Below are 72,089 nucleotides of genomic sequence, written 5' to 3' on the forward strand. Positions count from 1 at the left end.
GTTTAATCAAGAAAGCTTGCCCTCACGGAAGGACTCTAACGGGTTAGATGGTGTTGTTATGAATTCTTGCCATGATTTGTTAGCTTAGTTAGTAGTTTCGGCCAAAATTGCTATCTTGGTGAATTTATGCGCAAGATTTGTAAAATGAACTCGGTTGTGATTTAATCTAGTTTATGCTTGTCTCGGTGGTTGCATTGTGTTTATCGGTGTTGCTTTCCTTGATTAAGTGATGTTAGAAAACTCCTAACGGATGACTAACTTATTTTTAGGAGATTTTTGTAGACATTAATCAATTGCACGTTAAAGAACAATTTTAGGTGGTTAAAGTGTGTTTATCGTTTTAACTTTCCGAATGATTGTCATGTTAGGATTCCCGAAAGGGATACTAATTGTCTCAAAATGGAAAATTGACCGAATGCTTCTAGTGCCAAAATCGACTTAGTTGACATGCTTTGGTTGTGTATTAAGCAAGGCTATTTATATATAATCTAATATGTTTTTATAAGTATTTATTTATGCTTACTTTAGTTTAATTAAAACCAAAAACAACTTATGTTTGCCGGTAATTTAGTGGCAAAGGTCTAGTATTATTTCTCCGCCCATTTCCGTGGATCGATACTTGGTTCTTACCGATACTTTACTACATATATGACGGGGTACACTTGCCCTTCGTGTGTGTTTTGATGTAAAAGTAATAATCACTTTTATAAATTTAAAACCAAATCGTGTGTAATTTCATTGTAAAAATATGTATAGTCGCGCACACGTCAGCTACCTGAAAGGAACTCCATCATTGGGGTTGTGGTATCCAAAAGAAGGCGATTTCACGCTTGAAGGGTATTTTGATTCTGACTTTGGATGCTGCAAAGTTAACGCTAAATCAACAACTGCGGGATGTCAGTTTTTCGGACCATGTTTGGTCACCTGGCAATGTAAGAACCAGACCTCTGTCACTTTAATCACATGTGAAGCCGAGTATGTATCTGCTAGCAGCTGCTTGTCACGGCCCCCGCTCCCGGTTTGACCCGGTCCAGGAGCCGCGGGACAGAAACCCGTGGTATTTATGTTTACATCGGAAGTCTAGCAGGATCGTTTAAACTTGAAAATGCCTGATTATTATTTTATTTCATAATTTGAGATAAACCCCGTAATTTACAATAAAGGAATTTCATAAGAATTCCCTGATTTTACAAAACATGTTTATTTATTTATTTGAGCCACTACTTCAAGCTTGTGAGTGCTCCGTAGCACTTTTCCTTGATTCACAGTAGGTCACCTGAAACATGTTTTAAAAATATTTTGTCAGCGGGGAAATACTATTGAGTCACTCCATTTGATGAAATGACAGATAGCTATAAATTACAGCATAAGAGCGATTACAATGGCTTCTATCTTATTGTTATCTGGCGCCGTGTCACCTCCTGGTGACGATGGTCATACCACTATTGGGTCCTTTCACCCAAGTAGTGATGATTATCACTGTTAGGATTTATTAGCCTAACCGTGAGAAATTAGTAATGTGCACAATACCCCACTAGCCAATGATTCAAGATAACCATGACTTAATCCCTGTAATTATAACTTTTGAAAATAATTTGGAGTATTGTAAAACATTGTTGATAAAAAGAGAATGACTCACCTTGCAAGTTTAAACGGCAGAGTTTAGCCTACTGATAAGCCTGATAACCTAGTTTAAACAACAATGCACACGAACTAGGTTAGTAACTAATTGATGTGCAAATTATGGTCTATAAAAAAAACTAACCTAATCTAGACACCCTAGTTTTAAATTTATAAACTAAGACTCTCTAATGCTAGACCACTGACAGGCAAGTGTACCTATCGTACGTAGTAAAGCCTAATGAAGTCCGAGTATCGAACCCACGAGACACTAGCGACGCTAAACTAGACTCTGACTCAACTAATTACTTAACTGGGTTATTTGATTTGATTGGATTTTGGGGTTTTAACTAATTAAACTAAAGGAATTAACCAAGACGAACTAGACTACCTAGACGCACGCTGAAGGCTACTAAGGTGAAATCAATGATGAGAAAGTACTACCCAGGTTTGGAATCCTATTCATGACTATCGGTTTTCTCTCGGCAATGGTAACTATGATGGAACCAGCTTCTAGTAATACGACACTCTAAGACTAAAGATAGGTTGAATCTCCTCCCGGTCTCATCAACTTCTCCTAAGGTCTAAAGGTCAAATAGAGCTCACTGGTATGAGTTGGATCACCTCCCGGTCTCTCCAACAAAATACTAAAGTACCCAAAGACTAGATCTCCTCTCGGTCTCACTGATCACAATACACCCTAGAGTGCACGGGGTAACCTAAAAACACTTGACAAGACTTAGGAAAACAAATAATACTAGGCCACTTAGACAGATCTCCTCCCGGTCTCACTACACCTAAATACCTAGCATTAAAGACAATCCTAACTATCTATCTCCTTCCGGTCTCAAGAATAGGTAGAACACTAAACTCCTCTAAATTATCAAACAACGTTCCTATGGAATACGTGCACCATAAACCATAAACTAGTTACAAACACAAAGTAGGTAACCTAACATGCATCTATACATGAAAGACATTCACAAAGACACATGAGGAACGATTGAATGATAATAAATTAGAATAAAGCACGCACACACATCTAGCCAATTATTATTAGGTCTTTTACTTTAATATTTATCCATCACAAAATTACCAAAACCGACAAATTACCAATTGACACGAATAATCATCACAAACCCAGGTAGATAAACTAATTAGCCAAGAATCATAGTCAAGAACAATAATAAACAAGTCTGAAATAACAAATAATTCATGTTCATAAGTCTAAAAACACAAAGTAATTAAAACTGAACACTAACTATTTATGAACTCGACCCAATTCTTGATCGTGACTTGAACCCTCAAACCAATCACCTTCTTGATCTTCCCCTTCGTAGTCTCTTTGTTCAAAGCCCGTCCCTACTTGCGAACCTCCCCTTCTGCCGTCAAATGTTTATTATATATGTTGTGATAAAAAATCCACCGCCTAATTGCGTCTGATGTGTTCCTAGCCCAAAAATCACAATTCACATTGCTGCCACATTTGGCTGGCCCAATTAATTCAAAGATGCTTTTTTTTTTCTGTACGTGTCCATTAGGCTTGGCCAATAAAAATTTGTTTTTCTAATATGGAGCCTTCTTTCAATAACAATAATAATAATAATTATTGTCACCCACTTTTAATATATAGAGATAAGTGGGCTTGGCTCACTCAAGAAAAATAGCGGCAACTTTAATTTAGTCACTGGCGCCCCACTATGTCCAACTGGCTGGTTATTTACATATTACTCGTTTTTGCTCCATTTACACCAGGACCTGTCCCAACACAAAATAATGTAATATAATATTAAAAACTATAAAAAATAAATAAAAAATATATAAAAAGTATACAATTTACACGGGACAAATATGTATATTTTACCACACATCAAATATCCCCACACTTAACCCTTTTTCATCCCTGAAAAAGAATCTATGCATACGGAATCAGAGATGGATAAATACCCGGGTCAAAAACTTATTTATACTTGTTAAGACCAAAACTTGTGTTAGCCGCGATTGCAAATATGTTTGTCCCTTTAAACCCAAACTCAGTTCTAAGCCCCTTATCATGCAAATTTAGTTCAAGTGCAGTCAATCTACCTAGGGTCTCACGCTAGAAGTTATGGTCCACCTAATCCCGCCTCAAGCTTATAGGACAAAAGGAATGATCACTGGACCAATTCCCAACCGTCTTATATCAAAACCAAGAGAATTTAAAATCAAATATTTTTTCTTTTTTTTTCATTTTTTTTCTTTCTTTTCATTTTTTTTCTTTTAATGAGCGTAGACGTTGCTTTCCCTAACCCAGAGGCATTCCGGCTGTAGAGTCGCTATCCCCAACTCGGATTACTTAGGCTTCGGTACTTTTTCTTTCTTTGCAAGTTCGATTTCACACATCCCAGAGGCATTCCGGCTGTAGAGTCGCTATCCCCAACCAAGATTACATAGGCCTGTGCTACTTTCATTCAGTTTCTAGCTCATTTTTTTCTATTTTTTTTCATGATTACAAATTCTAACGGTTTTAACTTATAATGGCATTCTTTATACTCTTATTGGCGGTTTCAATTTCCCATTTTCCCTAGATGAAAACCCACTAGTAGACCGACAATTAAGGTAATATTAACTCAAAGGGACCTAAAACCAAACCGGGCCTATTCACATATCCCAAACTAGACACAAGCTCGACTTAATTAATCTCATATTATCATTATTTGAACCCGAACAAAAACCCATCTTTTCTATCATTTTCCGTATTAATTTTGCAAACTTCTTAAACAAGAGACATTTTCTATTTTCTATTTTTTTAATAATTTTTTTTATTTTTAAATTTTAAATTTTTTTTATTTTTTAAATTTTTATGACTCAAGACTCACTAACTAAGACCTAAACGACAGTTTCACATCCCCACACTTAAACTCTACATTGCCCTCAATGTAGGATGGAAACCGACTCAAAAGACTAAAAATAAATAAGAAATAAAAAGACTAAGGGCATAATTGGAAAGGACTTAGCTGGTTTTATAACGCGTATGCTTCACAACTCTCGTCCAATCCAGCTCGATCGTATAGCATTTCCTTCGCGATCGGCTTCGACTCTGACTGGTATACTTGGAAAATGCTTGATATTCGAAAAGCGGCTCCAAAATCACCTGAATGGCGATTGAGTACGGGTGGTACAATTCAAACCTGCATAGACAAAAACAAACAAAAACCAAAGCAATACCGACTCTAAACAAAAACTGACTCAAAAACTACAACTCCATACAAACTCTACAAAACCTCCCCACACTTGAACTCAATCAGGAGGCTTCTCCTTTATCCAACCTCGGTCTAACCCGTTTAATTCTAATTGTTCATCGTTATTTATTAAATAGTTAACGATGAAACTAGAAAATATTTTAGGACATTCAAACGGGTCAGACCACCAAAATTTAAATTTACCTGGACCAAACCTGATACGATGCATGTAATGAGGAAGATGGTTGTCGCTGTACTTCAGTTTCTCCTTATGCTTCTGTTTGCACCATCTTTGCACCCTCACGATATGTTGATCCAAGTGTTTTCTTCGTGCCTTCTCCCGTGTTCTTGTTGGTGTGGGTGGCAATCCAACATCTAAAACCTTTACGGGCCAGTTATCCAACTCTTCAACCACTTTCTCTTCTTTTACGTTTGGTATTTGTTTGATCTCCATGGTTGGCTTCTCTTCAAGTAATGTCTCTAGATATGCTAGATCACCAACCGGGTCAAATTCTTCATCGTCAAGATTTGGCAATCCTACCAATTCATCACCAAACTCCTCCTCCCAAGATGGTACATGCTCCTTCTCATCCTCCATCTTGTCCAGTGGCTCATCCATGTCTTCCCCCTCACCGTAATTCCAGAAGTCGTCATCAGTGGGTTCAGGACCATAATACCATGGCGTGGAATACCAATTAGGCGTCACGTCCTGTTGAACCGGAGGTGGGACTGAATCATCCATTGTCGTCTCCAGTGCTATATCAGACAACTCTAGATTATTGGGAAGTTCCTCTCCAACCTCTTTTAGCTCTACTACTTCTTCTTCTCCCACATAGCTCTCAAAGCCAATATCATCATCATAGTATTCATCCCATGTAAAGCGTATTGTACTTTGATTTTTCTTTTTATTCACGTAAATCGGACAACCTTCAAACCAGTGTGGTCCACCACAGTGTTGACACCTTAGATCCACATGTTGGTTCATGCTTTCCTTAATCATTTGACTCAGTGTCTCGATCATTCGCTCAAGAATGGTGAACATTTCAGGAAACCTCGGATCTCCTTTGTCCTGTGCTGTTGTCGTTATCTGAGCGAATATTTGACATGATTCCACGAATGCCCAAACATAGGGAGGGTACTCGTTATGATAACCTGCCATGAAGAGAGTAGCAAAAACAACACAAAGTAGAGAGGAAAGAAAAAACAAACTAACTAATAAAAAATATTTACAAAAACAATGACTCGACACACTACTACTAGACACAAACTCTAGGACTCAAACCCTAAGACTCAAATTACAAATAAGACCAATTAAACAAATAAGATCAGTCAAAGCTAATAACGCAATCGCCTAAGTGTCCCCGGCAACGGTGCCAAAAACTTGATGTGCAAATTATGGTCTATAAAAAAACTAACCTAATCTAGACACCCTAGTTTTAAATTTATAAACTAAGACTCTCTAATGCTAGCGCACTGACAGGCAAGTGTACCTATCGTACGTAGTAAAGCCTAATGAAGTCCGAGTATCGAACCCACGAGACACTAGCGACGCTAAACTAGACTCTGACTCAACTAATTACTTAACTGGGTTATTTGATTTGATTGGATTTTGGGGTTTTAACTAATTAAACTAAAGGAATTAACCAAGACGAACTAGACTACCTAGACGCACGCTGAAGGCTACTAAGGTGAAATCAATGATGAGAAAGTACTACCCAGGTTTGGAATCCTATTCATGACTATCGGTTTTCTCTCGGCAACGGTAACTATGATGGAACCAGCTTCTAGTAATACGACACTCTAAGACTAAAGATAGGTTGAATCTCCTCCCGGTCTCATCAACTTCTCCTAAGGTCTAAAGGTCAAATAGAGCTCACTGGTATGAGTTGGATCACCTCCCTGTCTCTCCAACAAAATACTAAAGTACCCAAAGACTAGATCTCCTCTCGGTCTCACTGATCACAATACACCCTAGAGTGCACGGGGTAACCTAAAAACACTTGACAAGACCTAGGAAAACAAATAATATTAGGCCACTTAGACAGATCTCCTCCCGGTCTCACTACACCTAAATACCTAGCATTAAAGACAATCCTAACTATCTATCTCCTTCCGGTCTCAAGAATAGGTAGAACACTAAACTCCTCTAAATTATCAAACAACGTTCCTATGGAATACGTGCACCATAAACCATAAACTAGTTACAAACACAAAGTAGGTAACCTAACATGCATCTATACATGAAAGACATTCACAAAGACACATGAGGAACGATTGAATGATAATAAATTAGAATAAAGCACGCACACACATCTAGCCAATTATTATTAGGTCTTTTACTTTAATATTTATCCATCACAAAATTACCAAAACCGACAAATTACCAATTGACACGAATAATCATCACAAACCCAGGTAGATAAACTAATTAGCCAAGAATCATAGTCAAGAACAATAATAAACAAGTCCGAAATAACAAATAATTCATGTTCATAAGTCTAAAACACAAAGTAATTAAAACTGAACACTAACTATTTATGAACTCGACCCAATTCTTGATCGTGACTTGAACCCTCAAACCAATCACCTTCTTGATCTTCCCCTTCGTAGTCTCTTTGTTCAAAGCCTGCTGCCGTCCGTACTTGCGAACCTCCCCTTCTGCCGTCAAATGTTTATTATATATGTTGTGATAAAAAAATCCACCGCCTAATTGCGTCTGATGTGTTCCTAGCCCAAAAATCACAATTCACATTGCTGCCACATTTGGCTGGCTCAATTAATTCAAAGATGCTTTTTTTTTTCTGTACGTGTCCATTACGCTTGGCCAATAAAAATTTGTTTTTCTAATTTGGAGCCTTCTTTCAATAACAATAATAATAATAATAATAATAATAATTGTCAGCCACTTTTAATATATAGAGATAAGTGGGCTTGGCTCACTCAAGAAAAATAGCGGCAACTTTAATTTAGTCACTGGCGCCCCACTATGCCCAACTGGCTGGTTATTTACATATTACTCGTTTTTGCTCCATTTACACCAGGACCTGTCCCAACACAAAATAATGTAATATAATACTAAAAACTATAAAAAATAAATAAAAAATATATAAAAAGTATACAATTTACACGGGACAAATACGTATATTTTACCACACATCACTAATACAACATTTACGATAACTCACGAGATACAAACCCTCACAACGAATGACAAAGTGCAATACTAAACATCCATCAAATTCACGACGAATGACAAAGTATAACCCTAATGTGGGCAGCACTTAAACATCCATTGGATAGTTTCAATCGATCGGATATTGAATCGTAGCAGCGATCGAGTTAATACCCGGTATCGTGGCAGCACCTCACTATTGTAAATTTTGAATTTGGGCAGTATAACTTCGTTTTTGAGAGTTTTCGTCGACACCAGTGAACTGCCCATGACCCATCCTATTTATAGCTGAAAAATGGGTTTTACGCGGCCCGCGAGGGCCACCTAGGCATAGATTAGGGCATCCCTGTCACCCCTAGGTCTGCCACGTGGCCCTAAACGCTTATCCGGTCAAACATAAGTTGACGCGGCCCGCGTAAGGCCATGCTTAATCCTTACGCGGCCCGCCTGAAGGTCATTTTTCTTGTTTTCTTGGTTTTTCATGTACGTTAGGGTTTCAGGGATCCGGGTTTTCACTTACGGGTCGTTTAGGGACATTGGCATTCCTTACATCCTCCCCACCTTATTTAAAATCTCGTCCTCGAGGTTTACTAAAATAAGTGTGGATATTTTCGCTTCATCTCTGATTCCAGCTCCCAGGTGTATTCGGGTCCTCTTTTCGAATCCCATTTGACTTTGATCAGCACGAGTCGTTTGTGTTTGAGAAACTTGATCTTTCTGTCTTCTATCCTCAATGGTTTCTCCACGAATTTCAGTTTTTCATTTACCTCTACATCTTGAAGAGGTACTACAAGGGATTCGTCAGATAGACATTTCTTGAGGTTGGATACATGAAACACATCATGTACTCCAGCTAACTCTTCTGCTAGTTGTAAACGATAAGCAACTGGTCCTATTCGTTGAATTACTGGGAATGGTCCTATGTACCTTGGACTCAGCTTTCCTTTCTTACCGAATCGAACAACTTCTTTCCAAGGAGAAACTTTCAAGAGTACCTTGTCTCCGATTTGGAATTCGAGTGGCTTGCGTCGATTATCTGCATAACTCTTCTGGCGATCTCGAGCTGTCTTTAGTCTTTCCTTGATTTGAGTTATCTTGTCGTTGGTTTCTTGTAATATTTCAGGACTTGATAATTGACTTTCTCCTATTTCTGCCCAGCAAACTGGAGTTCTACACTTGCGCCCATACAGTGCTTCGAACGGGGCAGCTTCGATGCTTGAATGATAACTATTGTTATAGGAGAATTCAATTAAGGGTAGATGATCATCCCAGTTTCCACCAAAATCTATTATACATGCCCTGAGCATGTCTTCCAGGGTTTGAATCGTTCTTTCACTTTGTCCGTCTGTTTGGGGATGATAAGCTGTACTTAAATTTAATCGCGTCCCCATGGCTTCTTGGAAACTTGTCCAAAAATTTGAAGTGAAACGACTATCAATATCCGATACAATAGAGGGTGGAACTCCATGTAAGGATACTACTTCATCTACGTATAACTTGGCTAACCTTTCCATGCTAAAGGTTTCCTTCATGGGTAGAAAATGAGCTGATTTGGTTAATCGATCCACGACTACCCAAATTGCATCATTACCTTTTCTGGTTTTGGGTAACTTGGTAACAAAATCCATGGTTATTAGTTCCCATTTCCAAACAAGCATTTATAATTGTTGAAGTAACCCTGAAGGTTTCTGGTGTTCTGCCTTGACCTGTGAACAAGTAAGACACTTAGATACATATCTAGCTATGTCCTTTTTCATTCCTATCCACCAGAACTTATTTCTTAAATCTTGGTACATCTTATTATTTCCAGGGTGCATGGTATACCTAGATTTATGGGCTTCCTCTAAAATCTTCTTTTTTAATTCTCCCTGTTTAGGTACCCAAATCCTTTGCGGGTGGAATCTCCAAATTCCATCAGCTCCTTGTTCCAATTCTTTTATTCGTCCTTTCATTCCTGCGGAACCATCTTTAATTGTTGTTGCTTGAACATTTTTCAATTGTTCCATTAAATCTAATTGTAGATTTAATCTAAGAGCACGAACTCGCTTTTGCTTTTCATGATACTTACGACCTAAGGCCTCTGCGACTACATTTGGTTTTCATTCGTGACATTGAGTATCACAGTCGTAATCACTTAAAATTTCCATTCATCTTCTTTGCCTCATGTTTAGTTCTTTTTGCCAAAATATGTACCTTAATCTTTTATGATCTGTATAGACAGTAAATTTACTTCCATGCAGATAATGTCTCCAAATCTTAAGGACAAAAATTACCGCTCCTAATTCTAAGTCGTGGGTCGTATAGTTTTCTTCGTGCTTTTTTCAATTGTCTTGAGGCATATGCAATTACCTTTTTACGTTGCATTAACACACATCCTAATCCTAGCTTAGAAGCATCGCAGTAGACTTCAAAATCTTCTGTTCCTTCTGGCAATGCTAAGGTTGGGGCGTTTGTTAACTTTTGCTTTAAAATCCTAAAGGCCTCCTCCTGCCTGGGTCCCCATTCAAATTTTACGGCTTTACAGGTTAGCTTAGTTAATGGTACGGCTATCTTAGAAAAATCTTTAATGAAACACCTATAGTATCCAGCTAATCCTAGAAAACTTCTAACTTCCGCAACCGATTGCGGGGCCTCCATTTGATTATCGCTTCTATCTTCGAGGGATCTACGTGAATACCTTCGTGATTCACCATATGACCCAAAAATTGCACCTCCTATAGCCAAAATTCACACTTCGAGAATTTGGCGTAAAGATTTTCTTTCCTTAACAAAGTTAAGAGTGTATGCAGGTGCTCACATGTTCGTCCTGACTTTTGGAATAAATAAGTATATCGTCGATGAAAACAATTACAAATTTATCCAAATACGGTTTACAGATCCTATTCATCATGTCCATGAATGTTGCAGGAACATTTTTTGTCCAAAGGGCATGACTGTAAACTCGTAATATCCATACCTAGTTCTGAAAGCAGTCTTAGGTATGTCTTCTTCTTGTACCTTCAATTGATGATATCTGGAGCGCAAATCTATCTTAGAAAAATATCTAGCTCCTTGCAATTGATCAAAAAGATCATCAATCCTAGGTAATGGGTATCGATTCTTAATAGTAACCTTATTCAATTCCCTATAATCGATACACATTCTCATTGATCCATCCTTCTTCTTTACAAACAACACTGGAGCTCCCCACGGAGAGGAACTAGGTTGTATAAATCCTTTGCTTAGTAATTCATCTAATTGTTTCTTTAATTCTAGCATTTCAGTAGGTGCTAACCGATAAGGTGCCTTGGCTGTCGGTATAGTTCCTGGAATTAGATGAATTCTGAATTCTACTTCTCTATCGGGTGGTAAGCCTGGTAGGTCTTCCGGAAAGACATCCGGGTATTCTGATACTACGGAAATGTCCTTAAGTTTCTTACTTTTGGTATTAACAACTACTGAAACCATATATGCTATTCCTTGTTTTCTTGAATAACTGGCCAACTTCATTACTGAAATGAATTTCAGTGGCTTTTGTGGCTTATCTCCTGTAATCACCACTAATTCTCTTGTGGGTGTATGGATTTCTATGGAATTTTTATCACAGAGAATTCGAGCATGGTTGGCTACTAACCAATCCATTCCTAACACTACATCGAATCCGGCTAAATTCATAGGTAATAGGTTTGCAGAAAATTTATGGCCTAAGAGTTCTATCTTTCCTTCTCGCAAAACCTTATCTATGTTAACAGAATTCCCATCTGCCGTTTCGACTGTAAAAATCTGCCTAAGGTTGGTTAAAGGTAAATTAAGAGCTTGGCAAAACGAAGTATTTATAAAACTTTGGTTTGCACCAGAGTCAAATAATACTTTCGCATAAACGTTGTGAACTAAGAACGTACCAGCTATGACGTCAGGAATTAGTTCAGCTTCCCGCGTAGTCAATTGAAAGGCTCTTGCATTCTTTTTAGTAGTTCCTTCTACAGGTTTAGGCTTGTTCTCTGCTGGTTTAACTAATTTCGGGCATTCTGGCCTGAAATGTCCAGCCTCTCCGTAGTTGTAGCAGACTGTTGCTTTCTTCTTCCTGCAGTCTTCTTCTGGATGTCCTGGAATTTTGCAGAAGTTGCAGTATCCTTTGCATTTTCCAAAATGCTTTCTTTTGCAGGTACCGCAGAATGGAACAGTGGAAGATCGTCCGGTTCCTCTTTTCTTAAAATTACTGCTATTACCTACACGAAATCCTTGGGTAATCTTTTGGGCCATTCCTTCCTTCTATTTTCTTCTCGCGTGCGCACTAGTCCGTCGGTCAAGGTGTTGGCTAATTCCACCGCATCGTCAATCGTGCGGGGTCTAGCATCCTTGATGATATCACGAATCTCGCTAATCAAACCCCAAATGTAGCGAGAAATAAGTACCGGCTCTGGCGATGCCAGGGTTGGCACGATTCTGGCATACTCAAAGAATTTTGAAGTATACCCTCGACAGTCAACGTCCACCATTCGGTGGTTCAGGAACTTGTTTGCCATTTGTTCTTTTTCATATTCGGGACAGAATTTTCTTTCTATCAATCGCCTAAATTCTTCCCAACTCATGGCGTAGGCCATGTCACTTCCCTTGGCTTGCAATACCGTATTCCACCATTCTAATGCTTCTTCCTTGAAAAGGTGAGAAGCATACATAACTTTATCCTCCTCGGCACATTTACTTATTTTGATTACTGCCTCGGTTTTCTCCAGCCAACGCAGTGCCGCAGTCGCCCCTTCATTGCCTGCGAATTCAACAGGTTTACAGGCAAGAAATTCCTTGTAAGTGCAACCAGGTGTTGCAGCTTCCATTCTTTTGTATACCGGGGCTTGAATTCCATTAGTATTGTTGCCGCCTCCATTAATACTATTACTGGAAGTATTGTTGCGCGTGCGTTTATTAGGGTGAGCTTGCGAAGGCTCAGCAGGGCTTTTTACCGCAGCGACGATTGCTGGAATAGCATTAACTATTCCCTGAGCGACGATGTTTTCTATATCTTGCCGGTTTAGAAAGTGATCCTCGTTATTGTGTTCCGATTGATTAACTTCATTAACTGGTTCATTAACCGCGTGTTCCATCTGGATGTTTATCAATCACAACTATTATTTAGTACAAACATTTTGGTACAACTGTATAACAAGACTTTATTGAAAATACTACGTTCTTATATATATATATATATCCAACTGAAATTCAAAATATATTATTATTTTAATTTAGCTAGGACGATTATACTCAACGTTTATTCTATCTCCTCTTATTTATTTATCTAACTTCTATGGTTGGTCTAGGTTTGGCAGTTTATCTTAATTAAGAATCAAGATTTACTGCGGTAGTGGCTAACATATAGAGATCTGTCCATTTTTCATCCAACTCATCTTCCCACGGTGGGTTTTTGTCTATTTCTTGAGTTTCCTTATTAACTATTACTTCTTTGGAATTGGACGTCCCTATTTTCTCGTGGCTTTTTCTAATAATCCAGTTTCTTTTCTTGGTAGTAAGTGGGTTCTCATATTGTGCCTTACGAATAAATATTCCTTCCATAGTATTTACTGAATATCTTGAGGAATTTGATTGAGATGAGGTTCCCTTATCCTTTTGGGCATTATCTAGTTGACGATAGATGTCCGAAAGCTTTTGCTTACCCATACTGTAAATTAACAAGTAGTCAAATAACACAAAAACACACATAATCACACTAACACGTATAGCCAAAATTGTCGACCTTGCGACTATTCGATTTTTATATATTATATTATGCGTCCGTACACACCCGTTATCTTACAAAGTTTTATTGTTAAGTTATTTTATAGGATTTATATTTTTACTACTACTATTATTATTATACAACTACAACCACACCACCCCATGCTACCCCTGTTAGCTGGCATTTCAGTAACGACGTTCCCTCTCGTCGTACTTCCAGGAGATCTGTTCTCCCACTACCCGAATCCTATTTCCGGCATCCACCAGCTCCTCGCCATAATGACGGAGTTCAGCCAAATTTTCATTGCTCATGGGTGGGTTTGGTACAGGCTCCGGGTCGAACTGAGGGAGAAAGGTATTAGGGTTATTCATTAAGTTCTGGAATTGCCAGTCGGTAGTCAACCATTCTTCCAGTGCTCCTGGTAGAGGTCGAGGGTGAACAATGGGGTCTGGAATGGCAGGTTCTAGGTTAACAGGAAGTAGGGCTTCAGCTGGGTAATTAAAGTGAGTTTCATCGGCAGTTCCGATGATGTCGCCAAGTGCCAATTTACGGTTCAACTCTTCCTCCCAGGACAACATTCCCTGGGTTTGCCTGGAACTCTCCCCAGTCTCTATTCATTTTCCCTTATCCTGTGGGTCTTCCTTTTTGATAGTTTTCTGTGTTGCTGGTTTCTTCCTGCGTACACGCCTCCAACCTACAAACCTTCTCCTCTTTTTCACTACTTTTGGTTTCTCCTGAGGTTGGGCTTTGAACACCATAGGCTCCTCGATATCCGCCTGGTATCCAGTAGTAGTACCAGTGGTATCCATATCTGTGCTATGCATAGAAAAATTTTGAAGGGCTTCTGATAGTTCATTCATGTTGTTAGCACACACGAAGACGCACATAACCCTAAGTTAAAATTTTGTAAACTAGTAATTTCACAAAATCACAGAATGGCAATCAGATAAATTAAGTATTTCTAAATACTTAATTGGCTTAAACCAGTGGCTCTGATACCACCTTTTTCTGTCACGGCCCCTGCTCCCGGTTTGACCCGGTCCAGGAGCCGCGGGACAGAAACCCGTGGTATTTATGTTTACAGCGGAAGTCTATCAGGATCGTTTAAACTTGAAAATGCCCGATTATTATTTTATTTCATAATTTGAGATAAACCCCGTAATTTACAATAGAGGAATTTCACAAGAATTCCCTGATTATACAAAAGATGTTTATTTATTTATTTGAGCCACTACTTCAAGCTTGTGAGTGCTCCGTAGCACTTTTCCTTGATTCACAGTAGGTCACCTGAAACATGTTTTAAAAATATTTTGTCAGCGGGGAAATACTGGTGAGTCACTCCATTTGATGAAATGACACATAGCTATAAATTACAGCATAAGAGCGATTACAATGGCTTCTATCTTATTTTTATCTGGCGCCGTGTCACCTCCTGATGACGATGGTCATACCACTATTGGGTCCTTTCACCCAAGTAGTGATGATTATCACTGTTAAGATTTATTAGCCTAACCGTGAGAAATTAGTAATGTGCACAATACCCCACTAGCCAGTGATTCAAGATAACCATGACTTAATCCCTGTAATTATAACTTTTGAAAATAATTTGGAGTATTGTAAAACATTGTTGATAAAAAGAGAATGACTCACCTTGCAAGTTTAAACGGGCAGAGTTTAGCCTACTGATAAGCCTGATAACCTAGTTTAAACAACAATGCACACGAACTAGGTTAGTAACTAACACAACATTTACGATAACTCACGAGATACAAACCCTCACAACGAATGACAAAGTGCAATACTAAACATCCATCGAATTCACGACGAATGACAAAGTATAACCCTAATGTGGGCAGCACTTAAACATCCATTGGATACTTTCAATCGATCGGATATTGAATCGTAGCAGCGATCGAGTTAATACCCGGTATCGTGGCAGCACCTCACTATTGTAAATTTCGAATTTGGGCAGTATAACTTTGTTTTTGAGAGTTTTCGTCGACACCAGTGAACTGCCCATGACCCATCCTATTTATAGCTGAAAAATGGGTTTTACGCGGCCCGCGTAAACCCTTACTTAAACTTTATGCGGCCCGCGAGGGCCACCTAGGCGTAGATTAGGGCATCCCTGTCACCCCTAGGTCTGCCACGTGGCCCTAAACGCTTATCCGGTCAAACATAAGTTGACGCGGCCCGCGTAAGTCCATGCTTAATCCTTACGCGGCCCGCCTGAAGGTCATTTTTCTTGTTTTCTTGGTTTTTCATGTACGTTAGGGTTTCAGGGATCCGGGTTTTCACTTACGGGTCGTTTAGGGACATTTTTGGCATTCCTTACACTCCTGCTCTCAGATCTTGTGGATCCAGCAACAGATGCGCGACTACGGTTTGCAATTTCTTAACACCCCTATCTTTGTTGATAATGAGGCAGCTATAAACATAACAAAAAATCCTGTTCATCACGCTAAAACAAAACACATTGAAATTCGTCATCACTTCATTCGAGATTGTTTCAAGAAGAAGTTGATACGAATTGAGAAAATCCACAGTGACGAACAAAAAGCTGATTTACATACCAAAGCGTTTGATAAAACTCGTTTTCAATATTTATTAAAATTGAACGGTATGAAGCTTTTATCGGTGTTGGAAGAAATTCTTGGCGTTGATGAAGGTACCACTGTAGATTATGATGAAAAGCAATCTGCAATGGTTTGTCGATTTTTTACTTGTTTTGGTATTTAGGGGGAGTAGATTATATCAAAAAATACAAAAACAATAAAAAATTCAAAAACCTAAAAACATGAAAAATTTCAAAAATCCAAAAACAATAGAAAACTGAAAAAGAGCTTGTGTATAAAGGGAAAATGATAGTACATCAGCTAGATAGTTACAGTACGCTAAAGATTTGTAATGATTTAAAGTGTTAAACAGTCTCGCTAATGATATGTCGATAGGTTTTTATACATTTAGTAAGTTTGTTTGGGATATAAACCTAAATCATCACTTGCTTATTTCGTGGGGAACATCTCTCAGATATATAGGTAACCCCTAAAATCCTGTTTGAAAGACTCTATTTCTGACATACTAGGTCTTTGTACGTGATGATATCTGGGGTATTATACCAGGACTTCTAATTTTGCGGAAGCAATAGCCTAGTCCTCGTATAATGCTCTGCACTTGCTTTATTCTTAAAGCTCACCCTCAACATAAAAAATGATGAAACATTGAAAAATGCTAATCATGTGCTGTTGAAAGGAAGATCCCCAAAGGGGACCCACCTAAAGTTGAGCCATCATCTCTCTGTACGAACGGAAGTTCTAGCCTGAGCTCTCATGGTCTCGCATTTACCCCTTTACAGATATCATTAGTGTGCACTCACCTGTAAGACTGAATATAGTAGTCTGGATACGGGAGTATATTCTGAGATGGTACACGCATATAAGCTAAGTCTTTAATACACTAATTCGTATCCTGAACAGATTGAAATTTGTATGAAAATTTAAAATGGATCAGTATATCGACAATCGATGTGGATTGTTTAATACTTAGTATGTTATCAAGCTTAACGGTGCTAGTAACATGTCGATAGCTGATATGATTCCCTGACACGCTCACCAAAAATATGTTTGTAAATAGTTTACATTTACTGCATTTCATTTCTGTTTAGCTTTCTAGTTTAGAAACTTTATTCAAAATCCAAAAAGATTTTACATTTCTGCTTTATTTTTCCAACAAACCAAAGTGGAAAGCTAATCTTCAGATTCACAGTTTGAAGCAGATGCAGGAAGTTTCTAAGCTGGAAGATGAGTTGGGAGCTTATCATAATAAAACTCCTGAAATTGAAAAGTCAAAACAAGTTCATTAACTTGAAACTTGTAATTTTTAGAATAACGTTTTGAAAAAGTTAGATAAAAATCAGTTTTGCTTTGTCTTAGGTCAACCAAGGTCATTAATTTGGACTTGGTAGACAAATTAAGTACCCAGGGTCATTAACTTGAATTTGGATTCTTAAGTGGATTATTAAAAACTGATAAAAACAACAAAGAAGTTAAAAAGTGAATAGTTTATAATGTCAGATTTCTGAGAAATAGGAAACAGGTCTGAACCTGTGAAAGCAGCAAAGCAAGATTCCCATGGCTAAGTCTGAACAAAGTTTGAGCCAGAATACGAGTCTAGAACGAGAGTTATTCAAGACTGCGATCCCAGCTTGCTGAGAGGGGGAGTCTGAAGACGTAATCTGGATCAACATTCAAGGGGGAGTTTGAGATTGTTAAAGTCAAGTTCGAGTGCTAGCTGCTGATGTTGTTAAAGTTAAAGAATCAAGAGATCTGATCAAGAGAATTAGAAGAAAAAGAGATTGAAGGATGCTTACAGTGTCAAACAATTTGGAAAGAGCAAGAAGACTGATCAAGACAGAAGACTCGATCCCGAAGACTTCGTCAACATCCAAGGGGGAGTCCGTTGGTGCATAAATGTCTGTTAACTTCGTCTTTATCGAGTCTTGTAGCTAGATAGGATAGAATGAAGCTCAGTAGTATTGAAATTAGGGTTTTAGAGGTGTGAGACCATTTCGCACGAAATGGGCATTGTCCATTTCGTAAGAAATGGAACTTGGTCATTTCGTACGAAGTGCTTCCTCTATAAATACCTGAGCCTTCAATTCATTTGTAACGATTCCGGATTTCAGAGCCGAGGTGCTGCCAAATTGTCAAGTGATCTGTATTGCTTTGAAATCAATAAACAAGTGGTTATAAACGTGAATCAAGCTGTAATCAAGTTCGTATCATTGATTCCGCCTTTAATATGGATTAAAACTCTTCTGATCGACTCGTATTAGTCGTACAACGATCCTACACCCACTTATGTGGGGTTCCTGCCGAGGAGGTCACAGAGTCGAATCTTGCGGGGGTCAAACTGGCAATAATATGCCAACCGTGGTGAACAAAGGCCAAACCTAACCAGGTGATCTAGCCGTTCAAAAAAAAAAAAAAAACAGATCTCAAAAGTCAAACCACTGTCAAACGTAGCCACACCAAAACCTAGATCTATAGCCGGCAAGAATGAACCCAACGCATCGCCGGTCAACCTTTCTTCTTGACATCTCACCCACACCAAAACGATTCTGACAGGTTAGTGTAAGTTCAGGTCTCGCTTTCTTTCTTTCTCCTGTTTGATTCCAATCTTCTTCTCCCCATCTTTTTGAATGTAAGCAGTTCAATGTGACTAATATAATAAATAACTACATCTATATTTTGTGGTTTTTTCACCATGGAAGAGGTGGTGATGGTACTTGCAGACAGAGGGAGACAGAGAGTAGGTATAGAGAGAGGGTGTGTTTGAGAGAGAGAGAGAAAGAGAGGGGATGTGTGTGTGAGAGAGGGTGTTTATTGTTTAAATATATTTTAAATAAATAAGTAAAATTACCATCATACCCTCATGTGCAAGGCATATGCCATATTTAACTGAAAATTTTAACCTGGTTTGTGCTAAAGGACTTACGGTGTAATAAGTTTTCCAAATAAATGACTGTGACTGTAATTATTAAAGTTAAAAGGTATCTATTGCAATCCGATACAAATATAAAGTACGAAAAAGGTAATTTACCCAAACTAATTTGTTACATCTTCACTAGACTTTAATATAGTATCCTTTTTTGTAATACTGGTGTATCCTTATTTTCTTTTATTAGCTCACTAGGTTCATGCATGCCTTTATTTCCTGTAAAACATGAAAAAAAGATGGTATTTTTTATAATTAAATTAAATATTTTTTTATTTATTTTGGGGATGTGAGATTTGCACTGAAGATAATTTTGTGGGTAAGATTCTAACCAATTCACCCCATGATCTCCTAGATACATGGTCAAAACTCCCACTCTCCTTTATAATTGTGATGTTGATAGAGCAATATATTATAGGGAGAGAGTGTTACGATGGAAAGAGAGTTCGTGTAATGATCAGGAACCATGGATGGCAGCTTAGACGGTGTTACCGCAGCAATTGGACGGCATACTATAGTCAATGGCGGCGGCAGGCAAATGAAGACGCCAAGACGGCAGGTAAGGCTTCCTTAGAGGTGTTTTTGGGTAGTGGTGACCTGCGATCAACCTGTACAGAAGCAATGGAGCAACAGCGAGATGCTAAGGCAGTTCAACAGCGACGGTTCTGGCAACTTTATACCCAATGAGCTACCAAGAGCAAGCTAAACGTTTTGACGTCGTTCAAGGTGCGATCTATATGCCTTTAAATTTTTTACATGTTTTTGGTCTGATCATTACAAATAAATAAAAGATTTCTAAACGGGTGTTAGATGGTTGATGAGTGTTAAACGAGTTCACCGGGAGGTGTTTTGAGATGGCTTTTGACATGGATTCCAAAAGGGAGGCTTTTAATACTTAATTAACATAATTTTGATGGTATCTTATGTCTAACTTGAAGTTCAAATTTAATGAGTAACTCTATTAGGTAATTAATTTAAATATCATGAATTTCCTTTTCAGATTCGACTCCTATGCTTAGAAATGGAGAAACAAGGGATTTGATTGAAACCTTTTCGAGGCATAAAGGTGATGTTTGGAGTTGTTGTCATGAATTTCCTCTTATAATTGTGTATGTATCAATATAAGTTTAATAATATGATATTCATCTTTTCAATACAGTAACAATTTACTTATCAATCTCATAGTAAATAAAAATCAGTTGATTGTATCACAAGACTTCTCATTCTGCAATGTTGATTTTATCTATTTCAAGTTGGTTGTTTGTGGCTTTTAGTTTTATTTTACGAGCGTGTGTGCAAATAGAAAGTTTTATGTGGTCATGTTAAATGTAATGTTGGTATCTATCACTATCTATAAAAGGAGATTAGCCGCTGACTTCGATTTGCTTACGTGTCAACCTCTGGGATATGCCACGTTGTCCATGCTGATGTCATAATTTGGGTAATATAATAATATATATTCGGATATTATATAATATATAATAATCTGATTTTTATTAACAAATGGTTAGAACCATTTAACTTTAGTGATAGAGGGAATTTCAAACTTGCATGGGGAGTTGTTTTGTGCATTTAATGCATATGAGATATCATCATTATCTCTACAAATCCATTGCTTCACCTCTACATTATATCCTCCATCTCTCTTTTTCTTCTTCACATTCTTAACTCTTTCATACATGCGAAATTCTAGGGTTTCTGTACAAAGCTTTCACACGAACCATGTCGAAGGCAAAGCAATCCGGAGGTGAATCACCATCTTTGTCACTCAGTTTCATAGACGATTTGAATCCGGCCAAAGATATGTGGAATATCAAGTGTCGAATCATCCAAAAATGGTCTCAGTCCTTTTGGATGGACCTGATCTTGCTCGATGAGAAGGTATTAGTATTTGTAAAACGTTGATTCTGTTATTTGACTGTTCTAGGATTTATACTTTCCAATATTCATTTGTCCTTTTTTACTCTTTTTATAATTTTGGGTTTGTGTTTTGTTTCTGTTATTTTAGATTTCTTATACAGTTATATATTTTGTGTTTTGTGTAATTTAGGGTTAGGTATAATGAAACAAAGACGAATATTGTTTGGTTGGTTTTTGATCCTTGATATTTTACAATAGCTGAGTATTTTTCATATTTTTGTGAGTTACTGTTTGTTTGTTTGTTTGTTTGTTTTAGGGTTAGGCATAATGAAACAGACACGAATATTGTTTGGTTTTAGATCCTTCATATGTTACCATAGCTGAGTATTTTTTATATTTTTGTGAGGTACTGTTTGTTTGTTTGTTTCTAAAGTATCTGATTTCACAACTTCATGAGGATGAAATTGTTATTCTCTCCAGATTTGGTGTTGGAGAAAACATGGATCCCTACAAAGTTGTTAACCATGATTACAATATTAACTTTTACCGTTGTACGGTTGTTACATGTGCGAATGGTTGGCAAGGTGTTGATTACGGATTTAACTTCATGGCACATTCAGACATTGTTAAAGGAGAAGGAAATAATCTGCTCACTGTTGGTATGACTGTTTCTGATAGTCTGATATATATTTTGGCTCCCTTTCAAATCTGCTAACTGTTGCTATCTTTTATTTTAGATGTTGCTGGAACTGTTGTCTGGTGTGGAGATATGGACATCTTTGGAAAACCTCCTAAAGAAAGAAAAAGGATGAATTTAGATCTTCAAGATGTGCTGTAAATCTTACTTTGCCATTTATATAAATTTGTTTGTGTGTTATGATCGTATTTAATGCAGTGAAGATTCATTAAATGATTGTTCTTATTTAATACAAGACCAATGATTAGGTTATTTTATATATAAGATTCTTCATTGCATTTAATACAAACAAACAGTAAATCATTGCCATTATTTACTGTAAATGATTAGTGTTGTCTTAATAGACAATATAGATTTTGGTGGAACTTTTAATGCTGTTTTTTTTATCTGTTTCTTGTAGGGGAGAAATAGTCCGTTGTACTTTGTAGAATGGATATGCACAAGAATTTAATGATTTTCTGTCTCAAAACACTAAGAATGAGAATGTGATGACTGTTATTCAGCATGCGAAGATTAAGAAGTGACAGGGTAATTTACATTTGACTGATTCATTTACTTTAGTGTTTCCATTGTGTTATTTGTTACATTTTTTAAGAATATTTTGTTGTTTCTGTAGACACTTGTAATGAATTGTTGGATATGTATATTGTTACGTGCAGGACAATATACTGTTCAGAATGATAAGTTTGGAACTCGTATGTTTCTCAACCAAGAAATTGATGAGGTTAATGAACTTCGTAGGAGGTACTATCACTGATTTATATTTCATATTTTTCATATTTTTATTAACACAAGTGTGAGTATTAACACTAATGGTGTTTTTATTTTTATAGTCTTTTAGTGAAACAATTTAAAGCTAGTGGTTCTTCTTCTCAAACCATACTTCCATCTCAGAGCGTATTTCCAGTCCGTCAAGAATTTCTAATTGAGACTACTAAGAGACATGTTGATGAGATTATTGAGATTGAAAGCGTGTGAATAATTCTATATACATACATAAGCATTTAATTTTCTTAATGTTTTCTATGTTTTATCAGTTGAGCATGTTAATAAAGCTTTATCTTTGATATTATAGGTAATGTCATGTGTGGTAGTTGCAACGATCAAAATTGTTCAAGAAAACTATGGGTGGTTTTATCCGGCATGTCGAAACTGTAACAAGAAGGTGTTGACTAAAACTGAATACTTACAGTACGCTAAAACCATTTCTTATGAGGTCATGAATCTGTCACTTACTTCATTGGTTTGTCTGAAATGCGAATGCGGATGCACATCGATAACCATTAAGTAAGCTAATGTTACTTTTTAGGTTTATTACTTCTTATATTCGGACTGTAATTTAATTACTATTTATTACAGGTTCAAGGTACATTTGAGGGTGCAAGATGAAACTGGTAGTGTGTCTTTTGTGATGTTTGATAAAGATTTAACGAAGATCATTGGTTCAACTGCGAGTGATATAAGGGAACGCCAAGTGAAAGTCAATGATACTGAAAGTTTTCCACATGAAATATCTCGGTTGGTCGAAAGGAAGTTGGCTTTTAAAATTGAAGTTTCTGATTACAACCTTAACCGTGACTACGATGTTTACACTATCAAAAAGTATGTGATGATCCGAACATAATTGCTGAATTGGTTGCTGATAATGGTAATGCTCTTGAGGTTGCTGATGAGGTAAGACTTTTTGGATATCTTATAATTTTTGTAGTTTAAATATCCTAGCTGAATTCCCTTTTGCTAATATTTTGATATTAGGTTAGTCAAGAAGGTTCAGAATTCAAAGCCGTTCAATTATCTGAATCCTCACAGATGGCCGGTGGTGCTTTTTCAAAGGTGAATATGGATTCTATAGTTTCCTTTTCATGTGTCTGTAGATTATATTACCTTATTTGATACCTTAGTAGTTGTTTTGCGATTTAATTCAAGGATGTTGTATTTGTTACGGCTGACTCTTCTGTTGTCAAAGCTGAGAAGGATTCGGGCACCAGTCCCAATGGTAAACGTTCGGTGCAGGAGGTGGAAGGTCAAAATGTTGGGGAACTATCTTCTAACAACAAAAAGAATCGGAAGAAGTCATCTAGGCTTAACACTTAGCTCCTTTCACGTCTTTATATTTTGATGTTTAAGCGAATCTATGTTTTCGGTATGTACTTAAGTATGTGTTTGTTTGAAGTTGGGTTGTCGTTTGTAAGTGTTAACCTACTGAAACAGTTGTTATGTATGTGTCAAATGTTGGTAATTTATGAACATGGAAGATGTGGTAAACCGTTATGTGGTTTACTTTTTTGTATTATAAACTATGTTTTCTGCTGGGCACTATAATCTTTGCTTATAATGTGTGTTTTGATTTGTGCAATATAGTATATGAGATGTGTATATTAGTATGTCGTAGTCTAAATTCTACTTTTTTAATATAATGTTTGAATTTGTGTTTACTTTATAACCGCATTACAAAGAAATTGTTAATATCCACAAATTATGTCAAAGAAGTTATATTATTTGAGTTCATGTCAGTTTTCGTTATGATAAGATATAACTCATACATATTAACCTACCCTTTTATAAACTAATGTAGGAACCAACAGATTGATAAAACCTAGACAAGGACGGTTAAAAAATATGTAGTATTTTAATCCATATAAGTTTCTTCATGCATATAAATTATGGGACAATGTGACTCGGTAAAAATGTATCATTAAACTTCAACTCCAAATATAAATCGGGTGGATCGCGTTATAGTAACTTCATTGTAGGAACCAATAGGTTGGTAAAACCAAGACAAAGATGATTAAAATTATGTAGTATTTAAATCCATATAAATTACGTTGTTTCAATTTAAGTTACTTATACGTTTTGTACAAAAACCAGTATGTAAGGTAACTAACAAATAAAATCATTACAAAATAAAATAAACCAAAGGCCCCTAAATTGGGCTGCATTTTCAATTAAATGCATAAAGGTTTCAATAATTTTGGCCCATAAGTTGTGAACCATAAAATCATTACAAAAGCCCACAACTTGAATCAGGTTTCTTAAATCACAAGCTCATTACCTCGGCTATGCTTATACCTTCTATCCCGCCTGAATCAAAGTCAAGAACAGCAATCAGCGCCAAAAACTCATTATAGAATTGAACACCCTCTCACTTTGGAAGCAATCGATGAACACGTAATGGTAGGTTTTTCTACTCCATTTGTTTAAATCTATTCTAAAGATATGAACCATAGATTTGTATGCGTTATTCTTTTATTTAGTTAGGTTTTAAATGGGGATGTCCAATCACCACTAACTGTTAAAAAATGTTTTTTTTTACAATGATAAACAGTCATTTTTAACATAGCCGTAAATGAGGTGAAATAAAATAATTTGTCAAATACTAAAAGTATAAACCTCAATCGAACATCAATACAAATATACATATGAAAAACAGAAGTATAACACATCAATAATCACAAATCTCATCACAAATTACTGTTCATATAGAACAAATGACTGATCAAAGATCAAACATACAAGCGTGGTATAATAAATTACATGAAGAAAAGATTTCAGAAGAAGAAACTATCATCAATACTTTTTAGATTACCTTTTGATGATGTCGCAAAGATCTTGAAGAGTCCCTGTCGTTTCGTTGTCGCAATTTGAATCACGAAGATGTAAATGACCGATTGGGATTTAGGGCTATTACCGTATTTCATATAAGGGTTCTAATGGGCCTTGAAACTGTGACCCATTCTTAAGGTTAATTGGATCAAATATATGGGCCTTTATTGAATTGTTCAGTAACATTTGGTTATTTAAACCAAATTGAATAGTCCATTTAACTACGTCATGCTGAATTGTACAATAACATTGGGCCTTTACTGAATTGTACACTAACAATGTGTCAAAAAAATTAAGGTCATGTTTTAATTATTAGACAACATAAAATTAGATCATGCTTTCATTTTAGACAACATATTATCAATTACTTAGCTTATTTCTATATCAAACCTGAACTAATAATTTTTTTGTAACATAGTAATGAAATTTTTATGTCCTAACACATATTGTCTTTAACATTGTTTTATAAAGATATGTAACTAAACGCAAACAATTTAAATGATATATTATAATCTGTTTTTTAGTATTTGATTTTGATCCTTATTAAACCTATCCGTGTGTTCACACGGGTCTTATTACTAGTTTTGGTTTAAAATGTGATGACGTTTCTATCTCAATTCATCTTTATGTTTTAGTAAATTATGGGATGCTTTAACCGAGGATGAATTGCAATCATTTGACCAAATATTTTGTACGAGCGTTGTGGTGGAATCGAAAATTTTCTCTAGTTCATAAATGGTTCCGTCTTATGTTAGGTTTGAAGGGGAAATATGTAAATATTTATTGAATAAGTTCATTATCCAACATATACATTTCTCCTGACGGGAATAGTTGTGTTATTTGATTGGCCAAAAGTGGCGGCAATCAATTAGATTTTTTTTTGTGTTAAAATTAGTAATACAAGCTTGGGGGAATAGTGCCAGGCAGCTGCCTGACACTCCTCATTGGACCAACCTGTTTATTATTTTATACCCACTTTAAAATTACGTTTTTGCCCACAGTTTAAAATTACGTTTTTGGCCCAAGTTAAAAATATATTCACCCTTTTTCCCCCATCTCAAAATTATGATTTTGTTCTCGCTAAAAAGATACGATTTTACCCTCAGCCAAAATTACGTTTTTGCCCCAGTTCAAAATAAAAATATGTTTTCCCCTAGCTAAAAATTACGATTTTACACCAGTTTATTATTTTACACCCACTTTAAAATTACCTTTTTTGCCTCCGGTTTAAATTACGTTTTTGCCCCCAGTTAAAAATAAAAGTATGCTTTTGCCCCCAGCTAAAAATTACGATTTTCCCCTTGGTTCAAAATTACGATTTTACCCTCATTTCAAAATTATGTTTTCGCCCCCAGTTCAAAATAAAAATATGGTTTTACCATCGGTTCAAAATTATGATTTTACCCCAGTTAAAAATAAAATATAGTACTGTTTTTTTAATTGGTTGAGAATTATTCGGCCATCGCCCCGCAATGCGGGCGGGGCATCAACTAGTATTATACATAATCTTAAAAACAAAGGTCGGTGGCTGCCACATCACAGCCACCGCCTTTGTATTTGTATATAGTATTGTTTTGCACAATGGAAATCCAAACCTCTATCTATTTCAGTGGTTTGCTCATCAACATTTTAGCAAAAGGTCAGGAGTTCGAAACTGTCACACACCCAAATTCCACAAGCGGAGTATCACTGCAGGGAGCATGACATGACCAGGATCAAGCCACCAATCATATTGAACAATATATTAAAGTAAATATAAAACCAACCACAATATAATTGCTGTCCAAAAGAAATTAACCAAATTCAAGTTATCAGCAGAAGCATAAAGTTTAAAAACCAAAACATATGTTTAAGAGTTCAAATGTTTAACATGGGACTCAACAGTCCATGTCCCACAATGACCTCTCCTTCTCGTGCAAGCTCCCTCTAAGCACCTAACGACCTGCAAGGCATATAGCAACGAATCAACAACAAAGTTGAGCGAGTTCACAGTTGGTTGTTCATTTTAGATTTGTTCCCAAAACTATAAGTTCTTTCGAAAACCATGAGTTAATTTGTTCCTTGTTTCCCAAACCATAACCAGTGGGGGCTACCCCATGTTAACCACTAGACCCGTTACCATATCGACTACTGACTGAAGACATGTTTATGTGCCCTGCGTCAATGTCTATCATCATTGACTAAGTGCCCAGATCCATTAGTCCACTCCCGTCCTCTACGGCACGGTGTGAGGCTTGTCAAACCTAATACCGCTATTTAACTAATGACCCGCTCGCCAATGGCCCGACGATTAAGTCGATATAAAAATGAGAGACTTCATGATAGAGTTTTGTCTAGTAAGTTGTATGTTGTCATCCTTCCTACGGAGGATGGAGGTACGTATTCTACCGAAGGAGAATACGCAGGATTTAATGTTGTCATCCTTCCCATGGAGGATGGAGGTACGTATCCTACCCAAGGAGGATACGCAGGTTTCATTATAGTTCCTTAACCCATTCCCAAACCACCGGGAATCCCATGCCTTGTAGAAAGTTTGAACTCACCTTAGGTTAGCTCGGCAGATAAGCAAAAGGTCAATCGAGCTGGTTGAGGTTAACCACGTCCTAACATGGTTACCATACGAGTCAGGTCTAGGTTCAAGTAGTGCACGTAAGTTTACACAAAAACTAGTAAGTTACGACACAAAACGATCATGGCATACACATAGAACACGTTAACAGTATCAGACATGTACGTATAAGCCCAAACTTATGCGATCCATGTGATTGGGCCTTTGAGATTGTGCGAGCCCAAACACCTTATGCGATTCAACAAATGAAACCCAATAGATGTCCGGCACAACCTGTTGTGCGATCAGCGCAGCCTTGTGCGATCCATCATAAACCCAACCCATTTAAACCATGCAACCCAATAACTTGTGCGGCCCATAAACATACACAAATAAACTGCTCTTGTGCGGCCCAATGTATTGTGCGATCACCACCATCTTGTGTGATCCACAATACCTTGTGCGGTCATGCATAACAGAATTGTACATTGTGTCTAAACAGTTGTACTTTAAGGAATCTTAGCTTGTGCGACTGACTTGTGTGATCATGCACTTGTGCGATTCAACCTGGTGGGAGCTGATCTTGTGCAACCGAACAAGCTTGTGCGATTAGTTTCTATTTCCTAATTTCATGCAATCAGTTACACCATTTATTCGATTCAATTAAAACATTCTAACAGTTTCCATTTATTTAATCTCATCAACAATTAACAGTTTCTAATTGCTCCTTTATTCGATCAAATCATAGAATTTCCAACTACTCTTATGAACCCTAATTAACAATTAACAACCACTAACAACATAATCAAAACATTATTCGGACCACAAATAATATCGGCACATATCAAGACTGTTTCATTCATCATTCAACATCAAACTTTTAAACATTAACATCACAAGTAATCAATCAGACAAGATCAAACTCATCAACCCTAACATATATGATCTTGAACAAATACATATCATAACATAATCCCTATGTCAACAATCATCATTAACAGTTTAATTCGATTACTTCTAACAGTGAATCATGGAATGTTCATCAAGAATTCTATATAAACATACACCTTTAACATCTAATGTCATGCAACCACAATCCACAAGTAACGTGACTCAATGATCATAAATAACCAAACAAGGGTGTAACACTAACCGAATCAAGAAGTGAACAAAGAGTGCTTGGAGACAATGAAACTTCGAAGGAGATGAAAGGCTGCCGTCGGTCTTCGAAGGAGAGAAAGAGAGAATATGGGTTTTGAGTGTTTTCTTGTGTTTTGCAAATAATGAGGAGTATATACTCTCCTCATGAGGTTATTCGCACAAGGGGTGGGCCGAAGCCATCATGGGTTGCCCTTGGGTCATGCATTTGAACAAGAATTTGGGCCGAGAGAGAAGTGTGCAATTAAAATCATTGTGTGCGGCCCAAAGAAGGCTTGTGCGATCGACTATAGGTTGTGCGACTAAGTTATATACACACATATTATACACCATCACATAACAAGATAAAACATACATTCCATTACAATCACGTATCACATAATCACATAATGTCCACACTGGTTACATCAAAGTATAAAGAAAGGTTCTGAAATACGAGTTGTCACAGAAACCTTGACTTTTCTTTTTTTACCCAAGCTACATTATTCTAATAATAATATATTCATACGTCACATTTGGTCATGAGCAGAAAACATAGGAATAAAAGTGATAATATATTTATTTCATTTAGATTCATCATATTAATTTTGTATTATTTAACTTGACTTTTTTTATTACTATGTTTGTTTTAATTCTTTTTTCTTAACATCTAACTAATGATAATATTTTTTACATCAAAATTCCTTTTAATTGACATTTACCACCTCTATACTTTATAAAAATTTATCATTTTTACCCCCTTAAGTTCTAACTTTCCAAATTCACCATCGGATTTCATTTTTTAACTTAAAAAAAACTAATTTCTCACGTGGATATATTTATATACATGTCGGTAGGAATTTAAGTTTCCACAAAAAAAAAAATCGAAGACGAGTCGGGTCAAATATAATTTTATACTTATTATGTATGTTTTCAGTTAGTATACATTTTGACGTATGTGTTAATATAAATTTACGTTTTAATGTAAATGATATAAATTCACGTTTCGACATTAATTATTTTTTAAATTGAGTCTGGTCATATATAATACGCTTTCATGTTTATTTTTGTGTACGTTTTCAGTTAGTCTGCATTTTGGCGTAAATTATGTTCGGGAATAAGTCAGGTCAAATATAGTACATTTTCATTCAACGGCAACGCCTTAGTTTTCTTTTTTGACCCTCAAGTTTACAGACATTACGCATTCAACTCCAATCTTTTGGTAAGTGACACATTAACCTCTAACTTTTGGTGCCCCATTTGTTTCTACCACCGCATCTTCTCCAACACTTCAAATCTTTTGTTTAAATCCGACTATATGCCACAACATGCGTGACATAATACTCTTTTTATATCTACCTAACCATGTTAGTGTTACTTAACGTGTTTAACGAGGTAAAAACGCATAAAGTCACACGGGCACCACATGTCAATATCATCATTGTAACACGTGTAACAAAGTCGCAAATGTGACGTTGCCGCCGCAACGCACGGCGCGGGTAAAAATCTAGTTAAGGGTAAAATGGTAATTCAATGATATAAATTTTAATGAAAAGGGAAATATGTAATATATATGGTTTAGAAAGGAGAAATATGTAATATAGATGGTTTAGCAGGGGAAAATATGTAATTGATTTTATGAATTGGGTAAATATGTAATAATGCCATAAAGAGAAGGGTTATTGGATTTAATCACCCCCAACTATTGATGTTTGGCCGCTGGCACTCTCAACTTTGACTTTGGCTCACACCACTCCCAAATTAACACATTGTTTGTCATGGCACCCCGTCGTTAAATACACACTAACTGGGTTAGGAAAATTAGCCTACGTGTCATATTAATCTGACGTGGCATGTATGACGTGTAATGTAAACCTGATTCATCATCTTTAAAACCCATAATACCCCCAAACAGAAAAAGTGGCTCAGATTTGTAACATGAAGATCAGACAAGCGGGACGATCACCGCCATGGCTGCAACACCGGGTCGAAGTTAACCCCATGACTGATTATGATGCTCGGATTCGAATCCATACAGAAATTAACCGCAACAAGCAAAAACCCTAACCATCTCCCAGCGGTTCAAAATAACCGCAACAAGCAAAAACCTAGCATAAAACCTCAATTCCTTAAACCTAAGCCCTTGATCCTTCACCATCGAGCCTTCAAAATAGCCTCTATTCAATATCGCCTCATAAAAAATGTAGGATTCGAGCAAAAACCTCGCCTCACTGGTCCTCATGTACTGCGTGAAGTTCAGTTGACCGATTCTGGAGGCGATCTCACCGATTTCCCAGTGTTGGAGGCCGGATTCGACGAGTTTGGGCCGATTTTTCTGCTGGAAGTCCCAGAGTTTGGTGTAGGCTTTGAAGACTTTGGGGAAGTAGTGGTTTGGAGCTCGGCCGTACGGCGGAGCATCGCGAACTTTCGAGAACTTTCGGTCGGCGGTTTCGAGTAGGGCTCGGAATTGTTTGAGGACGTTGGTTTATGCCATTAAGGAGTTGATCGGAGACAGGTGGATACCATCATTTGGGTTGGTGTTGGGTTAACTTTGACTTTGGCTCACATATATGGCAGATTTTGTGTGTGTATGTATTGAGTTGGATTCATGGTGGATTGGATGGAATAAAGGAATTGGAGTGGAGGATTGATTAGAGTTAGGGTTTGAGAAAGGGGAAAAGTGAGGTGGTGGTGGTGGAGAGAGGAGGGGGTGGGGCATATCTTTTTAAATATTTAAAAATAATAATTTTGTACACGTCATCATGCCACATCAGATAAAAATGCCATGTCAGCAAAAACCACTAACAGAGTTAGTGGCTAGTTAACGACGGGGTGACACAGCACACAAAGTGTTAAGTTGGGAGTGTTGGTAGCCAAAGTCAAAGTTGAGAGTTTCAGCGGCCAAACGTGAATAGTTGGGGTGATCAGATCCATTAGCCCTAAAGAAATATGTAAAAAAAAAAAAAAAAAACTTGAATAAAAGGGTAATAAAGGGATGTATATGTATCTAAGCCTGCACAATATAGCACCGCCCAAATTTCACGTAAATCCAAACAGGCCCAAATGTTAGAGTAAGGGGCTGTTTGGTAGCATCTGAATGGTCATTAAGAGACTACCTCTTAATGGAACCATTAAGAATTTTATCAATGAGAAGGTAGAAGAATGTGACATGTGATGATTTACCATTCAGAGGTTACCTCTTAACCATTCAGACTTGAGATTACCTCTTATTCATTCAGAGGTTTTAAACCATTAAGAGGTAACATCTGAATGGTCATTAAGAAGCTACCAAACAGCCCCTAAGATCCGTCTCGCTTTGCTTCCAACTTTCATCAGAGGCTGAGATTGTATAAACCCTAGAAATTCATACCTTCTTCTTCCTTAATCAAAATCAAAATGCTGCCTTTCGAAACAGGCCCAAATGTTATAGTAAGGTTCGTCTCGCTTTGCTTCACAACTTGAACCAATTCATCAGAAGAGGCTGAGGTTCTATAAACCCTAGAAATTCATACCTTCTTCTTCCTTAATCAAAATCAAAATGTCTGCCTTTCGAAATTCAAGAAGAAATTATCAAAAGGCTTCCTATCAAATCACTGATCCGATTCCAATTGGTCTCCAAAGCCTGGAAGTCTCTCATTGGCAGTAGTCATTTTATTGCAGATTACAGCGCCCCACACCCACAGCTGCAACATCTACTCGTGAGGTATGATCACGGACATACTTCTAAGCCAATATATTCTTCAGTTGTCGATGATCATACTTTACTCAACCGGAGAGTTTCCCTCACTCCTCCCCCGTTGGTTAACTGGCTTAGAGATTCTATAATAATCGGCAGCTCTCATGGCTTGTTGTGTTTGCACTGTTTTTATGGTGATGATACCATATATGGTCTTGGAACCAGAATGGCTGTTATTTGGAATATTTCAATTAGAAAAGCTATTGCTGTCGTTGTGCCTAATGTGCCAGATGTGAAAATATACATGACCTTTACAGGTTTTGGGGTTTGTCCCGAGACTAGTGACCCTAAGATTCTCAAGATCACAGAAATTAAAACGTGGAGTGATACGGAAAGTGTAACTCTCATCCCTTGGCAGGTTGAGGTTTTTACGGTAAGCTCAGGGGTTTGGAGATGTCCATATAGCACCAATCTCCCTCGTAAATCAGTTCAATTTAGCCGTTCGCAGGTTGTTGTAGATGGGTTCTGTTATTGGCTTGCCACTGATAGGAGTACTGTAGATCCTGGATTTGAATTTGAGGCTTATAATCTGATTATTTCATTTCATATGACAAGAGAAGAATTTACAGAAGTAAGCCTACCGGAGAGTTTAGTATATGACGGGTCTGTTGAGTATTTGAACATCTCTAATCTAAGGGAGTCTCTTGTTGTGCTTGATCAAAATACGGAAGAGAATGTTTGTTATGTTTGGTCAATGAAGGATGGTGTATCGAAGTCGTTTACAAAGCTATTCACTATTTACTCACCAGATGCAACACTAGCAAGTGTGCTAGAATTTAGGAGAAGTAGTGAACCTGTAATTGAAATTTTAGATAATGATGCTGACCCGCGTTATGTCCCGTATGCCCCGGCATTGCTTGCCATTTATGAACCCAAATCAAAACACATCAGTAATCTTGGGTTTAGTGGAACAGGTTCTTTTTTTGTGCATTCCTACAAGGAAACACTACTTCTGCTTGACCAACCAGATTTTACGGTTTATGACAAAGGTAAAGGCTACATCGTTAAGCAGAGAGCTGAGATTTTAAGCCTTTTGAAGCATACAAACAAGGTTGAAATGCAAGGCGCACATGAAATGAAATGAAATGGACTTTTTATTTAGTTCCTTTCACAAAATTTGAAAGAACAAACCTCGTATTGTTGCAATGTTATTTTGATTGTGTTGTGCATTTGGTATTCGGGCTTATGTGTTAGAGCAAAATTCTCTTACCAATACTGTACGTGATCTTTGTTGATGGGAGTATATTATTCTTGCTGACTTTTACTATTGCTATGTTCAAAGGTTCGTTTTCATTTTTAAATTTTTGGAATTTTTATCCAATTTTGTTCGGTTTTGAGACGATAATTTTATGAATAATGATATGATTCCTTGTTGTTATGGTAAGGATGGCAAACTTGTTTTACACTTTCCATATGGTGTGGTGTGTATTGGGTCAAAAGCAAGCAGGGTTTAGGGGGCTAATGCATGCCCCCTTGATAGAGACAACTAACAACATGGTTTTCTTTGTGCTGTTTTTTGTACTGAAACAATATTAATGGTTTTGCTGCTCTAACGAAGATAGTGGTTTGAAACATAATGGAGGCATTGAAACAATCCAAAATGACCGTTCAATAGTGTGGTCAAAATAGTCACATGGAACGTGATACGCTCCGGTATGCGGTACGAAAACCGGTACGCAATTCGGGCCTTTCTAAAAATCGGTACGTTGAGGGTAGGTTCATTTGGGAACACTAATTCAGTACGTGGTACGATGTATCCTATGGTGTACCACTGTAGTCTGGTACACATATCATATATATATAAAAAAGTATAAAATAGATCTTTCATTAAATTTTCAAAGACATAATCAAAATTCAAAACAGAAACTTCATAAAAGAAAATTCATAATCAAAACATAAATTTCATAAAACTCAATCTTACCGAAAGCCATTTGCTAATTGCTTACTGTTTTGTTTTTGTAATTGACTGAATTGAATTGAAATATTGTGTGCTAGATTGATTGTTACAGCAGATATTTATAGTTAACATGGGATGGGTAATAATTAAAGTGTGTTAATTATAGTGTGAAAAGTTAATGGCGGGTAAAAATTGTTCACATACCTCTGTTATAAAAAAGCGGGAAAAAGTTAATGGCTTTTCAAATTCCGGTACATGAATCTAGCCATAGCGGAACGCCGGCCACTACAAACGTAAACGCGTTTCGGATTGATTAAAAACGTGTATTTACCGATTGGAACACTATTATAGTACACAATCGGGAACGGTCCAATTTAGCGATCAGGTATGCATACCAGAGGCGATTGGGATGACTTTGTACCGCGATTCGGTACGACCGATCTGGTACGTGATAGCGGGTCTTTTAGCGTTTCCTGTCTGTGACTATGGTCAAAACATGATACTTGAATCCAACATATATGTTTGTGGTGTGCTTTAGCTTCTGTATGAAATAATCCTGCAAATAACTTTTGATAATTATTCCACTGTGTAATGTGTGGTCTATGAAGGTGACCCAAAGACTAACTTTTGGGTTAATTTGGACATTCATTTTAAGATGATGTGTTGTTTTGGGTAGATATGAGTTTTAATGAGTCATAGTGGGCAAAAATGAAAAATAGGAAAAAAGTCATCATCATCATACTCAGTAAATCCCACCAATAGCAAAGCTAAGGTAGGGTTTGAGGAGGGTAGATGTAGACAACCTTACCTCTACCCCGTAGGAATAGAGAGGCTGCTTCAAAAATACGAAAAAAAAGTAAAAACTAAAAACGGGTCAGAATAGGTAAAGAATAGAAAGGACTAGTCAGGATGGATAGATGGTCTTCTCAACTCCCTCTTTTAACGCGACAGATGCAAAATCCAGAACTGTTTGTCAACATCATTGTTCGATTTATGTCCAGCAGTGGTTCGGGTTAGATATCAAATCTCAAGGTATGTGATTTCAGAACTTTCATTTTTAGTATAAGTTTGTGTGACCTTTTAAAGTAGACATCTTCAAGTTTGTAAACAACAGAGTTGGTTGTATTTCATGTATATATCAATTGATTATTGATTATTGAAAAAACTAATTCGTTACATCTTCACTAGACTTTAATCTAGTATCCTTCAATATTTTGTAATACTGGTGTATCCTTATTTTCTTTTATTAGCTCACTAGGTTCATGCATGCCTTTGTTTCCTGTAACACATGAAAAAGGGATGGTAATTTTTTTATCATTAAATTAAATATTTTTTTATTTATTTTGGGGTTTGAGATTTGCACCGAAGATAAATTTTGTGGGTAAGATTCTAACCAATTCATCCCATGATCTCTAAATACATGGTCAAAACTCCCACTCTCCTTCATCCCACCCTCTCTAGACTCTATCAATAGCATCACTATTGGTGGGATTTACTGGTTACGGTTACATGATTTTGTAACATTACGTGATTATGTTCGAGAGTACGTACGTAATTATTACTGGTATAAGAATTCATCCTAGTCGTTTAATTTATGCAATAGGAGTAGGTTGTCAAAGAACCCAGCCAACCAAATATTACTATCAATAGTATTGGTATGCCAAATCCTTGGCATAGTAATCCAGGCAAAAGATCAAATACAAATAATCTTAACATACTAAACATACAAATTGAAGGAAAACCCAAAAAGACAAGGTGGCATTTTGTAATTACCACCAACTATCAAAGTTACAACCAAAAATACCTAAAAAAACACAATTTTTTTTAACATTTTTTATTAAAAAATCGCTATTTTTTTTTTTGCTGCTACTAAAAGTAGCGATTTTTTAATAAAAAATGTTAAAAAAATAAAATAAAATAATTTGTGTGTTTTTTTTTATTTTTTTAGATTTTTTTAGGTTTTTTGGGGGGTTTAGTTTTTAGCATTTTAGCTTGGGTGGGTGGGGGGGGGCGTAGGTTTTTTTTAGGTTTTTGGGGGTGGGGGTGGGGGGGGGGTTAGGTTTTTGGGGGTGGGGGGGGGGGGGTGGTTAGGTTTTTTTTTAGGTTTTTGGGGGGTGGGGGGGGGGGTAGGTTTTTTTTAGGTTTTTGGGGGGGTGGGGGGGGGGTTTAGGTTTTTTTAGGTTTTTGGGGGGTGGGGGGGGGGGTGGTTAGGTTTTTTTTTAGGTTTTTGGGGGGTGGGGGGGGTAGGTTTTTTTTAGGTTTTTGAGGGGTGGGGGGGTGGGGGGTTTAGGTTTTTTTTTGGGGGTGGGGGGAGTGGTTAGGTTTTTTTAGGTATATTTGTAGAGTAACTTTGATAGTTATTGATAATTACAAAAATGCCACCTTGTCTTTTTGAGTTTTCCTTCAATTTGTATGTTTAGTATGTTAAGATTATTTGTACAAGAACTTTACCCTAGTAATCCATCCAGTCATCTGTCGGTTGGCCATCTTGGGTTGCCGCTGTTTCTGAGGAGGCACTCAAGGGTTGGTTACGTACATTCAAGAATCTTGGCAAAGCAATGATTGCCTGCTGGTAAATTTCCATGTCCTCATGGATTTCATTACATTGATCGTTTTGTGTTTTGTGATTAGATTGGAGAAGGAAGTTATAGTAAATGATGGCAATGGAGATTGTAATTTTGCGCCTTCTAAATCATCCCAATGTCATTAATACATTGGAAGGTATATGGACTGTGATTTGGCTGCAGATGCAGCTTACTGAGCATCAGGTTAGTTTAACACAAAAACCTTTCAAAACACTTCCTTTTATTTAGGGTAAATTACACTTTTCGTTTTTTATATTTGTATCGGATTGCAATGGATAGTTTTTAACTTCAATAATTACAGTTACAATCCTTTATTTGTAAAACTCGTTTCACTCTACGTCCTTTAGTATTTACCAGATTAATATTTTCAATTAAGTTTATTCACTTAAAGATATTTTGGTCAATCCATGTTTTTTATTTAATTGCTTAATAAATAAAATAAAAAAAAATTGCATATCCATTTAAAGATATTTTGGTCAATCCATGTTTTTTATTTAATTGCTTAATAAATAAAATAAAAAAAAAAATTGCATATCCATTTAAAGATATTTTGGTCAATCCATGTTTTTTATTTAATTGCTTAATAAATAAAAAAAAAAAAAATTGCATATCCATTTCATCTTCCTCAATTTCCTAACGCTAAAACCCTAACCACCATATCTTGCCACCACCACCTCATCCTGCCGCCGCCACCACCACCACCACCACCACATCCTACCGTCACCACTCCGGCCACACTGACCGCCCCTAACCCCTCAAGAATTTACTATTAGCCGGTAAAGTTTTCCTTAAATTACCAAACATCTACTCTATATCCAATCAAATTCATGGCATTTTGTACATGATCAAATTAAGTTTAATAAAATTTCAACTCAACCATACTTTACACAACTTGTGCAGCTGAAATTGCTCAATTTCCTCATATACACTTAATTAACTAATCTTAAACTGCAATATAACAGCTATAGCACAAACAAAAAAACGTCACAAAACACCTTGAAATTTAACAATAATTAAAAAACTTTTTACCAGAGCATGAAATACGATTAAAATTAGAACTACAACGAGTGAGTCAAAGCCACTGGCGGTCAAAGCAGGGCGGTAATTACACAAAACGACGGCGTAACAGGTGACACCAACAACACCAAGAACCAACAAGATCATGATCGACCCTAAACCTCGAAGGGCCGTACAGAATTTGAACACGTTCCATGCCATCACAACTCCAGATCTATACATAGCACTTGTCAAATGAATCAATAGAAATTAACGAAAATTCAAAATTGAAAGAAGAAATCATACCCCCCAAAAAGGGTTTTAAAAATTCAAGATTTTTGTTTCTTGTAGATACATTAAGGGTGACCCTACATTAAATAACGAGGTAAAAACTAAGCCAAATATTATAGATCAAGAATTTTGTACATGACTAGAAGTAAAACTTCATATTCCATTACAAAACTAGAGTAGAGTCTTAGAGCCTAAGAATATCGCTGTAAGCACCGGTGACTTCAGTGAATGACCTGCAGTAAGTCACAGATTAATATAACCGACACTAGATGTTATTCAACAAAATGCATACTTGATAAACTAGTTATGTAATTTCATTTGAAACATACGAGTAAAACCTTGTTTTATATCTAATTTTGCATCATTTCCAATTAGTAACTTGGTTTTACAAAAGAGCGAGGCGCTCCTAGGCAGTTAGATTCCAAAAGCTGAGAAACGAGTAAAAAGCCTAACGTAAGCGAGGTGTTGCTCTATTTACAACCAAATAAGTTTTATGTATAACGTAACCTGATAAGCTATATCTCTTTTATATATCAACCTTCTTATTAAGTAATCCATTCATAATTTTGTTCATCCCTAATTTTTGGCCCGGATTCCATATCGCCTCAAGCACCTCATGCACGGTTTTTACAACTAAGATTAGTAATATATATGATATAGATTGATTTTAGGTCAAATTTCTTTAGAAATATGTAAAGGTTACCCCAACTTTAGTAGCAATTTAATGTTTGCCTCCACTTCCTTAATCTATTATAGCCTTCATCATAGTGAGTTGTTACTTGTTAGGAATAATCATCAAGAAAATCATTCAAACTTCCAAAAAGTGAAATATAGTAAAGAAAAAAAGAAATAAAAAATATTTATACCTGGTTTGTATGTTTCAAAAGCTTTTTCTACTTAGCTCTCCCATTCGAAATTTCAAAGCGGCAGTTATCATTGTCATAAACAATAAAATCTGGCTGATCAACCAGAAGTAGTGTTTCCATGTAGAAATCCACAAAAATAGTACGAGCAAACTCAGAAATCCCAACATATATTCTTGCTCTGTTTTGAGTAGGGATTATATAGAGCAAACGATCTAGGAGCATATAAATCATCCCACCTACGATGAGCGACTACAAATTCAATTATAGATTCATCGTTCTTCCTAAATCCCCTAACCTTTACTGAAACAAATGGTATGTTAACAATGAATAGCTTTGTAAACGACTTTGAAGCACCGCCCTCCATCCTCCATGCAACAGAAACCATCTCATCCGCAACAACTTCAAGCACAACAAGAGACTCCCTTAGCTTAGACATGGATAAATTTAGATAAGATTGTATTGCTAACGTAGCTGGAAGGTTTATTTCTCCAAATTCTTCGCTTGTCAAACTAAATGAAATAATCAGTTTATAGATCCGGAATCCACCATCCGTGGCAATCCGATCAGCAGCTAACCAATAAAGACACCCATTAACAGCTACATGTAAACTAAAAAAGTTAATTGATGTACGAGGGAGACTGGTGCTATAAGGACGTCTCCACCACGTACCTCAACTTGCCGACGAATGCAACGTAAACTCTCAACATCTCTCCACCTCTCAATCTGTGTAATCTTGACTGAGTATCTTAGGGTCCATAGTTTCACTACAAACCCCAAAACCTATTTTGGTTTCATCCATCCGAGTAGGCACAACAACAACAACCACTTTTCTAATTAAAGGATTCCAAAGAATAGCCCTGCTCCGTTTATCATCACCGTCCTTTCCATACAAGCCATGAGAGCCGCCGATCATCTTAAAATACTTAAGCATGTTAGGAAGAGCCAGATAAACTTTCTGTTGGGGAAAACTATCATTATCAACAACTGAAACATATTTTCGCTCAGGATAGTAACCTGAATACCCTAGAAGTAGATGTTGCTGTTGGCCACTATAATGCTTAATAAAATCAGAGCCATCGATGAGAGACTTCCATGCTTTGCAGACGGATCGGAACTGAATTAACGATTTAACAGGAAGCCTTTTCATGATTTCCTCTTGGATTTCAATTGGTATGTCGTTTGACATTTTGATTTCGATTATGGAAGATGATGTATGGTATGAATTTTCTAGGGTTTTCTTATGCACGTGAGATAAAGTTTTGATTTCGAATATATAGTAGATGTCATGATGTATGGTATGGATTTTCTAGGGTTTTCTTATGCACGGGAGATAAAAGGAAGGCTTTTCGATGTTATATATATATATGTGTTTGAAACGGCTGCGATGTAAAATTAATAATATTTTTTTAAACAAATCTCCCCACTATTTCAATAGAACATTTTTTCTACGAGTAAATTTTGGTTTTTGTTCACACTGGTTTAGTGGGTATTGCTATTATTTACCAAATTCAAAAGTCTTGCAATTCTAATATCAATGTTTTAATTTTATTGCGGTTTTGATCCACCACACTAACGTCATCTAAGTAATTGTTAAATAGTCGTCATATGATAGTCATGTGCAAGGGTAATTTTGTAAAATACCATTATAAATGAAAATGGCTGGATATAATTGGTTTTTCATCTTTGAAGAAACCCTAGATATGCACAGGTTAACCACGAACAAAGAAGTCGATTCATGAAGACATCATTATGCTCTGTCTGTGTGCTTCACCAACAATCATCAAGACATCATGGACCGAACAGAATCCTGGACGGAAATTCTTTTGTTGTGGTAGAGATGGTAATTCAATCATCCAAAACAAGAGGCTGAAAGATTGTGTTAGGTTTAAGTTGGTTGTTCTGCATATCTTGTTTAATTGACCTAAAAATATGTAAAGGTCAATGTTTTTTTTACTAGTCTATCATCTTAATATATTGTATTTTAATTAGTTTTATCTTATAAATTTCCCTAATTTTGATTTTTTTTTATAAAGTCAAAGATGCAATTTTGCCTTGGATTGCGGGTATTAATGAATGGATATGGGTCGGGTTAGGTATTGCAATTGTGGTCCATGTGTTTGGGCCAGTTTGGGTATGGCAACAGGTCAGTTTGGGTATGGCTTCTAGATGTTTCGCAGTTGTGAATGTATTTCACACACTTGTACATACACGACAATAGCTGTTTATGGCATTATAACACAACAACAAGAACAATGGACCAATAAAACACATCAGGGACCATAATCAAACGACGAGGCTGCAGTAACTATTAAAATCCCTGAATAATCAAATAACACACTGCTATGACCATCAAACGACGCGACGTTGTTGCTGCATTTCGGCAGTCGGCGCTACTGCGTGTCTACAGCCGCTGCTGCAAGGTTTATACATTTTGACTTTAGTAAAGTTGGACACATTTTATTATTCCTCTTCAATCTAGCACTAAATAAAAAAAATTAAACCAACTCACTTGAAAAAAAATATGAGAAAATTCAAATTAATAAATGACTCTGCTTAAAGAGGGAGAAAGTCACTTTTACCCTAATTTTTATTTCAGTGAATTGTTACTTAATTTTAAGAATACAGAATAGTTTGGCACTGTAATAGAAATGGTTATTGAAAATCATTAATTTATTATTATGGTTTTGTCCTCTTTGAAACTAAAGACAATATAATTTGTTTTAGAATGAAAACAAACTCATAGAATTGGATTAGTTAAAATTATGAATCGAGTAAAAGTGAATCATGAAATACTTTAAATGAGCCTATTACTTGTATTTATCAAGCTTATAGCATGCTACAACATGTCTATTTTTATCCATATTGTAAGACCCATGCTTGATTTGTACTATTTTCGTATAGTTTTCGACAATAAATGTGTAATTTCGCTTGCACATACATTACAAAATACGGATTTATTAAAACATTTCTAGATTTAAAACAATACAACGTAATGTATATAAGTTCGTCATTTAGAAATGACGACGAAAAATAGTGCGGAAGCTTTTATCGTGATAGTGTTCGGTTCCTCGTCGAGCTTGATCGTCCTCCGGTACTTTACATTATACCTACATTTCATAAAAACATGAAATGATTTAGTTATAGGGTGTTTATAACGTGTATGACCAAGTCCGTAAGCTGAAACTGCAATTAACAAAAAAAATTTCCAGCATATGAGCCTGTCGTGACAGGTTCCTTGTTTTCTCTCACGTGTCGCGCCAGTCGTTTGCTCCTCTGTCGCGTGGCGCGAGGAGTCGATGTTTCCAGCAAATTTACATAAAACCGGCATCTTTCCAGCCAAACTTAATTTTACGAAAACGAACATAACTCATTCGTTATTGATCCGATTTAAGTCAAGTTTCTTCCTACAATTAGTTATTAATCTTACGAAAACGGACACCCCGTGTGTCAACAGCATGGCCCGTGGCAATTGTACTTGCTGTACTATCTCAGATTCTGCGAATCTTAGAGTTGACCACGACCCGTGTTGATTTGGCACGGTCCCGTGTTGATTTGTCTGGTTTGTCTTTTGTTGTTGTCTTTTCTTTTGCAGGGAATCTTGACTAGACACGGCCCATGGTGGGCACGGCCTCGTGCTGAAGCTTCTGTTTTTGTTATTTTTTGTTGGTTTGGATATGGACGTGTGATGTGTGTAAAATGCAACATATAAATTACATCAAATGAGGCATAAAACTAACTCTTTTTACTACTAATGTTGGAAAAAGTGTGCTTTTGTCTTCCTTTTATATTTTCAGGATTAAATGAGCGTAAATGAACAAAAGAAGCAAATATGCAGCAAAATCTAACATAATTACAAGAAAAGGAATAAACGTGGCATGCCCGACCCCTCGACAGCATCTTCCCAAGCAAAAACAAGAGACCAGAAGGCTGAACACGCCCCGTGCCCAGCGGACACGGGGGCGTGCTCAGGTGTCTGCAGAAAAGACAAAGTTGTAGAAGCTTCTATTTCCCAACACGGGGGGCGTGCCCAGCTCAACACGGCCGTGGTCAATGCTAAGATTCGCAGAATCCAAGCAAATCTTGATAGTACAGATACGCTTCTGCACACGGTGCCGTGCCCCGCGGACACGGGGGCGTGTGGAGCTAATACAGACAAACTGCAATTAATGAAGAAAGAGAAAGTGGATGGACACGGGGCCGTGTCCGGGCTTCTGTGCAGGCTACAAATAGAGGTGCTTGGTTCACTTCAAAGGCATCCCTTGGCAAACCACCTCTCTCCCACTTCACCCACACTCCACCACCATCACAACACCCACACCCACCAACATCATCCATCATAGAGTGTGTGTAGTAGTCTCGGGATCCAAGATTGATAGTAAGAGTTCTTGACAATCAAAGGCCATGTTTGCCTAAGTCTCTTACATCACTTGGTGAAGACAAGCATTTAGTGTAATACTTTTGTTTTTTAATCTTTTCGCACTTTTCATTTGGTTTTGTATTAATGACTTTAATAACTAGTTTCTTATGTTGAAGGTGAAACTTACTTATCATTTGTCTGTGGTGTCTTGGTGTTATTTTAATGTCTATATAAAATAAAAGATTTACACCATTCATATCTCTACGGTCTATATAGAGATATGTTGGTTACCTGGTCGGGGGTTAAGGGAATGGTTTGGTAAGGTTCTTGCCTTGTTCAGTGTATAGATCCAGCAAGGACCTGGGTCAAGCTTACTAGGACCTCCTTCAATACCCACTGGTATTGGATGGCGGGTGTGCCAATGGCTTGATCCCCTCATATGTAAACTACTATTAATACATTAACCCGGCTACTTGGGATTGTATCCCTGCTGACTCAAACCACTTAGCCGAGGGTAACGTCACCTTCAAAAGAGGGGCCTACCACATTACGCATTAATAACTTAATTAATTATCTTTCAATATTCCAACCCTTTAGGATTGTATCCTTGCTGACTCAAACTACCAGGTTGAGGGTAACGTCACCTTCAAAAGAGGGGCCTACTACTATAACTAAGATAATCTCTTAAAAAGTGGAAAAATGGAGAAAACATCAAAGGTTATACTAAAGGCGAGTCGGATCCAAGTGATTCATCTTGTCTATCTGTTTTAATTTTATTTTTATTTTCAGCATTTTTAGTTTTTATTTTCATGTTAAAACCTTTTTCCAAAATTTTGATTTGATTAGACGTTGAGGATAAACCGGTATTGAAAGCTCCTGTGTCCTTGGACGACCTCGGTATCTTACCAACGCTATACTACGCTCACGATGGGTGCACTTGCCCATATGTGTGTTTAGTGTTAGTAAAATATCGTGTTTTATAAATTTAAAACTTGACTAAAGGGTTAAAAAGGACTAAAAATATAACTAAAAATTATATAACACACCGCACACATCAAGTTTTGGTGTCGTTGCCGGGGACAAAAGGATTTCAAGAAAGCTTAAAATGAACGGCCTAATCAGTTTTTCAAAACCTTTTTAAAATCGCGTGCACATTTTCTGCATTTTAGTTAATTTTTGCATTTACAGTAGACTGAACACGGGGCCGTGCTGCACATTTTTTTTTAAAATCTCTCAGATACAGAGTCTGAACACGGGGTCGTGCTCACTGAACACGCCCCCGTGCTGCACAACACCAGTCACTTTTATTAAAACGCCCAGATACAGAACCTGAACACGGGCCGTGCTCACTGAACACGGGGCCGTGTTCAGCCTCTGTTTCCGTTTTTATTTTTGTTTTTTGGTCCCGAGACTCTATTGTGATCTACTGAGTGATTCTTATTGATCAATACTCAGGAGATTACAACTACCACTATAAGGAGGATGATTATAAGGAAGAATATTGCACCATTTGTGGTAATCCTCACTCGGTACAATATTGTGACCTCTTTGAACCATCCACTTCATACAACTACTATGAGGAGCCCAGGTACGGACCATCAACTTCATATACATCCTATGAAGACCCAAGGTATGAACCTTTTCCCTCATACTCATATTTTGATGAACCAAGGTATGAGCCTTCATACTCATACTTTGAGGAACCAAGATATGAGCCTCCACCTTCATATGCTTATTATGAGGAACCATGGCGTGGACAACCCACCTCATAAGAGTATTATGAAGAACAAAGTTACGACCCTTATCCATCATATACTTACAATGAGGAACATTGGTGTGAACCATCTAACTCATATGAGCATTATGAGGAACCAAGGATCGAACTTCCTGTAACACCATGTAAAAACGTGTCCAATTATATAAAGACACGTGTCCTAAACTCTAAATATGTGAAAGATTGAGTTTGAAGGACTAAAGTTGACAAATGATGAAAATATGTATGCGAAGGGACTAAAAGTGTCAACATGCCAAACTTGTGCCTCTGAATGACCATGCATGGAGAATATATTCTTAAACGATTAATTAATTGGATATAAGAAGCCGTTTATGAAAATAATCAGAAGATTATAACCTACGGGGGTTAAATGTGTCAACATGTTAATTCTTACCTCTGAGTGACCTTTTAACGAACCCGAGGCTTCGAAATATTCAAATATACTCTCAAGAATAAGTGATATAAATTTCATGAGGTTTCGAGATCGCTATACGTTGTTTATGCAAATTCCCAAGAATTAAGGTTTAAAGTGTCAACGAGGCGAAACTTATGTTTTCGGTGATCAATTAACGAAACCGGGCCTGACGGAGTTTGGTTATACTCCCTTGATCATCTACAAACTAACTACAAGGGCCAATTGTGTTTAAAATGAAAGATATAAAGCTTAAAAAGGTCCATGGACTGAAACTGCCAACAGCTAAAACTTATTTAACTTGGGCGACACCTTGACGCGGGCCGCGTAGCCCCTTGTGAATACTTACGCGGGCCGCGTAGCAACTGCCAGCATCCAAAAAACTGGCAGCTGCATGTTGCAGCCTGTTACACCGACTTTGGGGCCAAAATTTCGATTCCAGGAGCTATTTGTTGGTTTTAGAATACCACTAGGACACTTGGGATGATCCTAGATGCCTCCAAACAACTGCTATCATCCAAATGCATGGCAATTTACTATAAATAAACTCCTAAGTTGAACGGGTCATTTGCTCATTTACTTGCAACTTTCATAACACTCATTTCTGGAGTTACCTGGCCATAGAAGAGGATCAAGAAGTGTAGAAAAGATAGCTAGGACCCTATGTAAGTGCCTTAGCCCTTTCTTAGTTCAGTTTATTAGCTTAAAAACCAAAAAGTCAAAGATATCGTAAATAGACTTTGACTTTCGGTTTAATCATAAATGGTCCAGCCACTGTCCGAAATAAAAGTGGTTATGTGACCATATTGAGGTAGGTGATTAACCCTTAAAAGGGCACCTCCTAATTATTTCGTTTGACTAGTTAATTGTCGGGTCAAACTATTAAGTTAAAAAGTCAAACTGGACAGAATTTAAAATAATGATTTAAACTAATAAAATAGAAGTTATAAATTATATTTTAACATTCTAATAACTTGGTAACTAGTATTAGAACATGTTTAAACATGTCTAACCCGACAATTATCAGTTTAAGGTCAGTTTATAACCGAAAGTCGCAAAAGCTTGACTTTTTCTTTGACTTTCAGTTCTGACCCGATTAAGCTTAATTCTCCCATGTTTTAAGCTTCCATTAGGACCATATTATATAGTAGTATAACCCCCTGGAGTTATATTACTTAGTCCTTAGTAGTTTGAATTATATGCTCTTGTTTGTTATTATGCTTATAAATGCCATAATTGCCCTTTTGACATATAAATGAGATTTTTAGAAATGTGAGTGGATAAAAACCTTTTCTACTGATATATAAGCTTGTCCCGAAAATTTGACATCAGTTCTTGGTCTCAAACAGAAGTTATGCTCGATATCTTAAATAGAAGCTTTTTATTAATTAAATTGCGATATCTTGCATAAGACATGTTTAAACTTGGATTTTGAACCAAAACACATTTCCTACTGTTAAGATATTATTTTTAAGGATTTTTAGGATTTTTGGTCAGATTATAATCTGCTCATATCATAGAGTTTTTGTGTAATTCGGTAAATGACGATAATACCCTTTTTATGCATAAAATGAGATTAACAAATGATTTGAATGCCAAACCTTTTCCTACTGATTTCATACATTAAATAAATTAATTTGAGCATTTAAAACTGATCAAAATCTTAGCTTTACATAAACATCTTAATTATCGTCAATTAGCGAGTTTTACACTAATTAGGTGCATAGTATGGTTTAAAACCATATTTAACACCTAAGACTTGTTACCTACTGAATTTTTAAATAAATTTTAATATTATTACAGTAGGTATAAGTCATGAACTTAGACTTTCAAAAATATCCTTAAAAGCATATGTGAAATGACCAAAATGCCCTTTCGGGGCATAGTTTGGCCATAAATGGTAAACCTCACATATGTATAATATCTTACTGATGTAATGTGATAAAATAAATATTTTTACTGATTACCAAAGATCAGAACCTCAGTTTGTTATAGAATCTCTTTTATACTTCTTGGGCATATGCGTTAACATCCTACTGATGTATTAACATATTTTAATCATAATAACAATTGAGACCTGTATATAGTTCATTTGGTTGCCCGTTATGCATTTATGCGTTCGGATCGGTTTATGTGACTAGTTCACGTAAAATAGCCGAACGGGTTTAACCTTATCATTATCTCCACAACTTCCAGAATGTGTTTAGTTTACCCATATTATACAAGTATCCAAACTTGTCGGGTATAAACCACATTCTATTCCGGTCTCCGCTTAATCTAGCGTTTAGAACCGTAAAGTTTCTTTCTAGCTAGCCGATCTAAGTCTTTGATTTAACTAAAGACCCGTTAGCATCCTAATAGGTTATTAAACCTTCCATACAGATTGAGTAGCATTCAGTAGAAGGTATTATCTTAAAGCTTTAGGAATATACGGCTGAGTTACTTCTCACATTTAGCTCGGGTAAATACTTTTAACTTATTTTCCCTTATACGGGCTTGGGATATGGTATTATAAAAATACCATTTGGTCAGGTATGAAATCATTTAATCGGATTATGATTAATAAATTTACATAACCCGTTTTAATCTGTCTTGTTTGATAACATAAACATTGGGGGTTAATACGACTGTGTCCTGGATATCCTCGGCTCATTTCATTTGAAAATGGCCACGACCTATGCACGGGGTGTAGGCATACACCTGAAAGATGCAAATGTTAAAATATAAATCCACATGTTGGGGATAACTCCTTTGTGGGTTCTATAAGTGGTGAGTCGGTTAATCACGACCGGCTTCCAAACCGGCCCCAATTGTATGACAAACATGTAAATCTGTATACAAGAATATCTTTAAATAATTGTCCCAAGTTATAAATGATTTGTGTCTTGTGCACTTAAATCAATTTTCATAAATGTTTTCAAAAGAGTCAGTTAATTGTATTTACCAGTGTAAACTGACGTATTTTCCAAAGACCGATTGACAGGTACCTCACGTAAATAGGCTGGAGCTACTAGGTCTCATATAAGAGGATCTTGCAAATCCCTAGATACCTGGAGTCTGTTATTTCAGTTTCTTGTATTTTATTTTGTGATCCGCCCGTGGATCTTATTACAACCAAGTCTGTATATTCTTTCATTCGGACACTCAGACATTATGGTTTGTAATAGTTTATTCACCAAGCCTTCCGCTGTGCTATTATATTGTGTGTATTGACAATGATGATATCAACTACGTCACGATACTCCCTACCGGGCCCACCGATAATATGTGGAAATATCGGGGTGTGACAGGTTGGTATCAGAGCCAACATTGAGTGAATTAAACACTAGCCTTTTGTGTTTAATCTCAATGACACAATAAGCACATTCCTTAGACTTCCGAGTCTAGGAAAATGACCCAGGATTTATTCTTAACTTTCCTTTTTGTTGTTTATGTTTTGTTTTGCTTGTTTTGACAGGTTTAATCATAGATAAGGCCGCCACGTGTACGAGGCAAGGGAAAGGGTCCAATGAGAGGAGGACCATCGGGACATGCAAGACCTTCTCATATGCGCACTCCGTCTACGTCATTTTCTAGCTCGGATTTGCGTGACCATTGGGTTCATTCGTTTGAACCCGCGAGACACTCGGTCTCGTTGAGTTCATCACCCTCGTTTCATCCATCTTTTGGGCCGCCTATTCTAGACGAGCCCCAGCATTCCCACCATTCACAAGATTCACACCACTCTCACCATTCGCACCAATCTTACCATTCTTTACACTCTCATTCTTTCCATCACTCAGATTCCACATATTCCCCAGCCCAGTTAAACCCAAATGACTATGTCAACGATTTGCTGGGTTACAATCCATTAGGACCCGAGGATCACTTCCCCCACGACATGGAGATGGATGACGATCCTGATCCAGAGCTGCAAACCGGGACACCAGGTCACCCTATCAGCATCTCCAGCGGTTCTCCATACCAAGGATCGCCATACCAAGGGCCCGACTCGTTTTCCGAAAGGTGGGCCAAGTATGAATGGGAATTCACCCCTTCATATCATAACTTTCCTTCTCAACCTCCCTTGGACGAGCCGTATCTTCAAGCGGTTACTCCACCACTCTACCTGTTGAGGAACCACCACAACCACCTCCCGAGCCACCTAGGCGAAGGAGGAATGCACGGATGTCCGTGCAAGGGGGACCACGGTTCAGTTCCCCTCAAGCTTCAAGCTCATACCCTCCTATTCCCGAGGACCCACAATTGGGTTGACCCTCGCATGCAGTGCCGGAAGATAATCCTCCGCCAGTTTCTTTGGCACCACCGCCACCGCCAGTGGGTTTTGAAAACCCAATACCGACTTACCCAGGTTCGTCTGGATATAACCCATTTGAATATCCAACTTCTACGGGTTATGGAGCCTAAGATCCATATCTTACGGCAGCACGGTATAATGCACTTTACCCTTCATCTTATCCTCCAGTTTACCCAACGGGATATCTTGTGCAAGGGTATCAATACCCACCTTATCAGCAACCTCCTCCTCCCCAACAGGAGCAAACTCAAGAAATTCTGTAGAGGTTGGACAGGGTTGAGCGAAAAGCGGATGAAACCAATAAGAAGAACAACAGCTTTCTCAAGGGCCTTGCGAGCCTCATAAAAGGGAAAAAGAAATAGAAGTTGTTTACTTTATTTTGTATTGTATTTGTCACACCCCGAAATATCAGAGCTTGGCGTGACTGGACCGGTATCTTCATTGCACAGCGGAAGCAAAAAGCTAAGACTTCTAAACAATGAACGCCCGCTAAGTACTCGAAATCGCGTGGGTTCTCCTATTCCAACCGTTCCATGGCTTTGAAAATGTAACCTGAGAAAGAACATGCGAAAAAGTCAACATAAAGTTGAGCGAGTTCATAGTTTGTTTTGAAAAGATTTAAAATAAATCTTTTTGATAACCGGTTTAAAAGTTGTTGAGAAAATACAGTAAAATTATTCTCTTGGCATGATATATGAAAAAAACTGTGAGTCTAGCCCACAATAGTCTTTGTGCATTGCACGAGAGAGAATGGGCCGAGCCCAAACGCACCTTTGTAAGCAGGATCAGCGCGTCCTCTTACTTAGGTATAATTTGAAAAACGTTACCAAAGTTTGTAAATCCATGTATTTGTGAGTTTACATCAAATGAATCTTAAAAACATTTGAAAGTTCAGTTTATAAGTAGGTATGTAATGCGTCTATAAACATGTTGATCATTAATATGTAGCTAAGACATTAATATGTGTGCCGACATAGGAAGCACTCAACCCGGTAGACGATTTAAGTGTCGATTCACTTCGACAGGGACACAAAAGCACTCTAAGTGGCCGCACAAGGACCGTGAGTGGGGCTCGCCCGTACCCGATAGATCTACCCCCTGTTCCGTGGTCCTTAAAAGGATTAATGGTGCCTAAGTTAGCGCCTATTCGCACGTGATCCAAGAGTTCATTCCATAGCTTAGTCATACCCTAGTTAATATGTAACCATTGGGTTGTCTCGTTGTTCGTACGCAGAACAACCCAGTCCCGTTGTAGTAACTAGGACATTCATGTCACTAGTCATGAAAATCATGCACGTTTGTGAAAATACGCGTTTGTTTTGTAAAACCGGTATGTTTAGTATAAACCGTTCGTAAACCATTAGAGTTCCTTGAAATCCATTCGCAATATGGTTTAGAAATATGAGTTTTCGTTCAACGAAAAGTTGTTTATTTTTGCAAAACTTGCATGTCTTTCCACCCCCGAAAACATTTATAAAAATGTAAAACAGTAAAAAGTGGGGGTTATGAACTCACCTCGACATCCTTGTGCAAAGCTAGCTAAAAGTGATTCCATGATGTCATTCCAAGAATGTGACCGCGCTAGCGTGCAACTAAAGCATTCCTAAGAGGAAATAACATATCAGTTTTCTAATTTAAACGTAGCTAAACTACGTGTCCGAGCTCTACCGAATCGTTAACTAAACGATTCTATAAAGGTGTTATTGTTTTGATTTAGAATAACCAATCTTGGTTATTTGATCCCGTTATAATCGGGATAAAACTAAGTCTCGAAAACGACTTGGTTTTACGGCGTCGTGTTAGTTGTCGCGAATAGAAATACGTAGAGGGGTAGCGGTACGTGTCGTGTTCGGTTTAGACGTTTGTAACGAATAATTTTTATAAGAATATCCGAAGTCTCGACACTCGAAATAAATATAAATAATTATATTCATTATGTTATATATTTTTCCGAACACTAGACTTTTGAAATACGATTTCCTAATCGTTGACGTTAAGAATAAATATAAAACATTATATTTATTTTATAAAATATTTTCGAATTTTGGGCGTTTGAAATAAATAAAATAAAGTTCGAGTGTTAGTTGTTTAAAATAAAAGTAGTTAACATTTATTTCATATGAGTTTTCGTTAACTAGTAATCGTCGCCAAAATAAATATATCTTTAATATTTTATAAGAAAACTCGAGTCTCGATAGGTGTCGTTTTTAGGATATAAATACATTCGTATTTCGGGTTTTTAACGGAAAACGGACAGAGTTTCCTCTGTTTTTGGACGATCCCGACAACCAATGTGTCGATTTATTTTTCAAAATTCAACCAATAATCCAACGCAATGTAATCAAATATATATATAGTTTTCGTCAAGTATTTCAAAATATAAACTAAATTATAAACGAAATGGTTCGAGCTCGGTTCGCGTAAAGTGTAATAATATGTATATAAACAACGAAATTAAAATTTGTTTCGTTTAAAGTTTACCGGGTCTTGTGTTGGCCGCGTTTGACCCGACAGTTGACTGCCGTTGACTGAGGTTTGACCGGTTGACTGTCGTTGACCGTCCGTTGACTCAGGTGTTAACCGAGTTGACCCGAATCAGAACTGAATCGTGACAAAGCTGAACCGAACTACTCATGTGTTTCTCTTGTGAGCTCGAAACGAAAACTTAAGTCGATACTTCCCGAACCAAACCAAAAATCTGAGAGTGAACAAGAACACCCCATAACTGCCGCCATAACCACCACCAGGTCACCTACATCGTCATTATCATCGGTCACCGGAAACAGAGGAAAAGTCGTGGATCGGGTCGGTCAAAATAAAAATAAGAAATGAAATAATAGATAAGTAAAGTGTGAAGAGCTCACCAGAGTCGTTTGTCTGACCCGACACCGAACTGAGTCGACCAGGACCCGACTTGAATCTGTTGAATAGAACCATGACCCGACCCGCTTGAACATGAAACCTGCTGAACCACCATCTAAACCGAGCACCTCTCAATTCTGACCAGAAAGATTCTCATCGCCTTCACAGCATCATCATCATGAATATCATCTCCCTCAACAGAACTTCATCATTATCAGATCACCTCCTCCACCGCCGCCGTAGCAGCGGCGGCGCTGCAACTGTTGTCGAAAACTTTACCGACGAAACGAGAGAAAGACGAGAGTGGGGGGTGGTGTCTGGTGTGCGTACTTCGTCGGGTTTACAGCGCCGGCCGGCAATCGGGATCTCCGGTTGCCGCGATCGGAGTTCTAGGGAGATGGGTGAGTGGGTTGGGTACAGTACGGCCGAAATCTCGGTCAGAGATTACTCCGGCGACCGTTGAGAGAGAAGGAAGAGGCAGAAAGGGTCTGAGGTGTGCGTGTTTTGTAGGAGATAAAGGCATTAGAGTTGCAATGGAGGTGAGGAGTTTTTGAAAGTGCAGGTGAGTTGCTAACGTTTGGATAGTCAACTAATAGGTTTTAGATTTTTTTTTTCTTAAAACCATTGACCATACCTCATAAATATTTAGGCACCACCACAAGTAAAGAAAATATGATGGTTTTAGGACAAAGCCACGTGATGTTTCTGCCATAAAGAGTTGGTGATTTTTCTTTTTCTTTATATCTTTTTTTTTTTACTTTCATTTATACCATTAATTCACCTGCATCTTTATCTTTTTATAAAAATATGGATGTAGACTATTTAAGTGTGTATATATATTAATGTAAGTGTATATGTTTATGTTACATGTTTATTTATATACACATATATTTAAAGTGTATAGTGTACATTTGGTTTTTTTTTTTTTTTTTTTTTGTAGGAGCTATACATGATAAATAAATTTTTGGGTTTTGCAAATAATTGCGTAAGCTAGTTGGGGTATTTAATGTGTGTGAGTGTATACCGCATATGCGAGTTGTCTGATGTCGCACATCTAAATAATAATAATCTGAGTATATGAAAAAGAAGGAAATAATAGTTTTATTGTTTTCACGCTTTAAGTATTTATTTAGTTTAAGTCGTTCGCGTAACGTGAATCAAGTAGACGCTCCTAGGCTTTCCTAGGGCCTAATTAAGTTAATTTACGTCTAATTACGCTCCTTATGATGATATTAATGTTCGTTATGTGCATAATTAAAACCCAGAAATTACCAGTTGTCACATTCTCCCCTTGTTGCAGAAATTTCGTCCTCGAAATTTAGTCTATGTTATCTCCTCAGAGTTGTGTTGTTCCTAGGTAAGTCCGAATAGTGCCAAAGTGAATGATCGCGTAATCGAATCAAGACTTATTCGAATTACGTGAATGTAAAGACATTTTGCATTAATTAGAACCCAACGGTTCAACCGAATTCGTTCCAGAAATCGATGTCAAGTGAACGATGCGTAGTGATACTATCACTAATGTGACCAGGTTTACGAGGATCAACAAAAGAGGAATTTCGACCAATAGAATTTCAAATGAACGTTCGTAATATGCAAATCAATTTTGGAACAATCGAATTTTCTACCAACGGAAACTTGCGTTGGTTGTTGTGTGATTGAAACTCGAGGCAACAAGCTCAAATAGATAGGATCCTGAAATGATTTGTCAACTATTGAACCAATAAATGAATAAGATGAAATCAACGTGTTGACATTGTTGAGTTGTTAGGATACACCGAAATGAAATACAACCGAACCTGGTGTATCATAGTCTTAATACATAGTTGCATTAAGACTATTTAAACGATGTGTCAAACGAAAAACATAAATAGTTTCCAATGAAACGGCTGATCGTGATTAGCACAAGCTACAAGTTTATACCGACACCACAAGGTGTCGTAGGGAATGAAATAATTCAATAATAGCGGTGACCGAACAAGTATCACCGTGTATGAAATCAGATGAAGGGCTCAACAAAGTAAATGTGAATGTTTGTTCCAAACAAACATCATGAGATTTTCAATTGATAATGAAACAAATAAATAATGTTTTCCGATCGAAAATGAAAGAACAATAGATATCCCAAAGTATTCGATCGATGATAAAAGAACCGTTAAGAGGTACACCGAAATATGACATGAATTTGTGTACCATTATCTTAACACACGATTGTATTAAGACTGTTTTAATATGATAATTAACAAAGCGGATTTAATATCAATAAACAAATAATTAATTAATTAAATCCGTACGTGAGTTGAGCAACGAGATTAGCGCAAGCTTCAAACTTGTGAAAACGCCACCACAAGGTGATCGTGATCAAAGAAAACGATTTAATGAAGTCGAAGACCAAACAAGCATGTTATGGTTTAAAACAAATGAAGTGCTTGTTGGGATTATTTCGAATATGATGGCCTCAATCCGTCATATGGAATACTGAATCGAATATATATTACGAGCAAGTTCAATCAATTGAACTTGGTTGAAACACAATCAATGAATTCATGTATCAATAAGAAAGTCTCGACATGGCCACAACGAAAAAAAAACCATGTATACCACTCAAAAGAAAATGAGTTTTCCAAGAAATCCGTTGACTCGATACCAAAGAGTCAACATTTTGCAATAATACGGGTCGTCTAGAATACAATGCGAAGATTTAGTATAGCGAAATAATATATGAGATGTTGACAAAACAACCATTCGAAGTGAAACCACATGCGTAGCAAACAATGCATGTGTAGCATACGAATTTGCCAAGAATGGAGCAATTAAGTGTTCGTTATCATGAAATAAAATTTTCGCGATGCAATGGCCAATAGGGGGAGTAGAAATGCAAAAATCTACTCACTAGATGCAAAAGTCAGAATTTCAATAAAAGAAATTTAAGGAACTTACCTGGAACTTCGTGTAATGACTGGTTGTTAGGTGACATTACCATGGAATGTCGAACATAGCATATCCGCCATAAATGAAATAGGGGGAATGTGAAGACGTGTGACTTCTTTTGCAGCGCCAACAATTGTGAGCCCCTTCAGACTAAGAATCGGTTGTTATGAAATCTCGTTTTAACGTACCTCAGTGTAACTAGTGTCATTTGTAGGATCATGTGGCAAGGTACTGCATTTCGCTTAGTAGTTCTCCAACTGACGGGAATTAGTATCGTTGTTGTCGTGTCCAATCGAGTTTTCCAGAAGCCTTGCCTCGAAAGTCGTGTGTGATATACTTCGAAGTCCGTTGACGTATAGTTTAAGTTTCGTGTATAGTTGCGCAATAGCGTTTCGTTCCACGTAGATTACCTGCTCGGGTAACTAAAAAGCATAGACAATATAGATAATAGCGTTTGCTGAGTTGTTAGTCACGGTTTCTAAGTGAGGACCTTTAATGAGTTTCAACATAAGCTTTACAAAGGTCCTAAATGCATGTTATCCAAAACTCTCAAGGTTTTGCTTACCGTATGTAATCGTTTCGTGTATCGTGTATCAAACACAACACTTGTGCATGTTTAAAATCAAAATAGTTGACTCATTGTTTTCGGCAACGGTTGGAACCCATATTCGAGTCTTAGGCGTTCTGTATGTGTTCAATTCTTGATATCTAAGTCCCCAGAGGAAAGTGAGGTTAGAGCCTAGGTATCTCTACAAAAACCTAATTCGCTGAAACCTATAGCTCTGATACCAATCTGTCACACCCCGAAATATCAGAGCTTGGCGTGACTGGACCGGTATCTTCATTGCACAGCGGAAGCAAAAAGCTAAGACTTCTAAACAATGAACGCCCGCTAAGTACTCGAAATCGCGTGGGTTCTCCTATTCCAACCGTTCCATGGCTTTGAAAATGTAACCTGAGAAAGAACATGCGAAAAAGTCAACATAAAGTTGAGCGAGTTCATAGTTTGTTTTGAAAAGATTTAAAATAAATCTTTTTGATAACCGGTTTAAAAGTTGTTGAGAAAATACAGTAAAATTATTCTCTTGGCATGATATATGAAAAAAACTGTGAGTCTAGCCCACAATAGTCTTTGTGCATTGCACGAGAGAGAATGGGCCGAGCCCAAACGCACCTTTGTAAGCAGGATCAGCGCGTCCTCTTACTTAGGTATAATTTGAAAAACGTTACCAAAGTTTGTAAATCCATGTATTTGTGAGTTTACATCAAATGAATCTTAAAAACATTTGAAAGTTCAGTTTATAAGTAGGTATGTAATGCGTCTATGAACATGTTGATCATTAATATGTAGCTAAGACATTAATATGTGTGCCGACATAGGAAGCACTCAACCCGGTAGACGATTTAAGTGTCGATTCACTTCGACAGGGACACAAAAGCACTCTAAGTGGCCGCACAAGGACCGTGAGTGGGGCTCGCCCGTACCCGATAGATCTACCCCCTGTTCCGTGGTCCTTAAAAGGATTAATGGTGCCTAAGTTAGCGCCTATTCGCACGTGATCCAAGAGTTCATTCCATAGCTTAGTCATACCCTAGTTAATATGTAACCATTGGGTTGTCTCGTTGTTCGTACGCAGAACAACCCAGTCCCGTTGTAGTAACTAGGACATTCATGTCACTAGTCATGAAAATCATGCACGTTTGTGAAAATACGCGTTTGTTTTGTAAAACCGGTATGTTTAGTATAAACCGTTCGTAAACCATTTGAGTTCCTTGAAATCCATTCGCAATATGGTTTAGAAATATGAGTTTTCGTTCAACGAAAAGTTGTTTATTTTTGCAAAACTTGCATGTCTTTCCACCCCCGAAAACATTTATAAAAATGTAAAACAGTAAAAAGTGGGGGTTATGAACTCACCTCGACATCCTTGTGCAAAGCTAGCTAAAAGTGATTCCATGATGTCATTCCAAGAATGTGACCGCGCTAGCGTGCAACTAAAGCATTCCTAAGAGGAAATAACATATCAGTTTTCTAATTTAAACGTAGCTAAACTACGTGTCCGAGCTCTACCGAATCGTTAACTAAACGATTCTATAAAGGTGTTATTGTTTTGATTTAGAATAACCAATCTTGGTTATTTGATCCCGTTATAATCGGGATAAAACTAAGTCTCGAAAACGACTTGGTTTTACGGCGTCGTGTTAGTTGTCGCGAATAGAAATACGTAGAGGGGTAGCGGTACGTGTCGTGTTCGGTTTAGACGTTTGTAACGAATAATTTTTATAAGAATATCCGAAGTCTCGACACTCGAAATAAATATAAATAATTATATTCATTATGTTATATATTTTTCCGAACACTAGACTTTTGAAATACGATTTCCTAATCGTTGACGTTAAGAATAAATATAAAACATTATATTTATTTTATAAAATATTTTCGAATTTTGGGCGTTTGAAATAAATAAAATAAAGTTCGAGTGTTAGTTGTTTAAAATAAAAGTAGTTAACATTTATTTCATATGAGTTTTCGTTAACTAGTAATCGTCGCCAAAATAAATATATCTTTAATTATTTTATAAGAAAACTCGAGTCTCGATAGGTGTCGTTTTTAGGATATAAATACATTCGTATTTCGGGTTTTTAACGGAAAACGGACAGAGTTTCCTCTGTTTTTGGACGATCCCGACAACCAATGTGTCGATTTATTTTTCAAAATTCAACCAATAATCCAACGCAATGTAATCAAATATATATATAGTTTTCGTCAAGTATTTCAAAATATAAACTAAATTATAAACGAAATGGTTCGAGCTCGGTTCGCGTAAAGTGTAATAATATGTATATAAACAACGAAATTAAAATTTGTTTCGTTTAAAGTTTACCGGGTCTTGTGTTGGCCGCGTTTGACCCGACAGTTGACTGCCGTTGACTGAGGTTTGACCGGTTGACTGTCGTTGACCGTCCGTTGACTCAGGTGTTAACCGAGTTGACCCGAATCAGAACTGAATCGTGACAAAGCTGAACCGAACTACTCATGTGTTTCTCTTGTGAGCTCGAAACGAAAACTTAAGTCGATACTTCCCGAACCAAACCAAAAATCTGAGAGTGAACAAGAACACCCCATAACTGCCGCCATAACCACCACCAGGTCACCTACATCGTCATTATCATCGGTCACCGGAAACAGAGGAAAAGTCGTGGATCGGGTCGGTCAAAATAAAAATAAGAAATGAAATAATAGATAAGTAAAGTGTGAAGAGCTCACCAGAGTCGTTTGTCTGACCCGACACCGAACTGAGTCGACCAGGACCCGACTTGAATCTGTTGAATAGAACCATGACCCGACCCGCTTGAACATGAAACCTGCTGAACCACCATCTAAACCGAGCACCTCTCAATTCTGACCAGAAAGATTCTCATCGCCTTCACACCATCATCATCATGAATATCATCTCCCTTAACAGAACTTCATCATTATCAGATCACCTCCTCCACCGCCGCCGTAGCAGCGGCGGCGCTGCAACTGTTGTCGAAAACTTTACCGACGAAACGAGAGAAAGACGAGAGTGGGGGGTGGTGTCTGGTGTGCGTACTTCGTCGGGTTTACAGCGCCGGCCGGCAATCGGGATCTCCGGTTGCCGCGATCGGAGTTCTAGGGAGATGGGTGAGTGGGTTGGGTACAGTACGGCCGAAATCTCGGTCAGAGATTACTCCGGCGACCGTTGAGAGAGAAGGAAGAGGCAGAAAGGGTCTGAGGTGTGCGTGTTTTGTAGGAGATAAAGGCATTAGAGTTGCAATGGAGGTGAGGAGTTTTTTAAAGTGCAGGTGAGTTGTTAACGTTTGGATAGTCAACTAATAGGTTTTAGATTTTTTTTTTCTTAAAACCATTGACCATACCTCATAAATATTTAGGCACCACCACAAGTAAAGAAAATATGATGGTTTTAGGACAAAGCCACGTGATGTTTCTGCCATAAAGAGTTGGTGATTTTTCTTTTTCTTTATATCTTTTTTTTTTACTTTCATTTATACCATTAATTCACCTGCATCTTTATCTTTTTATAAAAATATGGATGTAGACTATTTAAGTGTGTATATATATTAATGTAAGTGTATATGTTTATGTTACATGTTTATTTATATACACATATATTTAAAGTGTATAGTGTACATTTGGTTTTTTTTTTTTTTTTTTTTTTTGTAGGAGCTATACATGATAAATAAATTTTTGGGTTTTGCAAATAATTGCGTAAGCTAGTTGGGGTATTTAATGTGTGTGAGTGTATACCGCATATGCGAGTTGTCTGATGTCGCACATCTAAATAATAATAATTTGAGTATATGAAAAAGAAGGAAATAATAGTTTTATTGTTTTCACGCTTTAAGTATTTATTTAGTTTAAGTCGTTCGCGTAACGTGAATCAAGTAGACGCTCCTAGGCTTTCCTAGGGCCTAATTAAGTTAATTTACGTCTAATTACGCTCCTTATGATGATATTAATGTTCGTTATGTGCATAATTAAAACCCAGAAATTACCGGTTGTCACAGTATTTTCAATCAAGTCCCTGCGAGGACATTTTATTTTCTGTACTTAGTCCCTGCATGGACTTATTTCTATTTCTGTAGCCCCTGCGTGGGCAGAGTCTTTATTTCAAGACCCGTTTAGGGCATCTTTGCAATAGTTTAATGGTTTATTGGAATTTCATTTTGAGATTTTAAATATGTATTTTATTACATCATCGTGCTATATCATTTCAATTTTAAATTGATCTGCCAAAGAAATTCTTAAAGGTATAACCTAGCCAAAATATTAATGGCTATGATGGTACAACCTTTTTAGGAAAATAACTCCCAGTTAACATCTGCAAACATGTTAACATTCCTGGCTGTGTGGCTCGAGAGACCACACAAACTTCCAAATGTACTTGGATCTTTCCAAGTCACTATCATAGCCTATATGATCAATATGAATCATGGCTAATAAACATCAATATGATGTATACACCAAAACATCCATTTGAGATGTATGCCTATAAGCAAAGGTGTAATAATGACAATGATAGTTTTATTTTGTAAACCTCTTGTCAAAAAGGCGATGAACTATGTTCAACCCTTTAAATATCACTGATCCAAGAGATCAGTGGTTATATTTTAATCGTCCCTATGATAAGGCCTTCTGCGCCATCTAAATGTCCTTCGAGACGAGCCTTGTGCTATATGAAAATGTCTTTCATGACATTGACAGTAGTGATTTATATCCACTGTCTAATAAATATAAAGGATTATATCCTATCAATTGCTTATAATGGTTCAGTTATAGCCTAGGCAAATCATGATTAAATTGATTTTTACTTAAAATGGCCTATATGGTTTAATAATACCATGACCATCTAATCATCAATGCGATGATTCATTATATAATTTAAATATATCATTATTGTTTGATATAGTACTCAAATCATGGCTGGCTCTGACGAAGCAAACAATCATCCTGAAGAAGGAAACAATAACACCAGGATTTATATCACTGGTGCTGAATTACAAGCGATGATAACCGCAGTAGTTGCTCAAGCTGTGGATAATAAGTTCAAGGAGCCGAGTAATGTTCGGTACAAGACTCATACAAAGTCCTTATCTCATGCGCATACACTGAAGAAGGATGAGTCTCAACACTCGTCTAATCAGAAAAGTGAACCACAGAGGCAGGTTGTCCTCGAACAGACTCCTAGGTACACCAAGGGTTATACCTATAAATACTTCGTCTCCTGTAAACCGAGAGATTTCACAGGAGAAAAGGGAGCAATCGACTGTATGAAGTGGTTAGATGAAATGGAAACTGTGATTGACATCAGTGGATGTGCTAAGGAAGACATAGTTAAGTTTGTGTCTCAATCCTTCAAGGGCGACACCCTAACTTGTTGGAAAGCATTGGTGCAATCCACTGGAAAGGTTCCTCTGTATAAACTTTCATGGAACAAGTTTGTTGATCTTGTGAAGGACACTTACTGTCCTTAGCATGAAGTCGAGAGAATAGAGACTGACTTCCTCACTTTGGTGATGAAGGATTTGGATTGCAGGTCCTATGTGACCAGTTTCAACTCAATGTCAAGGCTTGTACCATACTTGGTCACCCCAGAACCCCAACGCATTGCGCGTTTCATCGGTGGTTTAGCACCTGAAGTGAACGGAAATGTCAAGGCTTCTAAGCCTGCTACTTATAGATCTGCTGTAGATCTATCTATGTCCCTTACTCTTGATGTTGTGAGGAGTAGGGCAAAGAAAACTACCGATGACGGGAAAAGAAAGAGGGAGGAAGACAAGTCCCATCAGTCAAACAAGAAGAGCAAAGGGAACTCTGGTTCCAAGAAAGGGCGGTCAGGGGACAAGCCCAGATGCAAGACTTGCAACAAGAGGCACTTTGGGAAGTGCAACCAGGACCCACAAGCCAAACCATGTGGGATTTGCAAGAAGAAAGGGCACAAGTCTGTGGAGTGCCGAAACATCAAGGATGCAACCTGTTACGGTTGCAACGAAAAGGGGCACATCAAGACCAATTGCCCCAAGAATTCTAAGAAGCCCGAGGAGGCAAAGAAAACCAATGCTAGGGTTTTTCAGATGAATGCAAGGGAGGCGGTGAATGACGAGAACGTCATAACAGGTACCTTCCTCATTAATAATTATTATGCTAGAGTTTTATTTGATTCAGGTGCTGATAAGTCCTTTGTAGACCATAAGTTTTGTAAGTTACCGAATCTGCCTATTAAGACTCTAGACATAAAATATGAGGTAGAGCTCGCTGATGGTACCTTAGAAACAGCTTCAACTCTTCTTGATGGATGCTTTATATCCATTAAGAATCATTTTATCCCGCTATCCTTCTTGCCAATGAAATTGGCTGGGTTTGATGTAGTTTTAGGCATGGATTGGTTGTCGCATAACCAAGCCCAGATTACCTGCGATAAAAAGCTAGTTATCATCAAAATCCCTTCTGGTGAATCTGTCACTATTCAAGGAGATACACAATATGGGTTGCCCAGCAATGTGTCTATTCTCAAGGTATCAAAGTGTCTAAAGAGCGGATGTGTCATTTACATGGCACAGGTGACAGTGAATGATCCGAAACCCAAGGTTGAAGACATTCCAATTATTTCCGAGTACCCTGATGTCTTTCTTGATGAATTACCTGGATTACCTCCTGAGAGGCAAGTTGAGTTCAGGATAGACATTCTGCCAGGATCTGCACCAATTGCACGAGCTCCTTATCGTCTAGCACCTACGGAAATGAAAGAGCTCAGGACTCAATTGGACGACTTACTGGAAAAAGGTTTCATACAACCCAGCTCTTCGCCTTGGGGGAGCTCCTATACTGTTTGTGAAGAAAAAGGATGGATCAATGCGTTTATGCATTGATTATCGTAAATTAAATAAGGTAACGATCAAGAATCCTTATCCTTTGCCCAGGATCGACGACTTATTCGACCAACTTCAAGGGGCAAGCTATTTCTCGAAGATTGATTTAAGATCTGTGAATCATCAACTCAAAGTTAGAACGGAAGATGTAACCAAGACAGCGTTCAGAACAAGGTATGGACATTACGAGTTTTTAGTGATGCCTTTCGGGCTCACTAATGCACCAGCAGCATTCATGGACCTCATGAATAGAGTCTGTAAGCCATACTTAGATAAGTTTGTCATTGTCTTCATAGACGACTGATGTGCGTTAGGTGTAATAGATTTTTAATATATATTTTAAGCCCTTTTACACTTTTTCTAGCCAAGTTTTAAATTTATAAAACAGAATATTTACTAACACTAAACACACATATGGGCAAGTGCACCCATCGTGAGAGTAGTATAGTGTTAGTAAGATACCGAGGTCGTCCAAGGACAAAAGAGCTTTTAATACCGATTTATCCTCAACGTCTAATCAAATCAAAAAGTTAGAAAAAATTTTTTAAACTAGAAAAATAAAACTCACTAAAATGCTGAAAAATAAAATAAAAATAAAAACAGATAGACAAGATGAATCACTTGGAACCGACTCGCCTTTAGTGTAACCTTTGATTATTTCCGCACTTTTGCACTTTTTAAAAGATTATCTTAGTTATTGTAGTAGGCCCCTCTTTTGAAGGTGCCGTTACCCTCAACCTAGTAGTTTGTGTCAGCAAGGATACAATACTAAAGGGTCGGATTATTGAAAGATAATTAATTAAGTTATTAATGCATAATGTGGTAGGCCCCTCTTTTGAAGGTGACGTTACCCTCGGCTATGTAGTCTGAGTCAGTAGGGATACAGTCCTAAGTAGCCGGGTTAAAGTTTTAATAGTAGTTTATATATGAGGGGATCAAAGAGTTTGGACCCCCGCCATCCAATACCATTGGGTATTGGAGGAGGTCCTACTAAATTTGACCCAGGTCCTTTGCAGGATCTATACAATGAACAATGGCAAGACTCTTACCAAACCATTCCCTTAACCCCCGACCAGGTAGCCCACATATCTCCATATAGACCGTGGAGATATGAATGGTGAAAATCTTTTATTTTATATAGACAGTAAAATAATGCCAAGACACCACGGACAAATGTTTAGGAAGAATCACCTTCAACATATAAAACTAGTTATTAAAGTCATTAATACATAACCAAATAAAAAGTGCGAAAAGATTAAAAATAAAAAGTATTACACTAAATGCTTGTCTTCACCAAGTGATGTAAGAGACTTAGGCAAACATGGCCTTTGATTGTCAAGAACTCTTACGATCAATCTTAGATCCTGAGACGACTCACACACTCTATGATGGACAATGGATGATGGTGGTGGATGATGGTGTTGTGATGGTGGTGGGTGGTGGGTGAAGTGTGAGAGAGGTGGTGTGCCAAGGGATGATTTGCAAGTGAGCCAAGCACCCTTATTTATAGCCTGAACAGAAGCTCGGGCACGGCCCCGTGTCCATTGGGCACGGCCCCGTGTCCGTCCCTCTTCTCTTTCTTCATTAATTGCAGTTTGGCTGCATTAGTTGACCACGCCCCAGTGTCCGATGAGCACGACCCCGTGTGCAGAAGCGTATCTGTACTTTCAAGATTTCCTCAGATTCTGTGAATCTTAGAGTTGACCAGGACCCCGTGTCCAGTGGGCACGCCCCCGTGGTGGGTGATAGAAGCTTCTACAACTTTATCTTTTCTGCTCATTGAGCACGGGGCATGTTTAGCCTTCTGTTTACTTGTTTTTGCTTGGGAAGATGTTGTCGGCAGGTCGGGCATGCCACGTTTGTTCCTTTTCTTGTATTTATGTTAGATTTAACTGCCTTTTTTGCTTCTTTTGTTCATTTGAGCTCATTTAATCCTGAAAATACAAAAGGAAGACAAAAACACGCTTTTTCCAACATTAGTACTAAAAAAGGGTTAGTTTTATGCCTCATTTGATGAAATTTATATGTTGCATTTTGTGCACATCAAATACCCCCACACTAATCTTTGCTTGTCGTCAAGCAAAACTCTTTATAATGTGGCTTTTACACTCCCAAATGGAATGGGTACAAGAGAAGGTTTTTGGGCTTGTCATAGAGTCTCGGGATTTCCAAGATTCTTTATTAAGTTTTATTTTTATTTATTTACAATCCTATTCGTCATGATTTATTAAAAACATTACATAAGATAAATAACTTACTAGGGCATAACATGCCTTTTTAAAATTCCATTTATATACAGGTTCACATACCTCACAGGGGATCACTCAACACTCGGCCGAAGATGTATTTTAGTGATTCACTCGAGAGCGGCATGGAACTTACTCCTACCATAATCTTGCCAAGCAATCAATCCTCCTCCTTTTTAACTATATACCTTTGTAAATATCAAGAGAACTTTTTGGGTGAACGGTTAGGCTTGGGTTAAAGGTAGGTGGTTGGGTTAGTGGTTAGTAGAAAAAGGGCGAAGGGCGTAAAAAGCATCGGTTTTCGTAATACTTTTTATTTTTCATAACTTTTTTATTTTGATATTTTGATGAAGCATTTCTTTCAAACAAAGTTGATTTTGATAAACTTGTTTGTTTATTTCTTTTGGCTTCATCAATATCATATTTTATTTGAATGGAAGTCATAGGAAAAACCGAGCATTGTTACTAAAATAAAGGGTTTAAAATGAAAAAGGGTTTTGGTGGGTAAAAAGGTGTTTGTTTTGTGTTAAGAAATTAAAAGGTTTAGGCTCAAAGGGGTTGACTAGGGGAATTTTGAGTAGGTGGTAAAAAAAAGAAAAATAATGGTGTAGAAATAAAAAGGGTTAGTCCTAATGCCTCCATCATTTACTTACTCAGGTTTAAGTTGGTAAGGACCGGGAATGTATCGTCGTGACAAGTTCTAGAGTTGTAAGAAACCAAGCGGCTATTCACACAAGAAACGAAAAATGAGCATTTAGTTTAAAGATATGTATTTATATGCTCAATAAAGGCTCAAAACTCACTTTTGTGGGAATGAGTTTTTATGTGATCAAGTATATATAATCAAATTTTAACTAAACTTGTCATGTTGTTTCATAATTTTCTTATGTTGGTTCTTTTTATCACGACGCTATCGGTTGTAAATTTGTAAAAACATAACATTTTTTAAAACTTGTAATCCCCAACTTAACTCAAGACAAGTAAAAAAATGAAAATTTTTTGAAAAAAATTGGGGTGATTAGCGGTTCCAATAGAGTTTTGTGTAAGGCTTGTGATTAGGATTTGCAAGATTCAAGGTTTTAGCATCCCCCCACACTTGAATTACACATTGTCCTCAATGTGTCCCAAAAATAAGTTTTTAGGTTGATTGAATGTGTAAAAAGGTGTGAAAAACAAAAATTTAGGTTACTGGGCATCTGGACACGGCCCCGTGGTGTCCGGGCACGGCCCCGTGTTCAGATCGCCAGTAATGAAAATTGACAAAAGAAACAGAAACCTGGGCACGAGGGCGTGTTCAGTGAGCACGCCCCGTGTCCAGTTACCTGAACTAGGCATTTCTGGCAGACTGCGCAGCACGGGGCCGTGTTGGGCGGCACAGCCCGTGCTGAACTTGCTGTAACGAAGAAAAACTTTCTGGATGTCATGTTTTTGTGCATGGGGTGCTGGTGCAAGTTTCCCTTGTTATCCTTCACCATCTTGAGTGTGTTTTAACCATTACAACATCATCCAAACACCAATATAACTAAAACCATCATTCATTAAATCATAGAGAGAATTACATAATAATCCTAATAAGTTAAAATAGGTCAAAAGAAATATAAGAAGTCTAAACTAAGAAGTTCTAGCCTAAAGTTTATTTTATTAGCAAAATTTCTGAAAAGATAATTCTCTCGGTTGAATACGGCTAGAAGAACTTCTTCATCTGGGCATGGGTCCCTCATACGTTGGCGAGCCATTCCTCTATCTCCCTTGGGAGAAGAAAGGCGGGCTAATTAGCATCGGTTTGAGGACGTGCGACTTCTACCGGAACTTCTTGCAGATCTTCAAGAGGAGGCTCCGCTGGAATGTCATCCCATCCGGTTGGATTGTTGACTCCAAGTGCTAGCTTCCAATCCTCTTGAGGGAGGATTGGTTCCATGGGAGGTGTTACAAGAATGTTCAACCTCTGGTGCAAGAGGTTGATTTCTTGAAAGCTGTTTTCCAACCCCACCGTAAGATAATTTATACGGTCTATAAGGACCTCCTCTACCGAAGTCCTCTCGTCAAGAGCTTCACGTAATACCATTATGTAGCGTACGAGAGTTGCTTCAATTGACGACCTTCTTTCCCTTCGACTGTTTCTGGAATGTGTAGAAGAGGTTCCACTGTTTTGACTTGACATTCTATGAAAACAAACCAAAAAGAGTTCATTTCAATGAAACAGTAGCTTCGGACACGGCCCCGTGCTCAATGAGCACGGCCCTGTGTTCACCTTTCTGCAGAATTTTTGAACAACGAATCTTGGAGTTTCAAATTATTTTTCCAACTTATGAAGCATTTTCGAGCAGAAATAACTTAAAACAATGTTGTATAACTTATTTTTAACAAGATTCCTTAAACAAAAACCTAACAAACATCACAATAAAGCTTGGAATCATGGTGATCTCAAGCTTCAATGGAGATGTTGAGGTGAGAAAGATGAAGAAGAAGGTAATGGACAAAAGAGGAAAGGACAAGATGGTTGTTAGAACCTTCTTTTAGAAAATACCTAGGATGGTATGTGGGAAGATTCTATCAAATCTCTGCCCCTGGAATGGTCCAAATGTGCAGGATTCTTGGCTGCATTTATAGAAAACGACAGCATGCTGCACACGGCCCTGTGTCGGCTGGACACGACCCCGTGTGCAGATAGGATCCTAACACATTTTGTTTGTATTCTGACAAAAATTCAGAAAGGAATCTTTTGGTGGACACGGGGGCGTGTTGACCTGGGCACGGTCCCGTGTCTAGAGGCTGTTTGTGAAGTTTCGTCTATTTCTAAGGAACTTATCCAGATCGGGCGGTTCCTTACTAGATGGAACCACCCCAAAGTGCCTAAGATACCTTAATTGCTCTAGATTAAGACGAGAACGCAAGAGGTTGTCGGTGAGGGTGATTCCTATGCTAAATGTAGGTGGACAAGTCCAACCCTTTCCCGGGCTCTTGTTAAAGAAGGTGTATGCCGAATCGCTTAGGTCTATGTATGCACCGAACAAAGTCGATGGAGAGGCCTTCACGGCACAATCGACACAGGGACGACCATCGCTTAAGTCCATGCTAGAGTTGGAGGTAATATCGGGAACAACGGAGTTGTTTTTATTCGAATGCGATCCCAACAATTCTTCTTGGGTATCGTCTTGAGATGAATTAATAAAACCCATCCTAAGTTTTTTTAACCAATTAAGAATTAGATCTTCTAATTGAAATAGTTCATCAAGAAGCATTTCTCCTAGAAGGTCCGGTTAAGAGCATTTGAGGGAGAGATAGGGATTATTTTTACTTTCTCCCCTCTTAAGGCTACAGGAAAACAATGGGTCTATATAGTGGCGCTTATAATTTAGAAAATAACAATCTAATTCTTTATGAGAGCCTCCACATATTTGAAACCACGTACCATAAGAGTGCCGAAAGTAAAAAATATCAGTATCAGTCATGTTTGTGTCAGAAATTACCAACCATCGGGATCTTACGGTTCTGTTTTCAGTAACTGAAACTTGGGCACGGGGCGTGTTGAGTGGGCACGGCCCCGTGTTCAGCTTACTATCTGACTTAAAACAGGATTGCCAGTTCCAAAGATTGGGCACGGGGCGTGTTCAGCGTGCACGGCCCGTGCTGAGTTCTGTAGAAGCTGAAAAATTAAGAAAATCAGAAAAAAAACAGAAAATTTAGAAAAAAAAACGATTAGGCCGTTGATTCCTAACTTTCTTAAAATCCTTGTGTCCCCGGCAATGGCGCCAAAAACTTGATGTGCGTTAGGTGTAATAGATTTTTAATATATATTTTAAGCCCTTTTACACTTTTTTAGCCAAGTTTTAAATTTATAAAACACGATATTTACAAACACTAAACACACATATGGGCAAGTGCAGCCATCGTGAGCGTAGTATAGTGTTGGTAAGATACCGAGTGTGACAACCCTCACCAAACCAGGCATCCGTACAAATTAATTAATATTTAATTAATGCTTAATTACTGTGCTTGCTTACAATTGTGATTAAACTACTTCCTGATTTCTGATACATATATATTCATGCATCATACTTTATTACTGTCACTCCATCTATTACACACAAAACTATAGTGACAAACTTGATGCACAAAAGCACAGTTAGCTCAATGAACGGATAACCCAGTAAACATGTTGACATAGCCAGCACTAGACAGGCACTGTCTCTGAGGCCAGAATGAGCCGGGAATAGATTACTACACTAGTAGGGAGTGTAGGGAGGTGAGGATTGTAAAACTGCATCACTAGGTGATAGTTATAGTGACCGGATGTGCCTAAAACATGCTTTAAATACAAAATTCTGCACTTGGTGCAAAAATTCAGCATTTAACTTAACTAGTAAAGTGCAAAAACATGGAAAAATAATACTAGACACTTTCCAAAGTGTCGGGAATGTATTGTGTCACTAAAAACACTATAAAAGACACTTTAAAGCTTTACTTGACACTTTAACGGATCAATATCCAACCGAACAACCGGACTTTACCCGGAACATAAAAATATTGTCAATGACATTGTTTATACCTTACTCAGCTAGTTAGGGTCCCCGAACACCCTAACACCCTTTATATTACACTACACACTAATAACCTATTTAAAATCCTAACTAAACATAACTAGTTAGTAACCAAGAGCATTACGCCCCAACCCTTACCCCCCTAGTTCGAACGATTGTGGGAGTGGGGACACTCCCCACATTTCTTGATTATTTTAATCAAACATGTCTAGTATCTAACTAACATATTACACAATGGATTTAGTGAGAAATGGATTATAAGTAGGCATGAGGGATAAGAACTTTCATTCACAACACCAAACATCAAAAATTTGCTCTCCTCCTCCCTCTTTGAAGCTCATGGCCGCCACCCCCTTACCACACTACCACCATCATCCATCACTATTCAACCATTTATTACATACACAAAGGTGCAAGGTGACATACAAACAAGCCCAGTGCACTCGGAAGCTCAAGAACCTCTCTATATTTCTTTTATCCACCTTGTTTACACCTTGTTTCTTCCCTAGCCTCAAGCTAGTAGTAAGTGCCTCTAAACATCCTCTTGGTCTTGTTTAAAGTGGTTAATAAGAGATTTAACGTTTAAAAATCAAGAACACACTAGAACAAAACATAAAGTCTTTAAAGTTTGATGAATAAGTTGGTTAAAGAGAAACTAGTGGTGTAAATCTTGTGAATCTTGTCTAGTTGTGATTATTTTATGTTGTTTGTTGCTAGTAGTGGGATGGATCATCATCTAACCATACTAGATCATGTTCAAGAACATGAACTAGTAGTATGTTAGTGTAAAAGTTGTAAAAGATGATGAACTCTTCCCCTCATGAAACATGAACTTGTGTAAATGTAATTTTCTTGTAAAATACAGTTCTAAACTAGTAGATCTAAAGATCTACAAGTGGTTTTTCGGAAAAACCAACTGAAAGATGCAAGTCTTGTTAAAACCCGGATTTTTACATAAACTAAAAGCATTTTAGTGAATAAACAAGGGTGTAAACACTTGTGTAACAAGAAGAATTAACAAAGAAATATTTTTGTAAATTATGACAAGAAGTTGTTAAACTTCAAGTTCTTTAAAAACAAAGTTTTTAAGAAACTAAACATGTTTTTAAGGATAACGAAACCTACTAAATATGTTAGAAGGTTACTACATATTTTTACAAAACTTACAAGTTCATGAGTTTGCGATTTAGACTTATCTTGACAAGTTTGATGTTTAAATATTGTATACTGATGATTGATAAATTGTTTGATTGAATTTTGAAAAGAAAATGATACGCTAGTAAGCGTGGCCACCTCCAGTTACAGAGGAAACTCTGGCGAAATTTTTCCAGAAATATAACACTTAGAAATATTTTTGTGACAAGTGATTATAAATATATTTTTTTTACTTGTTTTTCCAAATAAACTTCGTCATGATTTTTATTATAAAATAACCAAGTGTCGGAGGTGGATTTTCATAAATAAAACTTGTTAAATATATATTTAGAATATATATTTCATAATAAAAAATGCTTGTGTGATGATATGATTATTTTGTGAACTAGAGATATATTATTTTTAGGGCAAAAATAATATTACTTGAAATATCATGAAAATACGACTCCAAAATAATACCAACGCCCTCACAAATAAATATTTAAGTTACACCGGTATTGTTATTACCACATGAACTTTAAAATGTAACTTATGTATTTTTCGAAAAATACCCTTAAATGTGTATTTTGATAAAGTATTATTTTGGAAATGGTATGAAGTAAAATATAATATTTTTGGGAAAAATATGTATATTTTGGAGATAGAATATTTTAGACAATGAATTAA

At 37.3% G+C, this 72,089-nt stretch overlaps 2 protein-coding genes and 2 long non-coding RNA genes across 4 annotated transcripts; 3 read left to right on the forward strand and 1 right to left on the reverse strand.

Annotated features, from left to right (window-relative positions):
* Positions 1-20,941: 20,941 nt before the first annotated feature.
* LOC110945091 lies at positions 20,942-23,870 on the forward strand. Its single transcript, XM_022186727.1, has 11 exons — positions 20,942-21,100; positions 21,513-21,738; positions 21,817-21,913; positions 22,280-22,304; positions 22,393-22,520; positions 22,610-22,748; positions 22,852-22,967; positions 23,136-23,272; positions 23,380-23,450; positions 23,532-23,609; positions 23,703-23,870. Exons 1-11 carry the CDS (start codon positions 20,942-20,944, stop codon positions 23,868-23,870), a joined length of 1,344 nt encoding a protein of 447 aa, XP_022042419.1.
* A 9,096-nt stretch (positions 23,871-32,966) lies between these two features.
* Positions 32,967-33,884, forward strand: LOC110945090. Its single transcript, XM_022186726.1, has one exon. The coding sequence runs from the start codon at positions 32,967-32,969 to the stop codon at positions 33,882-33,884; it is 918 nt and encodes a 305-aa protein (XP_022042418.1).
* Positions 33,885-38,664: 4,780 nt separating this feature from the next.
* On the reverse strand, positions 38,665-40,784 carry LOC110865967. The gene is made up of 2 exons (XR_002551126.2): positions 39,436-40,784; positions 38,665-38,802 (listed from the first exon to the last, which is right to left on the reverse strand). It is a non-coding gene; the product is annotated as an uncharacterized LOC110865967 (long non-coding RNA).
* LOC118479831 lies at positions 40,497-41,447 on the forward strand. The gene is made up of 2 exons (XR_004861002.1): positions 40,497-40,605; positions 41,144-41,447. It is a non-coding gene; the product is annotated as an uncharacterized LOC118479831 (long non-coding RNA).
* The last annotated feature ends 30,642 nt before the right edge of the window (positions 41,448-72,089 follow it).

This window comes from Helianthus annuus, chromosome 6 (assembly GCF_002127325.2).
Source record: "Helianthus annuus cultivar XRQ/B chromosome 6, HanXRQr2.0-SUNRISE, whole genome shotgun sequence".
Taxonomy (NCBI): domain Eukaryota; kingdom Viridiplantae; phylum Streptophyta; class Magnoliopsida; order Asterales; family Asteraceae; genus Helianthus; species Helianthus annuus.

Excerpts from the sequence above, each read along its gene's own strand:
- LOC110945091 (XM_022186727.1), top strand. The coding sequence starts at position 20,942 with ATGTCGAAGGCAAAGCAATCCGGAGGTGAATCACCATCTTTGTCACTC. Across the intron at positions 21,101-21,512 it reads TGATCTTGCTCGATGAGAAG|TATCTGATTTCACAACTTCA; the intron begins GTATTAGTATTT and ends TTGTTTCTAAAG. Across the intron at positions 23,451-23,531 it reads CTCTTGAGGTTGCTGATGAG|GTTAGTCAAGAAGGTTCAGA; the intron begins GTAAGACTTTTT and ends TTTTGATATTAG.
- LOC110945090 (XM_022186726.1), top strand. The coding sequence starts at position 32,967 with ATGGCTGTTATTTGGAATATTTCAATTAGAAAAGCTATTGCTGTCGTT.